This window comes from Gopherus evgoodei, chromosome 23, assembly GCF_007399415.2.
Source record: "Gopherus evgoodei ecotype Sinaloan lineage chromosome 23, rGopEvg1_v1.p, whole genome shotgun sequence".
Lineage (NCBI taxonomy): Eukaryota > Metazoa > Chordata > Testudines > Testudinidae > Gopherus > Gopherus evgoodei.
In genome coordinates, this window is record NC_044344.1 from 15,547,559 (window position 1) to 15,619,198 (window position 71,640).

The 71,640-nt window shown below is 50.6% G+C and overlaps 1 long non-coding RNA gene across 1 annotated transcript; it reads left to right on the forward strand.

Annotated features, from left to right (window-relative positions):
* Positions 1-24,047: 24,047 nt before the first annotated feature.
* Positions 24,048-43,638, forward strand: LOC115639027. The gene is made up of 3 exons (XR_003997576.1): positions 24,048-24,057; positions 30,786-30,796; positions 43,377-43,638. It is a non-coding gene; the product is annotated as an uncharacterized LOC115639027 (long non-coding RNA).
* Positions 43,639-71,640: the final 28,002 nt, after the last annotated feature.

The following is a 71,640-nucleotide window of genomic DNA, read 5'->3' on the forward strand; positions in this document are numbered from 1 at the left end:
TAGAGAGCACATGGTGGAATCAGAATGAGCAGAGAGAGAAGCAGGTAGAGCCTGTTTAGTAAGCGCAGGGTAAAAAAGTGAATAGAAAACATTCAGAATCAGGGTAGGTTAAAAGAAAGAACAAAACAAGAAAAGGGAAAAGAGATCCCATTTTGCAAAGGGCAAAGATAGACAGCACATGGTTGAGTTAAAGAGAGAGAGAATTTTTACCTTTGCAGACTTTCTGTAGAATGAGGCAACTTTCCTGGTTCAGACCCTCTCAGACTTGTTATCACCACCTTTGGATCGGCCCAGTCAGTGGTGGTTTTACAACAGCGTCATAGAATTCATTTTCCTGAACCAATCCTAGAGTCCCAAGATTTTAAACAAAAGCCAACCCTTTTCTTCCCCCCACCCCCTTTCCTCTTTTCTCTCTCCCCCCTCCCTTTTAACTGTTTTATTTTTATCTAAAGAAACAGACCCCCTAGCATTTTCCCGCCATGTAGCCCTTTTACAGAGGGATTTTTATAAAAGTTAAATTCATAAGCTTTTAGTAACACACCATTTTTTAAAGTATTTTCCCTAGGTTTTAAACTAAAAGGGGTTTTGTTTTTTTTTTAGTAAAAACAGTGTGAAGCTGCAGCAAAGCTCCTGTTAGCAAAGCAGCTTCTGTGAATCAGTGGATCACAGAGAAGGAGTTTGCTTTTTGACCTGTTTTTTAACAAACACAAGTTAAAGTTACATTAAGTTTTGCAAAGAGATAATTACTTAAAAAGACAAACCTAAAACACATCCCTTTTGTATGTGTTGTAATAAAAAAAGAGCAGTGAAGACACAGTCCTTTGGTATAGGTGTTGTAACAAAAAAAGAGCATGCACAAACAGTCTATGGTTATAAAAGTAATGTATAATGACAAAAAAAGTTTTCCCCCTAGGTTTTAGACTAGCACTGCTTATTTTTTTGTAAACACTTGAAAAGAGCAGAGCAGGGCTTTGCTGTAGCATCTAAGCAACCAGGACCCTATAACAAAAGCTGAACAACACATACTATAAACCATTTTAAAATGTGTTTTTTGCAGACTAAAGTTACATTAAGTTTTGCAAAGGGATAATGGCTTAAAAAGACAAACTTAAGACACATCCCTTTTATATTTGTGTTGTAATAAAAAAGAGCAGGCAGAAGCACCCCAGGTTTTTACTAACAGACAGTTTATAGTCCCCTTATTTTGTAAACCACTCAATTAGAGAGAAGAAGAAGATTGCTTCTTTTCTCACTTTTTAACAAAGAGAGGTGAAAGTCTTGTAAAGATATAAACACTTGAAAAGACATGCCTAAATGAAGACACATTTCTTTATTTACCCCCCTTGGCATAAGTGTTTCAATGAAAAAGAGCAGGCAGAGGGATTTTTATAAAAGTTAAAACCATAAGCTTTTAGTAACAAACAATTTTTTAAAGTTTTCCCCTAGGTTTTAAACTAACAGGGGTTATTTTTTAGTAAAAACAATGTGAAACTGCAGCAAAGCGCCTGTTAGCAAAGCAGCCTCTGTGAGTCAGTGGATCAGAGATAAGAAGGCTGCTTCTTTCCCAAACTTTTTAACAAACACAAGTTAAAATTACATTAAGTTTTGCAAAGGGATAATGACTCGAAGAGACAAACCTAAGACACAACCCTTTTATATGTGTTGTAATAAAAAATTATGCAGAAGTGATAGAAAAGGCCTAAGAATCAAAAGGCCTGCTAAGAATCAAAAGGCCTGCGTTTTGCTCTTGCTCTTTCTGCTTATAGCTAAAGGATGGGCCTAGCTAGAGGATGAGCCTAGGGATTAGAATGGTGGACGGGACCAGGGAATCAAGGACGGGGCATGTATTTAATCTTACATTTAACCATGTTAGTTTAGCTATTTACTAATTGGCCCGCTTGGCACAAAAGTGTATGCAGCTGCTTTCTCATGTATCCTCAAAAGATATTTAATGCCAGGGGTCAAGACATGTACCTTATCTTCCCTTCAAAATGATAAATGTATCCGCAACAGATGTGTCCTGTATCCCCCTCCCCAAAATAATCCATGTATTCTGTGTAACCTGTTATCTATAGGTCAGTAAAGTAACGTAAACTAAGTTGTTTGTTGCTGATTATAAAAGGGGCTCAGGTCACCCATGTAAGGTGTGTTCTTCTCTGGCATTAGTCGGGAAGAAACACCCGCTCAGCTGAACGAAAATAAAGGTGTGGTACCCGTCTTCTTGTTCTCCGTGCCTCCTTGGTGTAATTAGGTAAGCTCCAGGGGGAAACGGGCCCTATTTGGCCAACAATTGGCGACTCCGCCGGGACTTCTCTCCCTGTAGAGGGCGCTGACCGGCGACCGAGGGCGATTCCGAGGAGTGGCCACCTCGAGCCACTGGTTTGCTCGAGCCTCGGGTCGTCCCAATCGGTCGGGACGGCTGCGTCCTCTCTAAAGAGAACTCCTAGACGACACGGAAGCGAGACGGTGCCAGAAGAAAGGGGAAGGTCCAACAGCCGGACGCGGTCACTCCGGGTGGTAAGTGCGTTTTACCTCTTGGGTTTAAAGGATATAACGCCCCCGCAGTGTGGTTGGACCTCATAGGTGGTCCTAGTGTGGAAGGATATTGTGGGTGTTTAAAGGTTATGCTAAATAAGCCAGGCAATAGTTAATGAATAATACCACTAATTTCACAAGCCCGTGGGCTGTATTGGATAATTACTGGACATAGAACAGCCCCAGGGCTTGTTTCTGTTCTGGGGGGAGTATTGCTTTTCTTCATATTAATGTTATATTGGAAGCCACAACTGTGATAACCAGGTCTAGGACTTAAACCGACTTAGCCGCCTGAGGACTCCTGCAAGGGGAAACCCCGTGACCAGGATATCTCAATCGCAAGGGGGGTCGGTCGAACCCGTGACCAGGTTTAATTACACACAAGCAAAATGGGGTCCGGCCAAAGCAGTTATGCTGGGACGCCCTTAGAATGTATGTTGAATAATTGGAAGGCGTTTAGACGTCAGGCTGATTATGGAATGCCCTTATGTAAGGATGATTTGATAAAATTCTGTACCATAGAATGGCCAACATTCGGGGTGGAGTGGCCCGCTGGGGGAACGCTGAAGTTAAAAATTGTGCAAGCTGTGCATAACATTGTAACTGGGGATGGACATTGGGACCAGTACCCCTATATAGATATCTGGCAGGATCTTACAGCTAATCCCCCCCCCGGTTGCGAGAGTGTAGAGCCCAAGCCATTAGAGCTTTAATGGCTCAGACCCCTGGTCAGCGCCAGGATCGTCCCCCCTTGAAAAAGCCCTGTCCACCAGCTGTGATTCCTACTGCCCCTGATCCTATGCCCCCTCCTCCAGTGTATCCTGGCCTCCCGGCCTCTCCGGCACAACCCCCTCCCCCTGTATCAACAACCCCAGAAAGTAGTCCGCCCCCCCCTCACTCCAGCGACCTCAGAAAATGATACAGGAGACAGTAGCGGGGAGGACAGTAGCGGTCAGGAAATCGGTACCCCGTCTACAGATTCCAGGGGCTCCCCGATAGCCAACCGTCTGAGGAGTATGAGGAGTTGGACTAAGGTTGATGGGGAGGGATGGAGATTAGTAGGCACCCCAGGAGACACAAAATTTGCTCTTGCCAAGAGCCCCGAGGTACACAAGACTGTAACCAAAGCAGCCCCAGCGCGTGAACTGCCCTTAAGGGAAACTGTGGGCCCTAATGGTGAGCTCACTATGATATATGTTCCCTTCACCACAAGTGACCTATATAATTGGAAGCACCAGAACCCCTCATTCTCGGAAGATCCCGCCCCGCTAACAGCTGTTTTCAAGACCCTGGTCTCGGCCCATAATCCTACTTGGGGCAACATGAAAGTCACTCTCAATACCTTACTAACTGCAGAGGAAAGGCGCCTAGTCCTTTCAAAGGCCAAAGAGGGATTAGTTGCGGGGGGAGAGGACGCAGCTAACATACCCGCACTACTCCCTGAGGCTGCGCCCGATTGGTCACATACAGTGCCAGCGGGTCAAAATCTCCATCACAAATATGCCTTAGCTATAGTACAAGGAATGAAACGCTGTATTAGAAAGACCCCAAACTGGGCCAAGCTGTATAATATTCGACAGGAAAAGAATAAGAACCCGGCCGCTTTCTACGAGCGCCTGTGTAATACCTGTAAAAGATACACACACCTCGACCCAGAGGATGCTAATGGAAAGCGAGTGCTCATCCCCCTCTTCATTGGACAGTCCTATAAGGACCTTCGAAAAAAGCTGCAAAAATTAGACGGGGCATCGGGTAAAAACATAGAGGAGCTCTTAGAGATTGCGCTAAAGGTTTATGATCGCAGAAACGATGAGGAACGGAAGAAAGGGGCCCGCCTACTGGCAATGGCCCTGAAGGGGGAGAGTGGGAAAGGGGGGGACAACATGAAGGGACGGACAGGATTACAGGCAAAGGGAAAAGGCTCCCGTTTGGGACGAAATCAGTGTGCTATCTGTAAGGAAGAGGGGCATTGGAAAAATGAATGCCCCCAGCGACATAGCAGAAGGGAGGAAAGCAGGAATAGGGTCCCACCTGCGCCCGTTTTTTATAACGAGGCGCACGAAGAGTCGTTTGTATAGGGAGGCCGAGGGACCCAGCGGCCCCTCCTGGTGGCACAGCCAGCTGGCCTGGATCCCACGGTAATAATTGAGGTAGGGGGCCGCCCAGTTGAAGCCCTGATTGATACAGGGGCCACCCTTAGCTTGCTTCCCCTTGCAAAGGCTCCCGGGGGGAGGGCTCAAGGGTGTGCTGTAGTCCAAGGAATAGAAGGACAAAATATAAAATTAAAAAAATCTCTTCCCCTCCTAGTAAAAGTAGAAAACTGTCATATATCCCACCAATTCGTTTGTAGCCCCTCCTGTCCCATTGCGCTGCTAGGACGAGATCTGCTTACTAAACTGCAGGCAGAAATCTCGTTCAATAATAATGGGACCATGGAAGTTAGGCTCCCTAAACAACAAATTTCTAACTATCAAATGGCCCTTTTAAATGTTAAAAATCCTTCTCCGGCACAGCCAGAGAGTGAGGAAAACCAGCTGTCGGGGGTTAACCTTGAGGTCTGGGCTAAGGAGGGAGGTTTTGCTCGGGCTCGAAACGCTGTACCAGTGCACATCTCCCTTAAGGAGGGAAGTCGCCCAGTCCGAATTCAACAATACCCCCTTAAATTAACCACTCGAACCGAACTCAAACCTCTAATTCAAAAATTCTTGCAGTGCGGTTGGTTAAGGGAGGGCACATCCCCATATAACACTCCAATAATGGGAGTGCCTAAGCCTAATGGGCAATATCGATTAGTCCAAAACCTAAGGCAAGTTAATAAATTAATAAAAGCCCCCTATCCAGTTGTCCCAAACCCCCATACTATCTTAAGCCAGGTCCCCAAAAGTCACGGATGGTTCTCCGTGATAGATTTAAAAGACGCTTTCTTTTCCATACCCCTTGATCAAGAATCTCAAAAACTGTTTGCCTTTGAATGGGAAGATCCAGATACCCACTATAAGGCTCAGTACCTCTGGACTGTTGTTCCCCAGGGACTGACTTGTGCCCCCGAAATTTTCGGCAGCCAGCTAAAAAGAGACCTGGCCCCGTTCCTAGCTGAACATCCCTCGTGTAACATAGTTCAGTACTGTGATGATTTACTCCTAAGTACTGAAACAGAGACAGCTTGTAAGGAACACACGATTAGAACTCCTCAACTTTCTTGGAGCCCAGGGGTACAAGGTTTCTAGGGAAAAGCCCAACTGGTCAAACAACAGGTTACTTTTCTCGGATATCATCTTCGTCAGGGACATCGTAGCTTAGGCAAAGATAGGATCCAGGCAATACTCGAAAGCCCTCAACCCCGAAATCCCAGAGAACTAAGGGCTTTCTTGGGGCTGACCGGTTTTTGCCGACTTTGGATCCCCGACTACGGAGGAAAGGCTAAACCACTATACGAGTCCCTCACTAAGGAGGGTCTGCTAAACTGGGAATGGACCAAGAAAAAAGAAAAAGCATTTCAAGAGCTTAAAAAAGCCTTGGTTCAGCCTCCCGCCTTGGCTCTCCCGGATCCCCGGAAGCCGTTCACTCTATACGTCCACGAAAGGAGAGGGGTGGCATCCGGGGTTCTGTGCCAGAGATCGGGACCAGCCTGGCGACCTGTGGGTTATTACTCTAAGGTGTTGGACCCAGTCGCCAAGGGCTGGCCGGCCTGTTTACGGGCCGTGGCTGCAACCGCTCTCCTTGTACAAGAAGCTGAGAAACTGACCTTGGGTGGGGATACTGAGGTTGTGGTACCCCATGGAATACCCCAGGTACTGGGAACAGGAGCCGGGGAAAAAAGCATTTAAATCCCAGCAGGCATACTAGATATGAGGTGGACTTTTGTTGGCCCCGAACCTAACCTTTAAAACAGTTAGTTCCCTCAATCCGCTACCCTTACTGCCAGATCCCCAAGTCCCTTATGGGGCTAGCCCCACCCATGACTGTGTTGAAGTTTTACAACAAGAAACTAAACCCCGCCCTGATCTTTCAGATTTACCCTGGCCCAACCCCGATATTGAAATGTATGTAAATGGATCCAGTTATGTAGAAGAAGGGAAGCGATTTACAGGAGCAGCTATCATAGTTAAAGAAGGAGAAGTGTACAAATTTAAGCTGAGCCCCAACCTATCTGCCCAGGCGGCGGAACTGGTGGCTCTTATTGAGGCTCTCCGAATGGGAACTGGAAAGACTATTAATGTGTATACTGACAGTCGTTATGCATACATGGTGGTGCATGCCCACGGAACCCTATGGAAAGAAAGGGGTTTCATTACGGCCTCAGGCCAAAGAATAGCCCATGGGGCCCTTATTAAGTCACTACTTGAGGCCCTGATGCTTCCCCTCCGGGTTGCAGTAATACACGTGCGTGCACATGGGAGGGCCCCCGAGACTGAACAGCAAAAATATAATCGATTGGCTGATCAAGCCGCAAAAGAAGCCGCACAAGAAGAAGCTGTATGGCTTCTCTGGGTCCAAAATACAGAAGCCAAAACCCCTGCTCCCCACTATACAGCAAAGGAAGCGTCCCATGCCCAAGCTGCAGGGGCCCAGCCAACTCCCACTGGGTGGTGGAAGTTGCCGGGGGGGGGAGATTTTTGTGCCTAGACCAGTACTTCAGAAAATTCTCCGATCCCTACATAAGGAGGGACATTTGGGATCAGGTGCTATGGTCGATTTAATCACCCGATCCATACGGGGATTAGGTGCACATATGGAAGCCCAAAGAATTGTAAATAACTGTTCCGTTTGTCAGCGAACGAACCAAAAGGGGTGCGGTCCGCCTGCCCCAATGGGAGGTCGGCCTTGGGCTGCCTATCCTTTTCAAAGATGGCAAGTGGACTTTGCTGAAGTCCCCCCTTGTAGGGGTTATAAGTACCTGCTTGTCTTTGTTGATCAATTTACTGGATGGGTGGAGTGTTACCCTACACGACATTGTCAGGCACGAGCCGTTACCAAAGCCCTGTTACATGAAATACTTCCCCGCTTCCACCTCCTGGAGGTGATTGAATCGGACCAGGGAAGTCATTTTATCTCCCAGGTGGTTCAGTAGGTGTCACGAGCCCTTGGGATCCAATGGAAATTGCATACGCCCTGGAGACCACAGAGCTCGGGCCAGGTGGAAAGAATGAATAGGACTCTTAAGGACACTCTCACAAAACTATGTATAGAATCCGGGTTAAAGTGGCCTGACGCCCTGCCACTCGCCCTTACTCGCATTCGGAGGGCCCCACGTAAGGGTCTGAAACTTTCACCCTTCGAGCTGGTCTTTGGGTTCCCTCCCCGAGTACTCATCCCGGGGTACCGAGAGAATATAAACTGGGAAGTGGGGAATGACTCTTTATGGAAACAGGTTTCTGCGCTGCAATCTGTTTTGTTACAGTTACATCGATACGCAGCACCTTTCCAGACCCTTCCCTTGGAGCAATCGGTGCATTCCTTCCAGATCGGTGATCAGGTCCCTGTTAAAAAGTGGAAGCGTGATCCACTCACACCGCGGTGGGACGGTCCGCATACTGTATCGCTCATCAGCCAGGCCGCTGTTAAGATCCTCGGAAGCGACAAGTGGACGCATCATTCCCGAGTAAAGCGGTTCCTGAGCTCTGATCCAGAGGACAGCCTAACTGAAGAGGACATCAGCCCTCTGTCCCCTCCGGCTCCGGAAGCCCGGAGTGACACAGGCGAAGATTCTACCTGGGAATACCAAGGATTGGAAGGACTAAAAGGACTGTTTAAAAGACAGAAGCAATAAAACTATCCATTGTATTTCTGGTCTGTATGTTCAGCTATTCATATGGTTGGGAAAATAAGTTTTTGCAACTAGGGGAAATAATAGCAAATTCTTTTAACCTTACTAATTGCTGGGTATGTGGCGGTCCAGGAGAATTAGATGAATGGCCCTGGGTAGCTCAGCCGGTACAGCCTAAGTGGTGGCTAAGTAGCTTAAGCATAGTACATAAGGGAACGGGAAGGTGGACTGAAAACAATGGCCCTTGGCGACTCTATTCTGCTGAAGTAGGTGTCTTTTGCCTTAATCGAACAAGACGTGAGGGAAAATATATGGGAGAAAGCAAGTGTGAGTGAACCTTATCTCTGGGTTTTGATTGCTGGAATCCCCACTGTCGCCCGTATGATTGTTTTAAGTACCAAGGACGGTGGAACCTTACCCATGTAAAGCTAACTAACAATAGCTGGGTAAAATGTTCCTACTAAAATCACAGGGGCGATGGCTGTAAAGCAGTAGGACTAGATGGGTACTTTGATGCCCTCTTCCTAAGCTGCCAGCGAGACAATACCACCGACAAACACCATGTGGTACGGTGGTATCAGTGGGCATGGCAACATCTTAATGAAACCCGAGTTACCCATTTTCGACAATTTTGGGCTAGTACCAATAATCCAAAATTTGGTTGTAACTGTGTATGAAAGGCAGGGGCTAGAGCATAAAAATGTAACTACTGTAACCCAAATGTCAACAACTTCTTGGGGGAACCCATAAAGTCAGGCAATGCTTTATATTATGAAGAGCCAGGCCCCCGCCGATTCTCCTAAAACCTGGATGGCCCCTTTGCCAATGAAATCTGGGCCCTAAAAGGGCCATTATTGGATCTGTGGATCCTATGCTTATCGCAGATTGCCTCCAAACTGGTCAGGAGTATGTACATAGGATATATTAGACCCCTATTCTTTTCTATTGCCTCAAGCCCAGGAAATAATTGGGAGTTAAAGTTTATAATGATTTAGTTAGGAAAAGCGGTCTCTAAACTCCACTTTAAACCGCCGGAAGTTCCCAAAATTGGGGAGCTCAAAAATGGCCCCCCTAAAAGAATTATCAAACATTATGGACCAGCCACCTGAAATCCAGTGAGCTTGTAACCGGGGCCCGGAAACCATTTACAATCTCAATCAAATTATTAGGCTGCAGGCCATCTTGGAAATAATACTAATCAAACAGCTGCAGCACTAGATCTTTTGGCCAATCAATCAACTCAAATGAGACACGCAATTCTCCAGCACCACATAGCTCTTAACTATTTGCTAGCAAAGGAAGGGGGACTTTGTGCAAAACTAAATGAGTCTAACTGCTGCTTACAAATAAATGATAATGGCCAAGCAGTAAAGCAGTTAACCAAGGAAATGAGGAAAATAGCCCATGTCCCAGTACAGACCTGGGGCGGTTGGGACACAGATTGGTTTACCTCCTGGCTACCACAGTGGGGATGGTTGCGAAAAGGTTTCCTCCTTTTTATACTCTTTATTACCATCCTACTAACAATGGCTTGCTTCACCCCGTGTTTAATTACAACGGTCCGCAAGCTGGCTGGTCAAATTACATATCAGCAAATGATAATATTGTATAAGCCTAAAGGAACTAAGGTGCAAAGCCCATAAGCTCTTAAAATGTTTTTAGGGGGAAACTTTGATAGAAAAGGCCTAAGAATCAAAAGGCCGCTAAGAATCAAAAGGCCTGCGTCTTGCTCTGCTTGCTCTTTCTGCTTATAGCTAAAGGATGGGCCTAGCTAGAGGATGAGCCTAGGGATTTGAATGATGGACGGGACCAGGGAATCAAGGATGGGGCATGTATTTAATCTTACATTTAACCATGTTAGCTATTTACTAATTGGCCCGCTTGGCACAAAAGTGTATGCAGCTGCTTTCTCATGTATCCTCAAAAGATATTTAATGCCAGGGGTCAAGACATGTACCTTATCTTCCCTTCAAAATGATAAATGTATCCGCAACAGATGTGTCCTGTATCCCCCTCCCCAAAATAATCCATGTATTCTGTGTAACCTGTTATCTATAGGTCAGTAAAGTAACGTAAACTAAGTTGTTTGTTGCTGATTATAAAAGGGGCTCAGGTCACCCATGTAAGGTGTGTTCTTCTCTGGCATTAGTCGGGAAGAAACACCCGCTCAGCTGAACGAAAATAAAGGTGTGGTACCCGTCTTCTTGTTCTCCGTGCCTCCTTGGTGTAATTAGGTAAGCTCCAGGGGGAAACGGGCCCTATTTGGCCAACAGAAGCACCTTAGGTTTAAAACCCCAGGTTTTTAGTAACAGACAGTTTATAATCCCCTTATTTTGTAAATCAGTGGATTAGAGAGAAGAAGATTGCTTCTTTCCCCACTTTTTAACAAAGAGAGGCGAAAGGCTTTTAAGGGAATAAACACTTGAAAAGACATGCCTAAATGAAGACACATTTCTTTACTTACCCCCCTTGACATAAATGTTTCAGTAAAAAAGAGCAGGCAGAAGCACCCTAGGTTTTTAGTAACAAACAGTTTATAAATCCCTTATTTTGTAAACCAGTGGATTAGAAAGACAAAGAAGCAAAGGGCCTGTTAGAAAAGCAGCCTCTGTGAGTTAGTGGATCAGAGATAAGAAGGTTGCTTCTGACCCAAACTTTTTGACAAACACATGTTAAAGTTACATTAAGTTTTGCAAAAGGGATAATGGCTTAAAAAGACAAACCTAAAACACATCCCTTTTGTATGTGTTGTAATAAAAAAAGAGCAGGCAGAAGCATCCTAGCCTTAAACCCCCAGGTTTTTAGTAACAGACGGTTTATAGTCCCCTTATTTTGTAAACCGGTGGATCAGAGAGAAGAAGTTTTGTTTCTTTCCCAGCTTTTTAACAAATAGAGGTGAAAAGCTTGTAAAGGAATAAAACACTTGAAAAGACAAGCCTACCTGAAGACCCATAACCTTCATTTAGTCCCTTAGGCATAGGTGTTTCAATAACATGCAAGTCCACAGAAACAACCCAGGCTTAAAAACACAGAAAGCCTGTTTATAAAAGTTTTTCCCTAGGTTTAGGCTAGCACTGGTCATTTTTCAGTAAGGACAGCAGGCTTTTGCAGCAGAGCAGCTGTCAGCAAAAACAGCCTCTGTAAACCAGTAGATCAGAGATAAGAACGCTGCTGCTTTGCCTGTTTTTTAACACATACAAGTGAAAGTTATATAAAGTTTTGTAGAGGAATAAACACTTTAAAAGACAAGCCTATATAAAGTCAGAGACCTTTATTTAACATTTTTACATGTGTGTTTTAATTAAAAAGAGCATGCAGAAAACACGCCAGAGTGAAAACCACAGAACCTTAGTAACAGCTAGTTTATATTCCCCTTATTTTGTAATCCAGTGGATTAGAGAGAAGTTTATTTTCCTTCCTATATATTTGAAGCATTATGTTTTTGTAAAGTTTATTATGAAAAAGCAGTATTGCCTGATGTTGGGGACCCCGGTGCCCCAATAATGGCAAGGTTCATTGTCTGACCGCGAGAGTGACAGGCAACACCAGCAAAGTCTGAACAAAAGCTCTTTATTGAAGAGTGCACACGACAACAAAGAGCAAACTCGTCTTCAAAGAGAACCAGCTTACCTCTTTACAACTAACATAAGGTTTTATAGACAGTTCCGTCGCGTTACTAATTACTCATTTAAGCAACCCACCCCCTTCTACTAATTACTAGAAACCAAAACTTCTATCATATATGTTTCTTTTTGTTAAGACTAATTAATCTATGTGAGTAATAACGCCTTAACAATCACTAACGGGCAGGAATGTAGGGGAGTTAAGAATAGACATAGAACAGAAACAGGGAGTAATTCACAGAAGTCTGGGAGTCTGGACACTTGGCTCCTTATCAGTTCTTCAGATGAACCATTTTCAGAACAGCACAAGTAGTATTATGCCAGGAATCCCATTTCTTCCTTATCTCATCATTTCCCAACCTTTTGAACAACATAGTGCTTCTTCAGTACTTTTCCACTCAGAGATTACCCAGAGACCCCTGCTAGCCTGACTTCTGTCAGGATGGCATAACTGGCTTTATGCTATATTTCCAGTTAGGCCTAACACCTGAGCTGTAACAAAACCAGGCCCCTCTTAGGGATATTTTGTAGAAGTTTAGTGAGCTAAAAGGCTTAAGATACTAGCCTGTTCTTTTAAAAATAGTGTTTTTAACGTACCCCAACAACAACTGGGTAAGAATATGAAAACTGGCAATTGAGGGGAGTTTACATATGTGTTTTAATAAAAAAACAACAACAACAACAACAATAACAACAACCCAAGATTGCTTTTTAAAGTTTTACCAGAGATATGGAGCCTTCCTCACCCCCGCTCTACACACACACACACACACACACACACACACACACACACACACACACACACACACACACACTCTCTCTCTCTCTCTCTCTCTCTCTCTCTTCTGTTCCCCCCGACACCCTTCCCCTTTTTTTCTTCTTTTTTTTAACTGTTTTTTAAAATCTAAACCAAGGACAAACATTTTTTTTAAAAAGCCAGGGCCACAGAGGTCAGGCCATGCGGGTAAGAAAGCTATCCTGAGTTTTAGGGGGCATGTTGAAAACTCTTTTAGTGAAACAGTTTTGTAGGCAGCCTGTCTGTGTAAGTTGTTATGTTTTAGCATGGGCAAGCGTTTATTGTTTGAAAGCACTTTTCCACTTTATGAGGTATTATCTCCCCCCATCTTATGGCCTATCAGAAATATTAAAAACAACAAGCTAAAAGATACATTGCAGCAAGGACTGCAAAGCAATAGTTACAATATTGTTGATTATTACCTTGTCTAAGGCCCTAGTGAATATATTTTGTTTTGTTTTTATAAAACACTTTTATGCAAACTGTAACCCTAAGTAATATACAGCATTAAATAATATGAAACAGTAGATGAGAGACCTGAAACATTGTTAAAATCAGAGGGACTATGATTAAGTCCTAATGCAGAGGGCCTTGGGGTGGAAAATGAAAAAGTACAGCCGAAGCGGAAGATGGTATGATTTAAGAGGGGTTCTGGGGCTGCTTTGCAACGGTCCATAGAGAGCCTATAACACTCATGAACAAACACCAGGGCTGGGTGAGGTGGTTGGGCCTGTGTTAGAGGAACAGGCCGTTCATATATCTTTTGTTGTTGTTCCTTTTGACAAACCCCACATCCCTGAAACTCCATAAAAACACGCTTTACACAGTTATTTTTAACTGACATTTTATTTTACAACTCAGCCTGTTTTGTTCCCAAAACACGCTCTAACTGTTAGTGTTTTTTCTGAGCAAGATTTTGTAATTTGCTGAATGAAGAAGATGTTCAACATTTTGCATTAAACATTTATCTGTCGGTTTGATGATTTCATCTAAAATGCTATTGGGGTCCTCGGCCTCTGTCACTTTGTCCACCAATTCTGCCCCTAGAGCTAAATGTTCCTGGGTTAAACAGAGGCACGGCAGTGTGTATCCCAGCGTGATGATGATATTTAACACACTTTCCATACACAAACTACCACGAATTTCTTTAATTTTACAGTTCACATCATCTAAAGACCAGTACACGCAGGCATGATGCCTCTGACCGGGGGCATCTATGGCGCACCCAGGACAATCCTCATTTTGTTTTTCTCTCAGGCAGTGCTGGATGATTCCGTGCACAGCCGCACTCACAACCACCAACATACACAACACTTCCCCACTCAAACACATACACACACACATTTTTTCAAAATGGCCGTCGGCGCCACACTTTGGCGCCAATGGAAATGGGGGGTGGGAAGGCGGGACATAAGCCCTAAAAGGGGCATGGAAACCTGTCAAAATTTGTATGGGGATGAATACTATTGAGCTTATTACCACTTCTGCATTTTCCAAAGAAGTGCATGAAGTAGCTTTGCTCCTGTGACCACATGGCCTAATGGATAAGGCATCTGACTATGGATCAAGAGCATAAGGGTTCAAGTCCCTTGGTGGGTGCATTGCTGCAGTTTTACCTTCATGCTGAAAGTCCTGCTCCCTTCAGGGCTGGAACCTCTTCTTGGCCACTGAGGCCAGTGCTCTGGTTTCAGATAGAGCCCTGGGAAGGAGTTGGGGGTTGGGTGTCACAAAGGCTGGGGCATGAGCCTCAAGTGCTTCCAGTCTAGCCTTTGCCCTTCCTGACTTGCCAAAGAAAATGGATGGCTGCCTGGGCCAGCATGTGGAACAGTTTCCTTCTGTCTCTGTGTTTGAGGGGACTTGCTACATAGCGCCTTTGGAGCCTGGATGTTTCTCGTCTTCTCGCCAGCTGGGGAAGCCTCTTAGGATAAAATCTCCTGCCTCACTACAAAAGTCAGCACCATGAGTGGGAACGGTCAGCGGCCCCACCAAGGGGCTGGCCCTGCTTTCCTACCTTCGTCTGATGTTGGCCACAGAGCATCAGCAGCCGCCCCTCATGATGGTCTGTTGGTGGCCTTCAGTGGGTGTTTGGCATGGCAGGGAGCAGGCTGGCTGGATGTCTTGTTGCCTGTCTGCTGGCCACACATAGGCATGGTCCTGCCCTCCTCTTGCCTTGACCTTGGTTGTTGTGTGGCTTTTAAACCTTCCCTTGGAGCTGTCAGCACCAGCCGCCTCTGCTCCAGGTGCCCAGAGCAGGAAAGGTGTGTTGGGCTCCAGCCTGGGACTCTGCCTCCCTCTTGCCTATCAAGCCTGGCCCTCCCACACCTTTCTTCAAGTGTCATGTGGGCAAGAGGAAAAGTGTGGCCACAAGCACTAAACTTGTGGGCATCAAGTGAAGCAGTGAGAATCCCAACCACAGCCACTTCTAGACTCCAACCAAAGACCTGGCTCCAGTGGGGAGGAGTCACCCAGCAGGAGGGAAATGACTCACTCTCATATAGCTGGAGACAGGAAAGCACTCTGAGCACCAGATCTTTACCACCAGCTAACACAAGATCCCATTGAGATTTGAACTCAGCTTGCAGGATTCAGAATCCTAAGTGCTGCCCCTTACACCATGAAACCAGCTTGTGCTGCTTTCTCTTGACACTGGTAACTCTCACAGGGCTGGCTTGTGTAAGGGACTGTTGGCCCTTTACTATAACTTAGTGGGGTTTTGGTGGCTAGTTCCCAGTCCCAATAGAAGGAGGAAGGGTCAATGGGAAATCAGGACCCTGAGACTGACATGCCCCTGGGGCAATGGTCACCAACTGGTAGGGAACACATGAGAATTTGTTAATGGAGGAAAAATTCCTGGTGAAAATTGGCAAAGCTATGGAGATTTTGAAAAGTTCCAGTGAATTTACACATGAAGATACAAACAGAGACAAACACACAAAGAGAAAGAGAAAATCACACACTGCACAGACCCACACAGCATACAGAGCCATATACACACATAAACAAAAAACAAACCCAAACAGCACACAGAGCCATATACACATAAGGGAAAGCCACACAAAATATAGAAAGAACAAATCCACACCAAAAAATATAGCAAAAGCCTACAACAAGAAAGCACAAAACCCACACACGAAAAGAATACTAAGCAAAAAACCAGTTTGCTTGCAAAAGTCATACACACACTCACACAAAACTGTGCAAGGCATCCACCAAAATCACGCAGGACCCACATGCACATCAACGAGACAGACAAAAACCGCACCAACATACAGAAAGCCAGGCAGGGTTTGAGTCTCACAGCGAAGAGGGTGAGCACACAGCTGGTTTGGGGAGCAAAGACTGAGGGGGAGTCAGGGGCAGTGCTCTGGGCTCTGCTTGACCCCTCCTGACATAGGCAGCTGGTGGAGAGCAGAGCCGGGTAGATCTGTGGAATTTGCCCTGCTCTCTGTAAAGCGAGGAGACCTTGGTGTCTTCTGAGCTGGAATTGTATTTTTTGCAGGGCAAAATGATTGGCAGAAGCCATTTGCTTAAAGAAAACTAGTGTTTCAGGTGAGGTTTAGAACTCACAACTTCAGCATCACTCCACTCAGCACTGCTACTAGAAGTACTGTGTGCTAACCACTGATGAGCTGCCAAAAAATTAACAACCAGTTGTCTCCTCCTCGCTCCACGAGGGGGTCATGTTCCTCCACCCAGGCCTCCTTCCCCATCCAACCCCCCTCATTCTTTGATGCCCCCCTTGGGATCCCTACCCCATCCACTCTCCTTCCCTGTCTGCCCCTTGCCACCCCATCCAACCCCTCCTCTCATTCTTGATGGCCCCCTGGGACCCTTGACCTCATTCAATCCCCCTGTTCCCTGCCCCCTATCCACCCCCTCAAACTGCCCAGTCCTCTTCCAACACCCCATCCCTGCTCCCTGCCCCCTAACCATGCTGGAGGCCAGGCTGGGGGCACTGGACCAGGCTGGGGCTGAGCTGGAGCCACTTGGCAGGACCTGGGCCCGGGCCCAGGGGCGAGCCGTTTGGCCAGAGCCAGGCTTGGCAAGGTAAGCTGCGGGGGGGAGTGAGGTCGGCTCCAGGGAGGCATGGCTGGGCCCAGCCCAGTCCTGCTCCGGCCGAGCACCCTGGCCCTGGCCCTATCTGAGTGGCTCTGGCCCCGGGGCTGCTCAGCTGGAGCAGGACTGGGCTGGGTCCTGCCATGCCTCCCTGGAGCAGTCCTCGCTTCCCCGCCCCAGCTTACCTTGCCAAGCTGCTTCTTGTTTCTGAGCCCTCCCGAGTCCCAGGCTTCCCACGCGAACATCTGATTTGCGGGAAGCAGGGGAGGTGGAGGAGAAGGGAGGAGCAGAGCCTTCAGGGAAGGATCCTAGGAAGCAGAGGTGAGCTGGGGCCGGGGGCGAGGCGGCCCTTTTAGAATCATTTGTCCTGGGACAACCGGTTCTAAAATGGCTTCTAAATTTAACAACCGGTTCCTGCGAACTGGTGAGAACCAGCTCCAACTCACCACTGCACTAACCCATTGCACCACTGGAGCCCAATTCAGGAGTTGTCTCTTTGTTTCATGGATGGTTTAGAGGGGTGTGGGGGGGGGGGTTGCATTAGCTAAAACAAATCCATATTAAAGGCTGCAGGATGGCAGCAGCAGAGGTGGGGAGTCTCCTTCTGTGTGATGGAACTGGTTCCCCCTTACATTGCTGAGAGGAAGGTTGGTGCTTTGAACCCACCTGGTGCTGGAATGTCCCATGGGTGAGATTAACAAGACTCTTGAGAAGAGAAGAGAAGGGAAGGGAAGTCTTTTCTAGTCCTGCCTAGCTCCATTGGTCTCCTTGGCCCTTTTGGCTCTCTGCTCCCCTGTTGGGGAGATGCAGAGACAAGCCCCCATCTGGGCGAGTCACCGAGAGGCTGTGTCCCATGGAGTGTGTGTGGGAGAGGGGGAGGGTTGGATTGGGCTCAAGGGGAGAAGGTTGTGTGTGACAGTGTGTGGGGGAGAGGGAGGGTGTGTTCCTTAGGATATAAATGATGGAAAACACAGGGGCAGTGACAGCGAAGCCCCGTGTCTCAGTGTTATGACCCTGTGTGGTGCTGCCGTTCACCTTTCCCTCCTATGGTCTCATCTTTCATTGAATCCAGCATTTTTTCACCTGTCATCATCCCAGAGGTGTCCCACATGCCTCAGATACAGAGTGTCCCTCTTAGAGACGCCGAGGACTGGAACTGATTTCAGCTGCTGGACAGCTCTGCTAGGTCTTTATTCATTTGAACAGGAAAATGCTGAGTGTTTAAATTCATCTCAACCCCCCCCGCCTCCGTTCAGCAAACTCCTGAACATACTGGAGATGGGTCTGGAAATCGATTTTCATTCAAAAAAGTTTTTCAAGGGAATCACTTGGATGGAACTAGGAAGCCATTATCCTGCATAGGAAACATTCACCCACTGATCTATACTCTCAACAGAGAGTGTCATGTATAGCTCAGAGTAGGAACAGCTTTGAACCTGGGGGTTAGTAACTTTCTCTCTATACAAACACCACAGCTTACAAACTCCCACCCCCACTCTGTGTCACCAGAGCACAACAACAACTCTCCTTGGAGCACACACGGCTCCCCAGCTCCATGCCCATCAGTCTCTCCAGCATTGCTCCAATCCCTTAAAGCAGGGTCTCAACCTCAATTTACCTTAGGGCCAGTGCCAATCCTCCAATCCTGCCAGTGGGCCAATAATGTCACTCATACCACCCAGAATCTGCCCCTCAAAACTCCACCCCCCACCTGCCTAAGGCTCTGGGAGGGAGTTTGGGTGGGGGGAGCAAAATCTAGGGTGCAGGCCCTGGGCTGGGGATTGGGGTGCAGGAGGGGTACAGGCTCTGGGGGGAGTTTGGGTGCAGAAGGGATGAGAGGCTGGTCTCTGGGAGGGAGTTTGGGTGGGAAAGGGGTTCTAGGGTGCAGGCTCTGAGATGGAGTTTGGGTGCTGGATGCGGACTTTGGGCTGGGGCAGGGGGTAGGAGAAGAGGAGGAGGGGTGGGGTTGCAGGCTGTGGGAGGGAGTTTGAGGGCAGGGGGGTGTGGGAAGTGGGAGGGGGTGCAGGCTCTGGGGAGGAGTTTGGGGGCTTGGGGGTGTGGAGGAAGAGGGTGCAGGCTGTGGGAGGGAGTTGGGGACAGGCATGTGTGGAGGGGGTTGCAGGCTCTGGGAGGGAGTTTGGGGGATGGGGTATGTGGAGGGAGGGGGTGCAGGCTCTGGGAGGGAGTTTGGGGGGAGGAAGGGGTATGTGGGGAGGGGGTGGGGTGCAGGCTCTGGGAGGGGGTCAGGGGTGTGGCGCCTACCTGGGGCTCCAAGATGAGGCACAGCCCTGCCCCACCCTGCCATGGGGAGGGGCCAACAGCCACTGGAGTGAGCAGGCAGACACTGCTCAGCTCCGCTGCACTGCCAGGGGCCCTGGGAGGGGAGTGCCTGGGGGCAGCAGATGAGGTCAAGGGAGTGACCCGGTCCCAAAACTGCTGGAGCCCCACTGGCAAGACCTGGGAACCAGGACTGCCAGCCAGATAAACACCTTTAAGAGGAGACGTCCCTCCCTCTGTCAAAAACTGATCTTCCTCCTTCAGTTCAGTGACAGCCTGAATTGTTCCTTATCCCGGCAGAGCCAGAGGACTGAAAGCAGCAACATCAAACCCCTGTGTAGCTCACAGGGATGGACATAAACACTCCCTGGTATCTGAGGAGATGTTCAGCTTTGCCCTTGGTCAACTACAAGGCTAAAGGGAAAGGAGGTGGCGCCAGGTATAAAGAGTGAAACACGACACATCATAGTTATGCCCATGGTGGCTGCAAAATCTTTTCATGTTCTTCTTATCAGCAGTGTATTGTTTTCTCTAGAGTCTAGGCCTTGACCAAGAAATTTGTACCTCGATAAAATAATCAACTGCCCCTGGTGAAGGCAATGGACTTGACACCCACTGGGGTGTCCTTACACAGATACAAGTACTAACAACAATGGCTGCCTTTTAACCATAGATTTTAGCCATAAATTTTAATCAGGGCAATACATTGAAACAAACCCCTGTTAAATCATTTCTCAGCCCGAGTCCTTTACTCACATTCCCTAGAGCATTGGGCCACCATGTGGACATTTCATTTCCCTCCTCAGTTTCACACAGAGACACAATTTCCTTTGCACAAATCCGTGAACAGCAAAACCTCCCTGTGTCTCTGGTCTGAGCCAGGGCATTCGATTCCAGTGAACCCTTCTCTCCTGCAGTGGTGATGGGCAGACAGAGGGGACGTGGCACCTGCATCCCTGCCAGGGAGATATTAGCTCAGCTCTTTCTTTCTGCTGCTGTTGTTAGTCCAGGAAACATCAAAGGTGTAGTGCAAGGCTGAGTTCGCACACCAACTCCCTGAAATATTTCAGTGCCCCAGAGAAATCCTGCCCCCTGCTATTGGAACGATGTGCTGGAGATTTGACTAGGAAAGAGACTGTCTGAATTGTCAGAGTGGGGAATGAACAATCTACAGCAATGTCGTTCACACAAACACACTCTCATCCTGCTCCGGCCGGAAGGGAAATGGGCAGGAATTCTCGCTGTTCAGCCAAGGACACACTTACACTGATGCGCAGCCATGAGTGTGCTGGGGAAGCTGGTCTGAGCAAACAATTGGAAGTGACAATTCAGTGAGAACAGAATTATCGTGTTGTGAAACAATTGTACATCAAGTAGTTGTGGCCGAGTGGTTAAGGCGATGGACTTGAAATCCAGTTCAGAATGTGAATAGTGACCCCGTCTCCTTCCTGCACCTGCTCTACATTGCTCCACAGCAGCTTCTCCCCCTGCAGAGTCACCCCAGCACTGCAGTGCAGCCCCCCAGGGTTCAGCAGGGGCCCCTGGAAAGGACAGTGGGTGCAGCTAACAGCCTGGTGTGCCTGGCAGTGAGTCAGCTGTAAAAAAGCAACACCCTCCCCCCAGAAGTACAGAGACTGAATTCCCCAACTTTAACATCATGACCCCTTGTAGAAAGCCACACGTGTCAGTTGTATTTTCACAGGGAGATGCAAAAATCAGGTGACACAAATTTTTAAGTTGAGTAAATAAAGTTGAGGAGATAGTTATTAACCTCACAAAAATATACTAAAGATCCCTCAACATAACACCTGAAGGCGAAATATGAACAGAGACAAACCTTGTCAGCAAAGGCTCATTTCCCAAACGATCCTCAAAATGTTACTAATTCCCACCCCTCCTCCACAGGAGCTCTGGGCAGTGTAACTGTTCTGCAGGCAGCTTCCCATTAAATGCTGTTGTGGGACATTCCCAGACCTGGAAATGTACCAACGACAGAATTTGAAGAGCAAACCTGGCTCCCCGCACCAGGTGGGATTTGAGTGTTTTGTCCCTGTCACTTTGTCTTTGTCAATAGTACAGATGCCATGGTGGACTCTAGGCTCTGCTTGAGGGATCCTGGCACAGGGCTGGTGGGGGAGAAAGGATTGTAGATTCTGACCTGTGCTCTGGAGAAGAGGTAATAATTGAATGGGGCATTATTGACTCCTCCTCTTGTCAGGCTCCCCTGGGCTGGAGTTCTACATTCCACAGGGCCAAATGAGGGGGTGATGCCACGTGGTTAATGAAAACCAGTGCTCTAGGTGAGGTTTGAACTCACAAATTCAGCATAGCTCCTCTCAGCACTGCTCTATAAGTACTGTGCACTAACCAATTGTGCCACTTGGAGGACCTGTTAATTAGCATTTTCCAAGACCCCTAGGTTGATAAAGGTGAGGAGTGACCCCAAAACATTCTCAGTCGGAGTTGAGAGCAGGTAGCGACAAGTGTTGTACTCGGTGGGGTGGATTCTTCTTAAGGCTTCCAGGCACCATTTGAACCTTTTGTTCGTCCCTGTGTAATAACAGAGCTGATTAAGACTCACTGTAGAGTCTTGCTGCAGACCAACAGATCTGAAATCACTGATCACCAGGTCTAAGCATTAGTCCTGCTTTGGGACAGCGTCTCTCATGCAACAAACTGCCCAGTCTGCGCTAGCAGTGAGGCTCCCTCACTAACAGCTGAAATCAGGGAGAGCTGTGTGAAGTGCAGGGACCCAGGGGTGCCTGAACAGGGGGGAACAACACCCCAGGACTTTTCAAAATGGGAGGGTTCTGCCTTGCCACTTTGTAATGACCGTACGGGTGAATGATGAGGGGAGGGGACGGAGAGCAGTGAGCGGGAGGAGGGGTCTTGGGGGAAGAGGCAGCGTAGGAGTGAGGCCTTGGGGAGAAGGGGGGACATGGGCGTGGCCTTGAATGGAAGGGGTGAGGCTACTGTTTGGGCTCTGGTGGCCACCACTTTTAGGCAGGGCTGCCCCGGGCGGGGCAAGTGGGGCAATTTGCCCTGGACCCTGGGCCCTGCAGGGGCCCCGCAAGCCCTGGCCGAGAATTCCTTCCTTGGCTAGAGGCGCCTTTTTAAATTTTACTCACCCGGCAGCGGTCCGGGTCTTCGGATGCACTTCCGCGGCGGGTCCTTCAGTGCTGCCGAAGACTTGAAGCGAGTGAAGGACCTGCTGCCACTGAAGACTCAGACGCCACCCAGTGAGTACAAGAGCCACAGGGGGTGGCTCCTTTCTTTATGTCCACTCCCCCACTTTGCCCCAGGCCCCCGAATCCTCTGGGTGGCCCTGCTTTTAGGGAGCCTGTTCCGCTCCTGGTGGGACCACAAGACATCCCAGAGCAGAAAGGGTGGCCAGCAGAGCGGTGACAGGGTGGAACGGCAAGTGACCAGCAATATGGCCAGACAGTGGAGGGAGAAAGGGGCTTTCCCCCCGGGAGGTGAGAGGTGAACTCTGGGTTTTCATTGACCCAGGACAGCAGCTGTGGGTGAGGTGCAGTGAAGGGAGAGGCACATCCACAGAGCTTTTGGTGTCTGGATTTAAGAGCCCAGGCCAAAAAGCCACTGCCCAGCACACTGTGGGGCAGGTGTTTTGCTCATAGTGTTGTGTTATGAATCCTCATTGTGGTGTTTTCCCAAGTTAATACAAGGTGATTTTCCTCCTTTTTATTAAAGTTTCTTTTCTACACTCAGCGGTTGTGAATGGGGAAAGTATCGCCTCTTAGAGGCACACAGTGGCCAGGGTTAGTTTCCCCAGGTTACTGGGTGGGGGCTTAGGCAGATTGTGTGTTGTATTGTTGAAGAGGAGCCCCAAGGACCCAGACAGGGAATTGTAACTTCAACCTTTAGAGTAAGAGCCAAAGGTGCTGCCAGCTGAGCTAGCCAGGCCGCCTAAATGTATTAACCTCTTTCACCGCAAGAGCAAAAACCGGGTACTTCTGTGCTTCTCAGCAGCTGGGAAAGAGCCTCTTGGGGGAAATATCTCCTGCCTCACCACCAAAAGGAGCCCCTTGAGTGGGAACGTCAGAGGCCCCACCTGCTTTCCAACCACCTTGTGATGCTGGCTGCAGATCGAATGCTGGTCTGTGGGTGGCCTTCAGTGGGGGTTCGGCATGCCAGGGAGCAGGCTGGCCGGGTGTCTTTGTGGCTGTCTGCTGGCCACGCATAGGCATGGTTCTTCCCTCCTCTTGCCCTGCCCTCGGTTGCTCTGTGGCTTTTAAGCCTTCCCTTGGAGCTGTCAGCACCAGCCGCCTCTGCTCTAGGTGCCCAGAGCAGGAAAGGTGTGTTGGGCTCCAGCCTGGGACTCTTCCTCCCTCTTGCCTAGACCTGACTATCAAGCCTGGCCCTGGCACTCCTTCCTTTGAATGCCATGTGGGCAAGAGGAAGAGTGTGGCAGCTGCAGGGACCAAAGTTGTGGACATCAGGTGAAGCAGCGAGAAGCAACCATATGGTCAACCCGCAGGGCTCTCTAGCCAGACTGTTAAGTTCAAGGACCCCAACCTATAGTAGCCAGCTCATTGAACTGGCCAGACCAAAGACCTGTCTCTAATGGGCATCAGTCACCCAGCAGGAGGGAAAAAACTCCCTCTAGTTCACCCGGAGAGAAGGTAGCCAAACACATCAAGCTCCATGGCTTTGCAGCAAACCAACATTGCTCCAGAAGGTCCCACTGAGTTTTAAACTCAGATTCCAGGATCCAAAGTCCTGAGTGCTGCCCATTACACCATGGGACCTGCTGCCATTTCATTTTCTAGACCCCTGTGACTCTCAGCTGGCTGGTTTGTACCCTGCACTTATTGCTTCCCACTAGCGGCTTCCTCTTGCGGGACTCTCTCTCCTCCTCCATCGACTGTGGTCCTGCACTATCAGATCCGCGGGTCCTGCTCTGAGTTCCTGCATCCCCCTGCTTTGTCTCCATTCCCTGTAGGCCGCAAAAATGTTAGGGGAGCTGCCCCTCCCTTCACTCGGTGCTCCCGCTCATATCGGCCAGCTGCAGCCTCATCTCCTGGAACTCGGCCAGCTGTCGTTTGATCCGGTCATACAGTCACATGCTGACTGGCTCCTCAGCATGGATGCTCTTGTGGAAACCCCACAGGTGATGTTGCAGGATTTGGTACCGTTGGTTTCTTTAATGTTGTGATGTTTCCCCAGCCGCTGGAACAAAGCCGCCAACAAAGCACGGGGGGCGGTGGCAGGCTCTGGGATGGAGTTTGGGTGTGGGTGTGGGTGCGGAATCTGGGCTGGGGCAGGGGGTTGGGGTGCAAGGGGGGCAGTGGCAGGCTCTGGGAGGGATTTTGGGTGCATGAGGTGCAGGTTCTGGGCTGAAGCAGGGGGTTGGGATGTGGCACCTATCTCAGGCAGCTCCTGAAAGTGACCCACACCCCTCTCTGGCACAACTCCTACATGGAAGAGACTGGGGGGGGGTCTCCTGGCACCACTGCCCATAGGCACCACTCCTGCAGCTCCCATTGTCACAGTTCCAATGGCAGAGTTGGCACTTGAGGCGGGGACAGCGTGCAAGAGACACACCCCACAGGGACATGCCAGATGCTTCTGGGAGTGGTGCTCTGTGTGAAGTGAGGGTGGGTAGGAATCTGCTTTAGCCTGTGCTGCCGGTAGTGGTGGCAGGAGCCCACAGGCCCTTTCAAATCACCCGGGGCCAGCTGCTCATGCTTTCTGATGGGGAAGCAAAGGGAAGCCACAAGAGTGGTCATGCACCCCTCATGAGCAGTTCTGGGGAGTCTTTTGGGGGCTCCTGGAGTAGGTGGCAGAGAGGTGCGGCCTCACCACAGAGTCTGTTTCCCTGGAAGGGAGAGGGGGCTGCAGGGTGATATCCCACCTCTGGGCATCCAGGAGCCTGTGCTCCCCACTGCCATACTGGAGCCTCCACATTTATTTATTGGCAAATAAAATTTGCAGAATTTTAAACCACTATGCACAGAATTTTTATTGTGCAGAATCTCCTGAGGAGTGAAACTGACTCAGGGAACCTCCTTGGATTGTCACTGCTTGGTTAACCACTCAGCCACCACACCAATGCACAGAGAGAGTGCCAAGCCCTACTGCTATGTGGGGGTGGGGGCTGGGGTCGGGTCATACACATTCAGACTGTACGCTCCCCCAGCTACAAACCGCTGATTTCCCATTTAGGACATTACTGACAAGGTTTGTCTGTGTTCTTTTTTTATCTCATGCTGTTAGTTAGAAGGATATTATTTTTTTTTCAAAATTACACAACTCCCTAAACCTGCTTTTAGCAATCAGAATAATTTAGTGTCATCTTATTTTTGCCTGCCCCAGTACAAAAGAAGAGACTTTTGTGGTTTTCCTGACTCAGAGGATGAAAACAAACACGTGTCGGTCCCAGGAGTGACTCTAGGCACCAGCAAAGCAAGCAGGTGCTTGGGGCAGCCCATTTGCAGGGGCAGCAGCTAAGAGGGATCCAGCCTGGGAGCAGTGACCTTGAATCCTACTTTCGCCATCTCCAACTCAAAGAATACTTCCAACACACCTCTGAACAACATACTAACCCACAGAATCCTTCCTACCAACGCTATAATAAAAAGGATTCTGCATGGACTTCTTCTGAGGGTCGAAACAACAGACTGGACTTCTACATAGATTGCTTCCGTCAACGTGCATGGGCTGAAATTGTGCAAAAGCAGCATCACTTGCCGCATAACCTAAGCCATGCTGAACACAATGCCATCCACAGCCTCAAGAACAACTCTGACATCATAATCAAAAAGGCTGACAAAGGAGGTGCTGTCATCATCATGAATAGGTTGGAATATGAACAAGAGGCTGCTAGGCAGCTCTCTAACTCCACATTCTACAGGCCATTACCCTCTGATCCCACTGACGATTATCAAAAGAAACTACACCATCTGCTCAAGAAATTCCCTGAGAAAGCACAGGAACAGATCTGTATAGACACATGCCTAGAACCCCGACCAGGTATATTCTATTTGCTACCCAAGATCCATAAACCTGGAAATCCTGGACGCCCCATCATCTCAAGCATTGGCACCTTAACAGCAGGATTGTCTGGCTATGTGGACTCTCTCCTCAGGCTCTATGCTACCAGCACTCCTAGCTATCTTTGAGACACCACTGACTTCCTAAGGAAACTACAATCCATCGGTGATTTTCCAGAAAACACCATCCTGGCCACTATGGATGTGGAAGCCCTCTACACCAACATTCCACACAAAGATGGACTACAAGCCATCAGGAAGAGTATCCCCGATAATATCACGGCTAACCTGATGGCTGAACTTTGTGACTGTTCTCACCCACAACTATTTCACATTTGGGGACAATATATACCTTCAAGTCAGTGGCACTGCTATGGGTACCCACATGATCCCACAGTATGCCAACATCTTTATGGCTGACTTAGAACAATGCTTCCTTAGCTCTTGTTCCCTAGCACCCCTACTCTACTTGTGCTACATTGATGACATCTTCATCATCTGGACTCATGGAAAAGAAGCCCTCCAGGAATTCCACCGTGATTTTAACAGTTTCCATCCCACCATCAACTTCAGCCTAGACCAATCCACACAAGCGGTCCACTTCCTAGACACTACTGTGGTAATAAGCGATGGTCACATAAACACCACTCTATACTGGAAACCCACTGACTGCTATACTTACCTACATGCCTCCAGCTTCCATCCAGGACACACCACACGATCCATTGTCTACAGCCAAGCTCTAAGATACAACTGTATTTGCTCCAATCCCTCAGAGATAAACACCTACAAGATCTCTATCAAGCATTCTTAAAACTACAATACTAACCTGCTAAAGAGAAAAAACAGATTGACAGAGCCAGAAGAGTACCCAGAAGCCACCTACTACAGGACAGGCCAACAAAGAAAATAACAGAACGCCACTAGCCACCAACTAAAACCTTTCCAGCGCATCATCAAAGATCTACAACCTATCCTTAAAGATCATCCCTCACTCTCACAGATCTTGGGAGACAGGCCAGGCCTCGCTTATAGACAGCCTCCCAACCTGAAGCAAATACTCACCAGCAACTGCACACCACACAACATAAACACTAACCCAGGGACCTCTCCTTGCAACAAAGCCCGATTCCAGCTCTGTTCACATATCTATTCAAGTGACACCATCATAGGACCTAATCACATCAGCCATGCCATCAGGGGTTCATTCACCTGCACATCTACCAACGTGATATATGCCATCATGTGCCTGCAATGCCCCTCTGCCATGTACATTGGCCAAACCGGACAGTCTCTGCGCAAAATAATAAATGGACACAAATCTGACATCAGGAATCATAACATTCAAAAACCAGTGGGAGAACACTTCAACCTCTCTAACCACTCACTGACAGACTTGAAGGTAGAAATTTTGCAACAAAAAAACTTCAAAAACAGACTCCAAAGAGCGACTCCTGAACTCGAATTAATATGCAAATTAGATACATTTAACTCAGGCTTAAAGAGAGACTGGGAATGGTTGGGTTATTACACTAATTGAATCTATTTCCCTATGTTAAGTTCTCCTAACACCTTCTATGGGTCATCTTAATTATCACTTCAAAAGGTTTTTTTTTCTCCTGCTGATGATAGCTCATCTCAATTGATTAGACTCTTCCTGTTGGTATGCATACTTCCACCTTTTCATGTTCTCTGTATGTATAAATATCTCCTGTCTGTGTGTTCCATTCTATGCATCCCAAGAAGTGAGCTGTAGCTCAGGAAAGCTCATGCTGAAATAAATTTGTTAGTCTCTAAGGTGCCACAAGTACTGCTGTTCTTTGCCGATACAGACTAACACGGCTGCTACTCTGAAGCCTGGGAGCTGAACACCAACAGGGAGCCTTGGGAGCTGTAGTTCCTTGGTTAGCTCCCTGCCTATAGAGCCAGCCCTGGAGCAGGGAAAGAACTACATTTCCCAGCATTCCCTTGGCTGCTATCAACAGGGAAGGGAGGGGGAGGGAGTATGGTAGCTGAAAGCTCATGCTGCAGCTTGCTGTGAATGGAGAGCTCACTGCTAGAGCGGGGTGGCGCTGTGAATGGGGAACAAATGTGCCCAAGGAGTAGAAGGCTTTGGCCCAGATACCCCCTTCAGAAGACATCCCCAGACTGGCTTAGGGACACTGGTGTGACCTCACCTTGCAGCCCCCAAAGAAGGAATTGGGGGGACTAAATGGACAGTGCCCCTCTCTAGCTGAAGCCTAGCAAGGGAGGTATGTGGGTCCCACTAGAATTTAAAATGAAAAGTAAGGGAGGGGAGGCTCTACTGGACCTGGGCAGCTTTAGATACAGTACCAGGCACGTAGGAGGATTTCCACTTCTGAGCCATGGAAGCAGAAATTGACTTTTCCTTTCCAGATTTAGCTAATATTCAGAAAGGGAATCTAGCACCTGCCTTCCAGATTTGAACACCTCAAAATTCAGGACTGCTCAAGCTCAGTTTGGGCAGCTGGTACTTCATTTCTGCCAAATCAAATATACTGATCCACTGTAATTTCCTGTAGAAAAAGTAGGATAAAATTGAGCAAGAAATGCTTCCCAGAGGTTTTTAGGACTGGAATTGCTATTTTCAACAGCCATTGCCTTTTGTTTGTTTAAAAGGAAGACAGTGATATTGCACCGGCAAATTCCCCATAGAAAAGAAGAGTGGAAGAAAGAATAATAAAGGCACCTCAACTTTTCCTCATTTGTGGAGGACAGTCTTACAATATGCATCCAGATATCTTCCAATCACACAAACTGAAAATTGTTCCACTTTACTGCAGCTCTGTAACCATGTGGGAACCAATCCTGTGTGTGTTCTGTGCTGTCATAGTATAATTCCCAAATCTGGACCTTAGCGTCCAAAATATGGGTACTAGCATGAATTCTCCTAAGCTTAATTACCAGCTTAGATCTGATAGGCTGCCACCAATCAGGACTTAAGTAGAGCGCGTGATAGACTCTGGTGTCCCCAAACCCTTCCCTGGGGACCCCAAGACCCAGATTCCTTGAGTCTCAACAAAGGGGAATAAGCCATTTCCCTTCCCCCCTCCTTTCTTCCTCCCTGGTTACACTAGGAGGCCACCGTGATTCAAATCCTTGAATCACCACTTCCCCTCCCTTCTTCCCCGGAGAGAGATACACAGATAAACGCCGAGAGCAGGCTTTTCTTCCCTCCTCCCTTTCCTTTCTCCCACCAATTCCCTGGTGAGTACACAGACTCAAGTCCTTTGAGCCTTAACTAGGAGAAAAAAATCAAACAGGTCTTAAAGCAAAGCTTTTAATAAAAAAAAAGAAAGAAAAAAGTAAAAGGTTTATCTCTGCAGTTTAGATGGTAAACAGTACAGGGTCTTTTAGCTTATAGAAAATGGATAAACAGCCTTATCCAGAAAAAATACAATTTAAATTATTTCCAGCAGACTACACATTTGCAAATACAGAAAAACAATGTAAAAGCCTATATTGTCTTTCTACCGTTGTACTTACAAATTGGAAACAGAAGCTTAGAGAGCTCGGAGATTCATGTGGTCCCTCTCAGAGCCCAGAAAGAGAACAGCCCAAGAACAAAGGACTCACACCCAAACTTCCCTCCACCTAGATTTGAAAAAGTTTTGTTTCCTGATTGGTCCTCTGGTCAGGTGTTGTTTGTTAACCCTTTCCAGGTGAAAGAGACATTAACCCTTAGCTATCTGTTTATGACACGCCCCCCAAATCGCAGACAGTGGGGAACGTCACTGGCGGTGATTTGTTCCTAGAACTTTAGAATAAACAGATTAATGCAACACGTGCACCTTTACATATACTACTAAGTATGTAAACTACAAGAATTTCTACATTTTAAGAACAATTTTTAACCAGTGGATTGTGGGAAACTCTCACGGGAGAGTGCATCAGCTACTTTGTTAGAAGCTGCTGAAATGTGTTGAATTTCAAAATCACAATATTGGAGAGCTAAACTCCATAGAAGAAGTTTTTTGTTGTTCCCTTTGGCAGTATGAAGCCACTTTAGCGCAGCATGGTCAGTTTGTAGCTGGAACCACCGTCCCCAAACTTATGGGCGTAGCTTTTGCAGTGCATACATAATGGCGTAGCATTCCTTTTCACTGACTGACCAGTGACTTTCCCGCTCAAACAGTTTGTTGCTGAGAAACACAACAGGATGGAAGTTGTGATCCGGTCCTTCCTGCATGAGAACTGCTCCTATACCACGCTCAGATGCATCTGTGGTTACTAGGAATGGCTTGTCAAAGTCCGGGGCCGTTAGCACAGGGTCAGACATGAGCGTTGCCTTAAGTTGGCTAAAGGCCTTTTGACACTCATCAGTCCACTTAACTGCATTGGGCTAGGTCTTTTTGGTCAGGTCGGTCAGTGGGGCAGCGATTTGGCTGTAGTGTAGTACAAATCGCCTGTAATACCCGGCCAAGCCTAAGAAGGATTGGACCTGTTTCTTTGACTTTGGGACAGGCCACTTTTGGATAGTATCCACCTTGGCCTGTAGGGAGTCTGGTGGGCTGCATCTTTGGCTTCTTGTTCTCTTTTAAGGGCTGCCTCTTTGGCTGCTTGTTCTCTTTTGTAGGCTGACAGTTTGATGTTTTCTTCCCTTTCTTTCAGCTCCACCTCTTTTTCTCTTTTTTCCATTTGTCGCCTGTGGTCTGCTTCTTTGATTTGTTTCTCTGCATCCCTTTTTGTCCTAGAAGTCATGGTTCCTGTTTTCTTGTGTTGGGGTGCCCTCCGGTGTTTATTGTCTGAACTGCTGGCTCTCTGTTTTCTCCTGAGGTTGGCTTAGCAACCGAGTCTTTTTTAAGTCCTTTCTTGATAACTTAGAAACAAAAAAACCTTTTAATTTGCATATGTGTTCTGCTGGTGTAGTTGACTCACAGCTGAAGTTCTATTGTTTAACAAATGACCCTCGTTAAACTTAATGGCCCTGCCTGAGGCAATTTCTATGCACAGCCAAAAAGGAGCAAGGAGAAAAATATTTTCTGGCTGTAGGTTTAAAAAAACAAAAACAAAACCCTTCTCTCTGCTTACAAGCAGCTAACAGAGAAAAGAAAATTAATAATTTTACTGGCTTTTGGATTCTACTATCCCACAGCAGCCACCATGTCATAGTATAATTCCCAAATCTGGACCTTAGCATCCAAAATATGGGTACTAGCATGAATTCCCCTAAGCTTAATTACCAGCTTAGATCTGATAGGCTGCCACCAATCAGGACTTAAGTAGAGCACCTGATAGACTTTGGTGTCCCCAAACCCTTCCCTGGGGACCCCAAGACCCAGATTCCTTGAGTCTCACAACAAAGGGGAATAAGCCATTTCCCTTCCCCCCTCCTTTCTTCCTCCCTGGTTACACTAGGAGGCCACCGTGATTCAAATCCTTGAATCACCACTTCCCCTCCCTTCTTCCCCGGAGAGAGATACACAAATAAACGCCGAGAGCAGGCTTTTCTTCCCTCCTCCCTTTCCTTTCTCCCACCAATTCCCTGGTGAGTACACAGACTCAAGTCCTTTGAGCCTTAACTAGGAGAAAAAAATCAAACAGGTCTTAAAGCAAAGCTTTTAATAAAAAAAAAGAAAGAAAAAAGTAAAAGGTTTATCTCTGCAGTTTAGATGGTAAACAGTACAGGGTCTTTTAGCTTATAGAAAATGGATAAACAGCCTTATCCAGAAAAAATACAATTTAAACTATTTCCAGCAGACTACACATTTGCAAATACAGAAAAACAATGTAAAAGCCTATATTGTCTTTCTACTGTTGTACTTACAAATTGGAAACAGAAGCTTAGAGAGCTCGGAGATTCATGTGGTCCCTCTCAGAGCCCAGAGAGAGAACAGCCCAAGAACAAAGGACTCACACCCAAACTTCCCTCCACCTAGATTTGAAAAAGTCTTGTTTCCTGATTGGTCCTCTGGTCAGGTGTTGTTTGTTAACCCTTTCCAGGTGAAAGAGACATTAACCTTTAACTATCTGTTTATGACATGTGCACATCCAAAATTCTGATGAATGACCTGCCCTGGGAACAAGTTACCAGTGACCCAGAGCTGAGGCAGAAGGAGGGGGCAGGTGCAGGGAGGAGCCCAGGGCTGGGGCGGCAGGGGGTGTGTGGGTGGGGGAGCACTGGTGGGCGGGGAAGGGGAGAGCCCAGAGCTGGGACAGCATGGGGTGCAGGTGTGGGGAGGAAAGCCCAGGGCTGGGATGGTGGGGGGGTGAGGGTCATGGGGTAGAGCCCAGGGCTGGGGCAGCAGGGGAGTGCAGGTGGGGGGAGGCCCAGAGCTGGGGAGGCAGGGGGTGCAGGTGGTGGGGGGAGAGCCCAGGGCTTGGGCAGCAGGTGGGTGGGAGGGCAGACAAAAATTTTTTTGCTTGGGGCAGCAAAAAACCTAGAGCCAGCCCTGCCTCCACATAACCTAAGGTAGGTAGGAGCGGATCATTATTATCCCTACTTGAAAGAGGGAGAAGCTAAGGCTGAAAAAGGAGAATTGACTTGTCTGAGGTCACACAGCCAGCCAGTGGCAGAGTTGGGAGTAGGACCCAAGAGCCCTGATTTTCAAACTAACCATTGGATCTTGAATTTCATACATTGAATGACCTGAATAAAGTGCTCTCAGATGAGCTCCAAACCAACAACAGTGACAGTAATTATTCAGCAAGTATTTTAGGAGAACTGCAATGTTAGAGAGAATCATGAACTGCTCAGAGACCATTAATGCAGAGAAGCAGCAAAATTCATCAAACATATGACTGGTTATGACTTACTTACTTGGTCTTAAAAGAGAATAACAAGGACCTGAGTCTCCTCCCTGTCAATAACCCCCTGCTCAGCCAATCAGGGTAGAGACTGAGGACTGGAGGCTGAGGGTTCTCACTAGCGAGCCCAAAAGATGGCCCAGGTCACCGGTGGGGATCACTGTCCAAGCACTATTTCAGTTCCACTTTTTTGGGTGGACCTCCCACAGTGGGAGCTGCCAAGCACTCCCGTGCAACACACCCACACACCCACACCCACACACCCCACTTCTGGTGTTGGGAGGGGAACAGGAGAAAGGACAAAAGAAGCAAGACACGAAGAGAGAGGAGGGGGGAGAGGGAGGTAGGAAGAGGTGAAACAAAAAGGACAATCCCTAATGTTCCCAGTGATTCTAAGGGGAAAAAATCCCAGGTGCAGAATAAAATTCTGCCTCCTTAAGCTCGTGTTTTCCATGCCTAGAATTCAACTGTCACCAGATGTCTCAGACTAAACAGGTTTCAAACCTCGAGGAGGCTCTTACCTTCTAAACAGGGACCTCTGTTTTCTAGTAAATCATTAAAACGGAAGGAGAAAATTCGAAAGAGGTTCCTCCCGGCGCTCATGTCCATGAACCCGAATACTCTCTCAGTCCTCAAAGAGAGACCTCAGGAAGGAGACTTGCTGAAGTAAAGCCACAGAGGTCTCTGAGGTTTCCCTGGCCCCTGTCCTGCCTGGCTGATGTCAGCATCTCTCTGTGAGGTCACCACCTCCCCACCACCTTTGACCAATAGTCTGAGGTCCTGCAAAAGGCCTTTGTGATGTCACTGCAACACCCCTCCCTTGCTGTGCCAATGTCCTGCCCCTGGCCAGGCACTTTGGAGGTTTGAGCTACTCCCTGTGGATCACCTCACTCATGGAGCGTTCGTTCTAGGCAGCAAGCCGGCTAGACAGTAATACATCAGACGCTGCTCCCAATGCTACACTCAGTTTTTCAGAAATCAGTCGACTTTCTGGCCAGAAGAGACCATTAGAGCATCTAATCTGACCCCCTGCATATCACAGGCCTCCTGTATGACACAATAGTGGGTGAAGGAGGGGGGCTGGAGGAAGTGAGTGGGTAGGCAGTGGAGGGGGGACAGGTAAGCTGGCGGCGGGTTAGGGGGCCTGAGGAAGCGAGCGGGCAGGCATTGGTGGGGGGGCAGGTGAGCCGGCGGCTGGCTCCAGCTCACCTCCGCCCCGCTTTCCCCCCTCCCCCCGCGAATCAGCTGTTCGCGCAGGAAGCCTTGGAGGGAAGAGAAGCGGTGTGGTGGCTTCGCACTCAGGTCCAGCAAGGGGGAGACAGAGATGAGGTGAACTGGGGCAGGGGGGCCTCCCGCACCGTAGCAGATAACCCGGGGGCGGGGGGGGGCGTGCAGGGGAACCACTCCCTGCCCCAGCTCACCTACCTTCCCTCCGCCTCCCTGGGCCTGAGTGCAAAACTGCCGTTTGCTTCTCAGCCCTCCCGGGCTTCCCACATGAACCGTCAGGGGCAGAGGTTCCAGGGGCGGTCAGGGGACAGGGAGAAGGGGTGGTTGGATGGGGCAATGGTTCCAGGGGGGCCGTCAGGAATGAGAGGAGGGGTTGGATAGGGTGACGGGGGGGCAGTCAGGGGAGAGGGAAGGGGGGTGGATGGGGTAGAGGTCCCCCGGGGGCATCAAGGAACGCAGGGGGTTGGATGGGGCAGGAGTCCCAGGGGTTGGAGATGGGCCACAACCCCCATGTGGGGTGAGGGACCAGTTGTTAAGATTTTGGAAGCTGATCACTGGCCAGGGGGTGGGAGGCTGAGGAGGCGAGCAGGCGGGCAGTGGCGGGGGGTAAGTATGCAAGCCAGGGAGGAAGGAGCTGAGGTGAGCAGGTGTACCGGAGGAGTGGGGGTCTGAGGAGGCGGGCGGGCATTGGCAAGAGGTCAGGTGAGCTGGCGGTGGGGGAGGAGAACTGAGGAGGTGAGCAGGCAGGTGAACCGTGGGGGGCTGAGGAGGCGAGCGGGCGGGCAGCGGGGGAGAGGGGGCTGAGGAGGCAAGTGGGGGGGCAGGTGAGCCAGCGGTCGGGGAGGAGGGCTGAGGAGGTGAGTGGGGGGTGGGGAGCTGAGGAGGCATGTGAGGAGTCAGTGGCTGACCTGTTCTACTGATCTGGTTTGGCTCCCAGCCCCTCTCCAAGGGTGGCAGACATCTGGAGGTGCTGCCTTCCACGCCTTCCTCAGTCACACCTCATTCATTCAACAGGGCAACTGATTACAAAGTCGGGGGAAGATCTTATTCTACTTCTAGCAAAAAGACATTTTTCTTTTACCTTAATTATACTACCTTAGGGGCCCGCTATAACATATTACCAAGGTTCAATACTGCTGTTTTGACAGGGCAGTGCTGGGGAAGGAGGGTTTGTTTCCGCAGGGCGGGTGGCGCTTGGAGGGCAATTGTTAGGGGAGGGGGGCTGGGTGGTATTGGAGGGCTGTTTTGGCGGCAGTGGGGGGGGTGTTCAGTGGGGCTGGGGGGGTTTCGGCCCTCAGCTGTTTTCTTTGGAGTAATATTGCCCTCACCACTTACGAGTTGTGCAGGCCTGGACTAAACTACAGACTCTGGACTCAGCATTCAAGTATCCTGCAGTCTGAACTTCGAATCTGATACATTCCCTGATTGGCTACCTTTGTTTGCCCAGCATGGAAGTGCTTCTTGTCCAACAAGGCAACCAGACTGGGGCCCATAGGCATGGAACAGCTCTGAAGGAATCAGCTGTTTGTGCTACATGAAACTTTGGATCCAAATGGTAACAAACAGTTGTGCCCAATTTAATCATGGCGCCTTTAGGAGTGTGATCAATGCCACTTAACTAGGGAGCAGCATTCTAAAAATAGTTTATCTGGGCCACAGGTCACCATAGCTTCCATCTCTGGGGTGAAAATCAACCACTAGTACCTGCAACTTTTACCCAAGTTCTTGTCAAATCTTTGACCTTACTTGGAGTAATTTTACACATCTCTGGTGTAGAATTCTTCACCAACCACAAAACAGATCAGTAGCGATAGTGAGGTACAACTCCCCCAACTATGCCCTTTTATTCCTTTAATCTGGTGGCACAGATTTAAATTAGGGACTAAATTCAGGTGCCTCTTAGAATCCCTGTAAGACACCAAATGTCAGGTATGTATTAAAAGTAGGTCTCTTTCTGCAGCTATGTCACATTCAATACAGATTCCATTTTCTACACATTTTCAGCATCTCCCAGGAGTGAGCTGAACAGAAATGTCACTTCCATTTTCCCCATCCCTACCTAGATAGGAATTGCATTTCCCAAATAATAGGCAACATGCACCTGATTAGGAAGGCGATATCTTCAGGAGCGACCTCCTGCAGGGCCTGGGCCACAACTGCTTTGGAAGGCAAATGCACTGGTATTTCGCTTAGTTACTGTGGAAGTAAAGAAAGAACTGACAGGAATTTGTAGGGAATCTTAATGCATGACAGTCTCTGTTAGCAGGAGTTAGGCTAACTGTAACCCTAATAACGCAAAATTTGTAAAAGCGAGAATTGTGTAAGGCGAGTGAAAAAGTTTTTCTCCGACATTACAAATAATTTACTAGGGAATCCTCTTCCCAGACCTTTAGAAAAAATAGTGACTTAACCAACTGAACAACAGGGGGTCTGGGATAATGATGGGGAATAAGGGAATCCCTCTGACTTACTCTATCTTCTTCTGTTGTTACAGAGGGTTAAATGATATTTTTTCCTATCCCTGCCCTGTGTTATAGTTCAATATATTTCAGTTGAGGAAAATGGAAGTAAAAATATTTGCTCTCCAGCACAACTTGAAGCAACATCAGAGCAACTGGGAATGCAACAATTTGTTCCCAAAGGGGGAACTCGATGACTAACAATTGCTTTGAAATGGGGGAACAGTATAACTGTGATGCTCAGTGTTTGTTTAGACTAGGAAAGTGATGGAGTTTAGGTTAGGTCAATGGGAAAGCTAATGCCAACTACTGCACCTGGGCTGCATCTGCAATTGTCTTTTTACACCAAGATCACTAACTTGAGCAGCCAATGCCATGTACAGTCCTAATGGATGGAAGGCACAGGTGGTTTTTCAATCAGTGTACCTTGTTGGGATCAAATCTCCGGGAGCTGATGAACATTCCTGGCTGGAGGGATACACACTCCTATGACTCAAAAGGAAAGGAGTTGATAGTAAAGATCACAGGACTGACCCCAAAGAAGGGTGAGCTGCAAAAGGCAGAAGCAGGCAACTCAGCTGGGGGAGCTGAGAGACTATGGTGAAGATGGTGCAAAGATCACTATGTGGGAATTAGTAAATGTGATTTTAAACAAACAAACAAATGAAAAACAAATCTTTGGCCATCCCTGCTCAAGGCATTTCTTACAGTTCTTGCCTGTGTGGATTTTCTGATGTCAAATAAGGACTGAGCTGTAACTGAAGCTTTTCCCACACTCAGAGCATGTGTAGGGTCTCTTTCCTGTGTGGATCCTGTGATGTCTGCTCAGGCTAGAGCTCTGTTTGAAGTTTTTCCCGCACTCAGAGCATGTGTAGGGCATCTCTCCTGTGTGGATTTGCTGATGGAAGATGACAGCTGAACTCCCAATGAAGCTTTTCCCACACTCATGGCATGTGTAGCGTGTCTTTTTCAAGTTGATGCTCTCATGTGTAATAAGGTCTGAGTGGCTACTGAAGTCTTCCTCTGGCCTATGTTGACTCTCACAGGCTTATGTTTTTTCTGGGAGTGCACAACTCCTGGAATCATTCCCGGAATCATTCCCTTTGGAGCTTCCTGATAATATCCCATAGTATCTTACTTGCTCAGCATCTTCCTGCTGGGGTTTCGCCTCATTCTCACACACCATCCCGTCACCTGATGGGATGCAGAGAGAATCCAGACATAGGTGACTCCCTGCGCCAGAGAGAAAGGAAATCTCAGAATGAGGAAAGGAAAAGGGATTGAACAAACCAAAATATGTGTGGGAGAGATCTACCCTATCAGGAGCTGATTATCCCCAAACCTTTCCCCAGAGGAGAGAGAGGAAGGGATCAGTTCCGGGTCTTCATCTCACCAGAATTCTCAGAGGTAAGAAAGATTGGGAGGGACCTGCTGCCAGTTGTCAGTCAGGATAGGTGGGAAGCCATGAGTGACATCTGCCTAATGATTCCACATCTGAAGGTAACAATCCTCAACTTGGAGAGATCACAAGATCTTTGTAGGGCATCCTAAATGTTTCCTGTATTCACGGACAGTTTTTTACTTAGTTTAACCAATTCCTCACCTGTGCGGGCAGCTCTCAGGAGCACTTTTGTCTCAGAGCCCTGGAGGTCCAGGACCCATGGCTCTTCCCCTCGTTCCAGCTGCGAGATCACATCAGGTTTGGTAATCGGAAACCCTGCTCAAAGCAAAGAAAACAAGGGAGGTCAGTGGAATATGTGGGATACTTGTTCACAAGGAATATTCCATGATTTTAACCCTAGCTCATTTTTATGTAGTAACATCCCAGGGCCATTTTCCTTGGCTCAAAGTGGCAGGAGAGTTGTTATTGTTATAAATCATATTCATTACTTTAGTGCCTAAGGACCAACTAACAGTGGGTTCCCATTGTGCTAGGCACAGTACAAACAGAGAATAATAGATGGTCCATGCCCTGAAGAATTTACAATCTATATAGATGACAAGACAAATACAGAATGGGGGAAGGGGTAGAACCCCCCAGCAGAGTGAACTGTGTGAAGGCAGAGTGACAGTTCTGATGAACACAGGCATACGTCTTGAGACTATCGTATTTAATGTTATGACTAAGGCCAGTGTTTTCAGAAATTGCCGCTATTATTGCATTTTTTCCCAAAATTACTCTTCATTTCTCGAATCACCCTTCATATCTGGAATTGCTGAACGGAGGGTGGGTGGGGCATGCAGGGTCACAACCCACAAGCTTTCTGCCCACAGACAGCTGATTCATCCCCAGTGTGCAGAGCAGAGGTGATGTGTGGGCAGAGCACACAGGGTCATGCCCCCCATCCCAGATTTCTGCCTGGAGACACCTGACTCCTCCTCAGGACACAGGGCAGAGGCTGGGGGCTGGCTGCTGTTGAGACTTGCTGTCAATTTCTTCCCTCCTCATACAAGTCTGGACTCAACCAAACCACTGTGGAGCTTCCCCTGGGCAGGCGAGGCACCTGGCAGTGGGACGCTGGGCTCCCTCATCATGCTGCAGAGCAGACAGTGCTCATACCTGCTCTTGGCTGCGTCCACAGCACCTCTTCCCTGCTCATCTCCTCTACACACAGTTGGTTCATGTCCCATCTCCCCAGCACACAGCTGGCTCTAGGCTCTCAATGTCCAGTGTCTGGGCCCCACCTCCCCCCCACAGCTGGCTCCTGTCCCCTCCCCCCCAATGCACTTTCATGCTGTAAAGGATTATATATTGCTCATGTTTTTCAATTAGTCTGTTTTCATTGCCAGCAAACACTGACCCTAGTTATGACTGTTATCTCTATATTTGAGGCAGCCCCTGAAAGCATGAATACTTCACAGACTAGGATGCTGAGATGGGCCAGATGATACCGAGGAGGGCTGAGGGATGGGTTTCCTGTGCAATCTGATGTCACTAAGGGGTGATGAATGCCAGATCTCAAGGCTAGTTATGCAGATCTCCATCTTTTGAAGCTTTATCCCATGCAGAAAGGGGCAGGGACTGATTTTACCTCTGCAGGAGACTGAAGACAGACAGACAGACTTTTGGGGAGAAACAGCTGAGTTTGAGCTGACTGAGGGGGGGGTCTTTTGGGCTACAAACTGACATGGCCTGATAACCAAGAGGTAAACTTTTAAGGAAGGCTTTAATACACTTTGGAACAGATCAGGGATTCCCAAGAGGACTGATGAGGGGGCAATGGTAAATACGAATTTAGATGCTTTTCTTGTTTTATATCTTTTCCCATAAGGCACACTGACAATGTCACAGATCCATAGGATCTGTGCAATGCCCGGGTTTTTAAACAGTCCTTAGGAGGTGCCCCTTGAGTGCACTAGATCCCCAATGGGTCCCACTCTTCCGCAAGGATAGGCCTGAGTCTGAGCCTCTGGCTTCAACACCCGAGACTGAGCTTCTGGCTTCAACACTCCTATTTCAACCTGTGAGCTCTGCCCAGCAGGCCCAGCTGAATGACACTCCTGTTCACAGACTGTTCCTCATTCTGGGCACAGAGCATGTTTTTGCTCTAACACTGGGCAGACTTTTAAAACATAGCAGGGTTTATTAGTCAACCGAAACACAGCATTGGAAAGTTCTTAGATTAGCACAGGGAAGCAAAAAAGACAATATAGTCCATATTGGCCAATACCCTTGAGCCATGTTGATGTTAAAAACAGTTGGTTTCCTTTCACTGTGTCTGTCCATTTGTCTTTGCTCCGGTAGAACTCCCTGCATCTGGAAACCCAGTTCTTCCTGCTCCCAAAAACATAACGAGTCTATTTATGCTTCACTCAGTCAAGCAGAGATCCTCCCGTGGACAGGTGACAATTATTTCCTTGTCTCTGTCAGGTATTCCATTGATGTAGGTTGGCCCAAGCCAGTCCTTTATGACCTATTCATATCACCCCATGACAGCTATGTGACAAAACATCTCATGTCACCTGCTCTTTATAATCATGGCAATACCAATCACAGAGGGAAACTGAGATGTGTATTGGCATGATTGACATGACATATCACCAAAATTCCCACCTCTATCACACACACACTGCCCTTGGAGAGAAAGCAAAGCACAGGAACGGGATGTGACTCCAGCGATCACAGTGGAGGACAAGCTGCAATCCTCAAACCCTGGTCAAAAAGGAGAGGCATGAGGGTCCCTACCCACAGAGAGGGGCTTGATAGAGGCCTGATACCTGAGAGGCCATTCCTTGAGCAGATGATGGAGGCAAGTAAAACACTTAGCTACCTCGGAACTGTGACATTGCAAAAGCACATTTTGGAGAATTAGGAAATCTAGTGACTCAGGTGTAATGGAAGGGAGAATTAAACTCCCCAAGTGTGTGGAGAAGGCTGGGGAATTAAACAGATATGGTATATAGCTATCCTATTACCATAAGGAAGCAGATAAAATACCTCTCCTAGTTACCATTTTTTACATTTTGTCAGGTCCCTAAGTAAACTGAAGCAAGGCCTCCCTTCTGATGGTCTCCCTTGCTCTTCGATCTTTGTTTCCAGTGGTGTCCATAACTTGTAAGGATGCATAAGACAAGACCCTCTTTACTATACTTATCTTAGTCTAATCGTTATATGTATTGATCCTCGCCTATGATTTCAAATAGAACTGTCTGTATGAAATCAATTTTCTGTGTGTTTCACCAAATTCCATCGTCTCAATTAACTTTGAGTAGCCTTGTACAAGGGCAAGTTGTATCCCAATATGTAATCTTAGAGGTGTAAAAAGGGCCCATTTGTGCCTGGGTAGCAGCCTGCTGTGGGAAGGAGGAATGCAGCAAGGACTCAGGATCGGTGGCCGGGGTCACTGCACATAGAGATGAGGAGGTTATATGGGGAGCGGGGGGTAATCAGTGGGAAAGGGAGGTCAAGAGTTAAAATAATAATATTTGGGGGAAAATGTAAAAAGAAGTGAAACAACAGATATAAAACTGGAGTGCAGGCTCTACAGCAACAAGGCTTGGGTAGGGATTCAGGGTTAAAGGTCTGGGATCCCCCAGAGCTCTGGATCCCCAAGCCTCTCCTCCCTCCCACTGATGCACCCAGACCACTTCCTGAGGGCCCTTTCTCCACACTCTCTCCCCTTCTTCCCATTACTCTCAGCCGGCACCGCCTCCCAGCACCTTGGGAGCTTCTTGTGTTCCCTCCTCGTCTCTCACTACCTCCTCTCTCCCTGCTGCTTCTTAGCTCTAATCCTGCACACCCCCTTGCCATGAAGGTCCTTTTACGGATTGAGAACTGGTAAAAAGACAGGGAACAAAGGGTAGGAATTAATGGTAAATTCTCAGAATGGAGAGGGGTAACTAGTGGTGTTTCCCAAGGGTCAGTCCTAGGACCAATCCTATTCAATTTAGTCATAAATGATCTGGAGAAAGAGGTAAACAGTGAGGTGGCAAAGTTTACAGATGATACTAAACTACTCAAGATAGTTAAGACCAAAGCAGATTGTGAAGAACTTCAAAAAGATCTCACAAAACTAAGTGATTGGGCAACAAAATGGCAAATGAAATTTAATGTGGATAAATGTAAAGTAATGCACATTGGAAAAAATAACCCCAATTATACATACAATATGATGGGGGCTAATTTAGCTACAACGAGTCAGGAGAAAGATCTTGGCGTCATCGTGGATAGTTCTCTGAAGATGTCCATGCAGTGTGCAGAGGCAGTTAAAAAAGCAAACAGCATGTTAGGAATCATTAAAAAGGGGATAGAGAATAAGACTGAGAATATATTATTGCCCTTATATAAATCCATGGTATGCCCACATCTGGAATACTGTGTACAAATGTGGTCTCCTCACCTCAAAAAAGATATTCTAGCACTAGAAAAGGTTCAGAAAAGGGCAACTAAAATGATTAGGGGTTTGGAAAGGGTCCCATATGAGGAAAGATTAAAGAGGCTAGGACTCTTCAGCTTGGAAAAGAGGAGACTAAGGGGGGATATGATAGGTCTATAAAATCATGAGTGAAGTGGAGAAAGTGGATAAGGAAAAGTTATTTACTTATTCCCATAATACAAGAACTAGGGGCCACCAAATGAAATTAATAGGCAACAGGTTTAAAACAAATAAAAGGAAGTTCTTCTTCATGCAGTGCACAGTCAACTTGTGGAACTCCTTACCTGAGGACGTTGTGAAGGGTAGGACTATAACAGGGTTTAAAAGAGAACTAGATAAATTCATGGCGGTTAAGTCCATTAATGGCTATTAGCCAGGATGGGTAAGGAATGGTGTCCCTAGCCTCTGTTTGTCAGAGGATGGATATGGATGGCAGGAGAGAGATCACTTGATCATTGCCTGTTAGGTTCACTCCCTCTGGGGCACCTGGCATTGGACACTGTAGATACCTGACTAGATGGACCTTTGGTCTGACCCGGTATGGCCGTTCTCATGTTCTTATGTATGTTCATGTCCTGGCACCCCAGAATTATCTGCTCCCCCCTTCTCCTCTCCTTGAATGGCTCTGTTCTCCCTTCACCTGTGGAGTTCTGAATGGCAACATTATAAGCTTTCCTATCAAAAGATGAGCTCATCTGACTGTCACACAAGCCATGCATCAGTCATGGACCTATTTACTCAATTTAGAATTCTATGAGTGGCATATTTTCCTCTTCAAATGAGGAAAAGGCATGAAATCTATAGTTATTAATGTATCCAATAAGGATACATTAAATGCAATTTTAAAATGACTAATGGCACCAAAAAGACACATGTCCAAAATTATTCTAGTGTATGGGAGATAAGGAAAAAAAGTGGGGGGGCATAAATAAATGACGAATAAAGTTACTACTACTCAGGTTCTTCAGAGACCCCACAGCTTCTAATAACTGAGCGGACAGGACTCCTTACCCAGCAAGACCACCGTCTCATAGTTCTCCTGCATGACATCTCTGTAGAGGGTTCTCTGAGTGGGGTCCAGCAGAGACCCCTCTTCCCTGGTGAAATACACAGCCACCTCCTCGAAGGTCACCAGCCTCTGAAAGAGCAAGAGCCCCCCACTCACAACCTGCTGCACCACTCACAGCCCCACAATTCACAGAACAGCACCACCAGGGAAATGGAAGCTCCGGGAGGCACATGTTAACAGAGTCCCACCCCACCTTGCTTAGAGCAGCCAGGAGGCATCAGAAGGTAGAAAGAGAGAACCTTTGCGTCTCCCAGCTGACAGACAGAAGCATTTATCACATACCTACTAGCCAGAGCTTGATATAGAAGATGGGGCTGTCTCTGGACCCTGCTGGTGGCTCGCTGGTAGGAATCCCAACACTCTCCAAATAAAATATATGGAAGAAAGGGGAAGTCAATAGTAAAGAATAGAAGTGAGAAGGATGTTTTAAAAAGTTCATAAAGTACAAAATTAATCCTAACAATGGTAGTGGTAAATTACTAGATGGAAATGGCAGAATTATCAAAAATAATGCAGAAGAGGTAAAAGTCCTCAATAAAAATTTATCTCCTGGATTTGGAGAAAAAAAAAGATGCTGTATTCATATCATAAGATGTTGACGACGACACTCTTTCCATTCCAACAAGAACTCATGAGGACATTAAACAGCAGCTATTAGAAGTTAGACATGTTTAAATCAGCAGGTCCAGATAACTTATATCCAAGAGTTTTAAAAGGCCTGGTGGAGGCGTGTGGTGAACTGTTAATGTTGATTTTAATTAGAACTTAGAACACTGGGGAAATTCCAGACGACTGGAATAAAGCTAATTCAGTCCCAATATTTTAAAAATGTAAAAGAGATGACCCAGCTAATTACAAGAGTGTCAGTCTGAGATCAATATTGGACAATATAATGGTGCAGCTGATAACTGGATTTTATTGATAAAGAATGAAAGAAGGGTAATATAATTAGTACCCATGAACAAAGATTTAGAGAAAATAGATCTTATCAAACTAACTGGATATCCTTATTGGGTGAGATCAAAAGTTTGGTTGCAGCTAATAGTATTCATGTAATATACCTAGACTTCTGAAAGGCATATACATGACTTGATTCAGCACAATATTTTGACTAAAAAACTAGAATGATACCAAATTAGCACAGCATGCATTAAATAGATTAAAAACTGTGATTGTAAATGGGGAACCATGGTCGAGTGGATTTCTTTCTAGCGGGTTCCCGCAAGGATTGGTTCTTGGCCCTGTGCTATTTAACATTCTTATCAATGACCTAGAAGAGAATATAAAACCATCACTGATAAAGTTTGCAGTTGCCACAAGAATTGGGGGTGGTGGTGGTAATAAATGAAGTGTCAGTAGATTCAGGCTCCAACACTGGAACTCTGGGAAGTTTTCCCAGGCCTGGCTGGGAGGTTATTTCCTGTTCCACAAAGAGGGGAAGTTCCATTCCCAACTCCTGTGCCTTGAAATTAGGCCCTATCTGACACTCCACCCTATATTCAGCATAGTGCATCATAATTATGACCTAATCCTATTATAATTATGATGCACTATGTGCAAGATGTGTCATGTGCAGTGTCATTGGAAAAGTTATGATTTGCTGAATATAATTATCCTATTTGTGTGCGTAGATCATGTTTGTATCTGAAGTGGTGAATATTGACTATGTAGCTGTCTTTCAAATGTGCTTACTCTGGGTAACACACAACTAGCCTTTCAGGTACAACAATGAAGAAGCAAGACACTGCTGATGGCTCATCAACAAAGACAATGGACTGTGGAAGAGCTTAGCCTTCCTGTGAATGTTTCAGCCAGCCTATGAGTCATGGCTACTATGACTCAACAGTGCATGCTAGGGCATGTGACAAAACCACATGACACTGAACTCCATTTTGGTTCCTGCATTTTTCCACACATTGAACTGGGAACTGAGTTTGGAACAAAGTGTTCCCACCATGTGGAAAAGCTACATAAGGTGGGGTGTGACATCATCTCCTGGAAACACCTGAGGAACAAAGACTGAAATGGGGGAAGTGCTGGTCCCAAGGTAAAGGAATTTCTAGCTTGTGTATGGAAGCTTGGTGGACTGCTTGTATCATCAGTCAGGGTGAGAAATTGCTCATTCAAATTCTATCCATTATGACAAAGTTCCTCCTCTACCTTGGTGGGTCCTGCGCTTATTGGCAGATTTGTTCACCTCAGTGATCTTCCCCACAGTCTGAATCAGCTCCTCCTATGTCTGATCAGGAGTTGGGAGGAACTCGGGCCCGCCCTCTACTCCGGGTTCCAGCCCAGGGCCCTGTGGATTGCAGCTGTCTATAGGGCCTCCTGTAAAAGCTGTGTGACAGCTACACCTCCCTGGGCTACTTCCCCATGGCCTCCTCCAAACACCTTCTTATCCTCATCACAGGACCTTCCTCCTGGTGTCTGATAACGCTTGTACTCCTCAGTCCTCCAGCAGCACAGCCTCTCACTCCCAGCTCCTTGTGCCTCTTGCTCCCAGCTCCTCCCACACGCACTTCCTCTCCTCTAGCTCCTCCCCCCTGACTGGAGTGAGCTCCTTTTTAAACCCAGGTGCCCTGATTAGCCTGCCTTGATTGGCTGCAGGTGTTCTAATCAGCCTGTCTGCCTTAATTAGTTCTAGCAGGTTCCTGATTACTCTAGTGCAGCCCCTGCTCTGGTCCCTCAGAGAACAGAAGCCTGCTTCTCCTGTGGCCAGAAATCTCTCTTCTACCACTCTGCTGTAGAGGAAGGAGGGAGAGGGCTGCTGCTGCTGCTGCTGCTGCTGTTCCTGCTGGGCGCTGGGCCCTCGCTGCTGCTGTTTCTGCTGCTGTTCCTGCTCCTGCTGCTTCCCTGGCTGGGCTAGACACCACCACCTACCCCTCTCTCTGCTGTCTGTTTGCTGGCTGGCTGGTGGTTCCCCCCCCCACCTCAGTTACTGCTGTTATTCCACCTACAGCCCCTTGGGGGGGGGCTGCTGGCCTGCTTCCCAGAGAAGAGGGGAGTAAGGGACCCCAGCTCTTGTTGCTGAGACCACCACCCTCTGAGCGGGGTCCCTCCTGCCTGGACGCCAGACCACCACCACCTGGAGCTGCTGGGCCTACTGTGGCTGTTGCTGGGGAGCTGTTGGTGCCCGGAGGAGGAGAGGAAGGAGAAGAGGACCACCCGCTGCTGGAGACAGTATGCAGACCGCTGTGGAGGGGGCTTTTCTGGACTGAGTCTTTTTTAAACTGTGCTCTTGTGGTGGGGGTTTGGACTGTGTCTGCTGGGGCACTGGGGGTGTGGCGTGGAGCCTGCCCCTGGTCCATCCGTGTCCCCTTTCGCCCCCACCACCATCGTTGCCCCCTCCACAACCCCCGCTGGCTGTTTTCCTTCTGCTTTGGACTCCTGCCTCTGGGTCTGAGCTGCTCGCCTGGCTCACCACGCCCACTTCCACCATTTGGGCCTGTAGCAGCAGCAGCCAACCATTGACTTTTTGGCACAAGTGCCTGTGGGTGCACCACCTCCCCCCTCATACTGGACTGACCCCCTCCCCTCTGCCACGTTTGTCCACCCCACCTATTTCCCTCTGCTGCCTGATAGTTCTGCCCCGGCCCTGTAGCTGTCCCCGTGTTCCCTCTACCCCAATCTCAGCTCGCCCTTTCCCCTCACCCTGTGCTCCCCCAGCCCTGATCGGTTCCCCCCAATGCGCCCACGCCCCCCCTCAGGCGCTTGTGCCCTTCCCCATTTGGTTTCCCCTTGTTGACTGCACTCCCCCCTCTGCCGTTGCCCCCCCGCTCTCCTAGTGCAACTGGAGGAGCCGGAACCCCCCTCTGCGTTGGTGCCCTGCAACAATCCCACCCGTAGTCCTTGCTTGCTCCCTACGCCCCTTTAGCCTTCCCCTTCTGGCGCCCTCCTCCCCTGCCTGTAGCCTAGCGGGGAGGGGTGGCCGCCTCCTCTCCTTCCCCTCCCCTCGCTGTTTGTCCCCCTCCCCGCTCTCGTTATGGCGGGGGACGCGGCGGGGGAGACCCCTCGCGATGCTCCCACTACCCCTCCTCCACCTGCCCCCGTGTCCACTGCCCAAGCCTCTACCTCGACCGCCGCTGCCGATCCACCTACCACCGCCCCTGCTGGGGCACCGGCGGCGGCGAGTACTGGGGAGACCTCCGTTGCTGCCACGTCTCTCGCCCCTTCTGATTCGGGGGGAGCCCCCCCAGCCGGTGGGAAGGGTCGGGGTGGGAAGAAGGGTAAGGGCCCCCGCTAGAAAGGCCAGGCCCTCCGTGGCAGAGACTGCCCCCGTTGCCGCAGCCCCACTACCGGCTGCGGCGTCCCTCCCCGCTGTTCCCTCCACCAGCTCTGCAGGTGTCCCTCCCCCGGCCCCCAGGGCTTACGCCCAGGTGGCGGCGGCCCCCCCGCCTGCCGCTGCTCCTCCGCCCGCTGCTTCTGCCACCATCTACAGCGGCCGGGGCCCCTTTCCCACTTTGACCAGGAAGCACGGCGTCCGTTGCCTCCTGGTGCCCGCCTCGCCCCACGTGGAGACCTACGTGCGGGCGTTGGCCAGGGTAGTGGGGCCCACGGCCATCGTGGCGGCCTCCAAAATGTACGGGAAGGTGGTCTTCTTCCTGGCATCGGAGGCTGCCGCCCAGGAGGCGGTAGAGACGGGCCTGGCGGTGGGGGGCGTGTTCGTCCCCCTGGAGCCGTTAGAAGACCTGGGGGTCCGCTTGATCTTGACCTCCGTCCCTCCCTTCCTGCCCAATGCCGCCCTGCTGCCCGCCCTTTCTGCCCTGGGACGCCCCATCTCTGTCATCAGCCCTCTCCCCTTGGGCTGCAAGGACCCCGCCCTCCGTCATGTTCTCTCGTTCCGCCGGCAAGTGCAGCTTCAACTGCCGCCGGCGGCGCGTGGCGGAGAGGCGCTCGAGGGGTCCTTTCTGGTCCCTTACCAGGGAGCCCACTACCGGGTGCATTACTCGACGGGGGAGGCCCGGTGCTACCTCTGCCGGGCGATGGGGCACGTCCGGAGGGACTGTCCCTTGGCCCAGCACGGAGGAGCGTCCGGGACCCCCGAGCCCCGGCAAGGCGCCGGCCCTGTCATCGCCGGTGCCCCTGGCTGCCTAGCACCCGAAGCTGCCCCTCCTCCTTCTTCTCGGTCCACCTCTGTGGAGGAGGGTGTGGCGGGGCTATCGCCGGCCGTGGGAGAGGGCTCGTCCCAGGGGGAATCCTCCCCGGTTTCTGCTGTCCCACCACTGCCTCCTCGAGTCCCCGAGCCATTGCCCTTGCCCCCCGAGCCGACCCCTGTTAGCCAGCCCCCGGATGATGCCATGGAGGGCTGGTCCTTAGTGGAGGGGAAGCGGGGCAAGCGGAAGGCTCGAGTTTCTTTCCATGCTTCGGATTCGGAGGCCCCCCGGAAGAGCAGAAAGGGGGGCGCCGATGTCGAGTCTTCCGCCTTGTCCCCTGATGACTCCCAGTTTGTGGTGCCGGCTGGGGATGCCGTGGCAGCACCGGAAGGTGACACCGCCCCTCCTCCGGGGTCCCTTCCCGTGGAAGCCCCCGAGGGAGCCTCTCTCGCCCCCTTCTCACTTGGCGCCTCTGCGAGCGCCGCGGTGGGTATCGCCTCGGGTGCTGGCAGGGAGGGCCCTGGGGTGGTGGACTGTGATCTCCCTCCCATCTACGCAGAAATCGAGGCCCTGGGTTTGACCCCGGTCACGCAGGGGGAGGACGACCCTCTGCCGGCGGGCCTCGATCTGGGTGACCTCACTACATCCCCCCTGTCCCTGGGTTCCCTTCCCCTACCCGCTGTTTCTGCTCCCACCTCTGAGGGTCCCCTGGACTCTTCCCTCGACTCGGCTGTGGGTGGCACTCTGTTGGCAGCTGCCGAGCCCCTCGGGGCGACGGCCAGTGCCCCGCTGCCGAGACCTGCTTCCCAGGGGGTGTCCCTCTTTGGTGTGGAGGACCCGCCCTCCTTCCCCAGCGGGGACCCCATTGACCACCATCTCTCTCTGGGTGCCGAGGCTGCCGCACGTGCCACAGTGGCTGAGCCCGGCATCGTTAGGGGTCCCCTGCCAGCTTCCCAGATCCTTGACCCTGGCCAGGAGGAGCCACCTTCTGGCGTCTCACCTGTGGAGGCTCCGGATCCTGCCTCTACCTCCTTCCCGGATTCTCTCCCTGATCCCCGCCCTACTCCTGTCGGCCCTGTCCTTGTCCCCCCCGCTTCCTGTGATGCCAGTGCCGCCCCTGGCAGTACCTCCCAGGGAGCGGGTTCACTAGCTCTTTCCTGTCCCGACCCCCCAGGGGCTGCTGTTCTCCTTCCACCACCCCTTCTTGACTCTGAGAGCGGGGCGGGTCGTGTGGCGTCGGTCCATCTGCTGCCACGTTGGGGATCTGCCCCCTGCCTGCCCGCCTTGGTGGGCCACGGGGCTGTGACGGGGGCCCCACTGGGGGCCAGTCCTCGATCAGTGACCCCACCCCCCCATGTGCTGAGGGAGGAGCTGCGGGAGTTCCTTGAGGACGTCCGTGGCTCCCGGAACAAAGTCCATCTTGCACTCCAGCGGTGGGGGGATTTCCATCAGGTCCTCCGGGCCGCAAGGGCCCTCATGGGGGAGGGTAGGAGGACCGGGAAGCAGGCCGCCGTGCCTTCCGTGCCTACCGGCGGGTCCGTGCCTTCCGTGACTCCTTGCTTACCTTCGGGGTTGGTCACGGATTGCTGCGCGGCCTGCCGGAAGCCGTGGGCGTGTCTGCCAGCGAGGATCCCCCCCAGCCCTCCTCATGGCGCCGATCGTCCTTGCCACCTTGAACACCCGAGGCTGTAGGATGGGTCTCCGCAGGAGCCAGGTGCTCTCCTTCCTCCGGGAGGGGGGGGTACTCTGTGGTTTTCCTGCAGGAGACCCATACGGATCCGGCCGCTGAAGCTAGCTGGCGGCTGGAGTGGGGGGATGGGGCCTACTTTAGCCATTTCTCTGTCTGCGCGGCTGGAGTGGCGACCCTGTTCTCCCCCGACCTACGGCACGAGGTGCTAGGGGTTGCCGAGGCTGTGCCGGGTCGCCTGCTGCACCTCCGGGTCCGCGTGGAGGGGCTTGTGGTTCATCTCGTCAACGTTACGCCCCGACATCGGGCCCGGAGAGACTACGTTTTTATCAGCAGGCATCCGCCTTCCTTGGCTCCCTGGACCCTCGTGAGTGCCTGGTCCTGGGAGGGGATTTTAACACCACCCTCGAGGAACGGGACCGCTCGGGGACCGAGCAGTGCCCGGCAGCTGCGGACGTCCTCCGGGAGATTGTCGACCGCCACTCCCTGGTGGACGTCTGGCGCGACCACCACCCAGGCGACGTCTCGACGTTCACCTTCGTCCGGGTGGAGGCCCATCGGTCGTGCCACTCCCGGCTGGACCGTATTTACCTGTCACGTTTCCACCTTTCACGGGCCCACTCCTCCAGCGTTCGGCCGGCCCCCTTTTCGGATCACCATCTTGCCACCGTGACGGCCTCTCTCTGCGCGGAGCGGCCGGGGCCGGCCTATTGGCACTTTAATAATAGTTTGCTGGAGGATGCGGGCTTTGTGGCGTCCTTCCGGGAGTTCTGGCTGGCCTGGCGAGGGCAGAGGCGCGCCTTTTCCTCGGCGCGGCGGTGGTGGGATCTGGGGAAGGTGCGCGCCCGGCTCTTCTGCCGTGACTACACTCGGGGTGCCAGCCGACGGAGGGATGCGGCGATAGGGCAGTTGGAGCGGGAGGTCTTGGAGCTGGAGAGGCGTCTGGCCGCCAGCCCCGAGGATCCATTCCTCTGCGGAGCGTGCCGGGAGAAGCGGGAGGAGCTCCGGGCTCTCGAAGACCATCGGGCCCGGGGTGCTTTTGTTCGATCCCGCATCCACCTCCTTCGGAAGATGGATCGCGGCTCCCGCTTCTTCTACGCCCTGGAGAAAAGGAGGGGGGCCGAGAAGCACGTCACCTGCCTCCTGGCGGAGGACGGCACCCCCCTCACGGATCCGGCGGAGATGTGCCAGAGGGCCAGGGCCTTCTACGCCACTCTTTTCTCCCCGGATCCGACCGATCCTAACGCTTGCAGAGTGCTCTGGGACGGGCTCCCGACGGTCAGCACGGGCGACCGGGACCGGCTAGAGCTGCCTCTCACTCTGGCCGAGTTCTCGGAGGCCCTCCGTCGCATGCCCACCAATAAATCTCCGGGCTTGGACGGGCTGACCGTGGAGTTCTACCGCGTGTTCTGGGACGTCCTCGGCCCAGATCTGGTCACTGTCTGGGCCGAGGCTTTGCAGAGCGGGGTCCTCCCTCTCTCGTGCAGGCGAGCCGTGCTGGCCTTATTGCCGAAGAGGGGAGACCTCCGCGACTTACGGAATTGGCGTCCCGTCTCGCTCCTCAGCACGGACTACAAAATTGTTGCGAAGGCCATCTCGATGCGGCTAGGGTCCGTGCTGGCGGACGTGGTCCATCCAGACCAGACCTACACCGTCCCGGGCCGCACCATCTTTGATAACTTGTATCTGGTCCGGGACCTTCTGGAATTGGGGTGTAGGGATGGTCTGTCGTTCGCCCTCTTGTCCCTGGATCAGGAGAAGGCGTTCGACCGGATGGATCACGGGTATCTCCTGGGCACTCTGCGAGCGTTCGGCTTCGGACCCCTGTTTGTGGGTTTTCTCCAGGTGCTGTAAGCTTCTGCGGAGTGTCTGGTCAGGCTCAACTGGACCCTGACCGAGCCGGTCAGCTTCGGGCGGGGAGTGCGGCAGGGGTGCCCCCTCTCGGGCCAGCTGTACACTCTGGCGATCGAGCCCTTCCTCTGTCTCCTCCGCAAGAGGTTGACGGGGTTGGTGCTTCGGGAGCTGGGGCTGCGGCTGGTCCTGTCGGCATACGCCGACGATGTGCTCCTCGTGGTCCAGGACCCGGGCGACTTGGCGCGGGTGGAGGCTTGCCAGGCTGTGTACTCGGCGGCCTCCTCCGCCCGGGTCAACTGGGTCAAGAGCTCTGGCCTGGTGGTCGGGGACGGGTGGCAGGCGAGCTCCCTCCCACCTGCGCTTCAGGCCATCCGGTGGAGCGCGGGTCCGCTGCTCTATCTCGGCGTTTACCTTTCTGCCACGCATCCGTCTCCGCCGGAGAACTGGCAGGATTTGCAGGGCAGGGTGACGGAGCGGCTCCGGAAATGGACAGGACTACTCCGGTGCCTCTCCCTTCGGGGGAGGGCACTGGTGCTTAATCAACTAGTCCTGTCCATGCTCTGGTACCGACTCAACACCCTGGTCCCGGCCCCGGGTTTCCTGGCCAACCTCCGGACTGTGATTCTGGAGTTCTTTTGGCCAGGGACGCACTGGGTCTCTGCAGGGGTCCTCCACCTGCCCCTGGAGGAGGGGGGGCAGGGCCTGAAGTGCTTACGCGCTCAGGTCCATGTCTTCCGCCTCCAGGCCCTGCAGAGGCTCCTGTTTGGTGCGGGTAGTCCGGCGTGGAGCGTATTGGCGCACGCCTTCCTCCGCCGCTTTCGAGGGCTCCGATACGACCGGCAGCTCTTTTACCTCCATCCGAGAGGTCTTCCGCGAGACCTCTCCGGGCTGCCGGTCTTCTACCAAGACCTCCTCCGGACCTGAAAGCTCTTTTCAACGACCAGGTCCGTGGCGGCCACCGTGGGGGTTGACCTCCTCGCGGAGCCCCTGCTACACAATCCCCAGCTTCGTGTGCAGGTGGCGGAGTCCCCCACGGTGTGCCAGAGGTTGGTCTCGGCGGGAGTCACCAGGGTCGGAGACCTCCTGGACTACGACCGGGGAGACTGGCTGGATCCCCTGACGCTCGCTCAGCGCATGGGGCTCTCCAGACCTCGTACTCCCCAGCGCGTACTTCAGGAGGTGAAGGCCGCTTTACTGCCCGCTGCTCGGGCTTACCTCGACCGGGTCCTGCGAGAGGGCACGCCCCGCCCACCCTCCACCCCAGGCCCCGTGGACATTTTTATCGGGCCCCTGCCCCGTGGACCCAATCGGCCCCCTCACCCTTTCACTGCCAGCCGGCTGCATGATCTGCAGCTGGTTTTGTTCCAGACCGCGCCACGGAAACATCTGTACTCGCTCGTGCTCCATACCCTTCACTACCTCACCCTCGCATCCCGCCCCGATACCAAATGGCGGGACCTCCTGCCGCCTCTCGAGGGTGAGGAGCCCCGGTGGGCCAGCTTGTACTCTGCCCTGGTCCCGAGGCCCGCCGGGGATATCAGTTGGAGGCTCCTTCACGGAGCCGTGAGCACGGGCGTGTACTTGGCGCGGTTCACATCTGTCCCTAGCACCTGCCCTTTCTGTGGGGAGAAGGAGACCTTGGCGCACGTTTATTTGGAGTGCGCCAGGTTGCAGCCCCTGTTCCGGCTCCTCCTGAATATTTTCCTGCGTTTTTGGTTGCACTTTTCCCCTCACCTTTTTATCTACACGCTCCCCATCCGTGGCCCCACGAAGTCGCGGGATCTCCTTCTCAACCTCCTCTTGGCCCTGGCCAAACTGGCCATCTACAACACCAGGGAGAGGAGGTTGGCCGACGGGATTTCCTGCGACTGTAGGGCCTATTTCCGTTCCTCCGTCTGTTCACGCATCCGGGCTGAGTTCCTCTGGGCGGCGTCCACTGGCTCCCTTGACGCCTTCGAGGAGCAGTGGGCGTTGTCCGGGGTTCTCTGCTCGGTGTCCCCATCGGGTTCCCTTCGTTTAGCCCTATGACCTCACTCCCGATCCTGTTTTTTTCATTAGTTGTCACCCGTAATTATTTGGTGTCCCAGACCTGTGGGTCCTCCCCTTAGGCTGGGGGAGGCCCTTTAGAAGTGGGCGGGCTTCGCCCGCCCACCCCCGCTGGATGCCAATAGGACCGCTCTGCTGTAGAGGAAGGAGAGAGAAGGCTGCTGCTGCTGCTGCTGCTGCTGCTGTTCCTGCTGGGCGCTGGGCCCTCGCTGCTGCTGTTTCTGCTGCTGTTCCTGCTCCTGTTGCTTCCCTGGCTGGGCTAGACACCATCACCTACCCCTCTCTCTGCTGTCTGTTTGCTGGCTGGCTGGTGTTTCCCCCCCCCCCGTCAGTTACTGCTGTTATTCCACCTACAGCCCCTTGGGGGGGGGGCTGCTGGCCTGCTTCCCAGAGAAGAGGGGAGTAAGGGACCCCAGCTCTTGTTGCTGAGACCACCACCCTCTGAGCGGGGTCCCTCCTGCCTGGACGCCAGACCACCACCAACTGGAGCTGCTGGGCCTACTGTGGCTGTTGCTGGGGAGCTGTTGGTGCCCGGAGGAGGAGAGGAAGGAGAAGAGGACCACCTGCTGCTGGAGATAGTATGAAGACCACTGTGGAGGGGGCTTTTCTGGACTGAGTCTTTTTCAAACTGTGCTCTTGTGGTGGGGTTTAGACTGTGTCTGCTGGGGCACCGGGGGTGTGGCGTGGAGCCTGCCCCCAGTCCATCCGTGTCCCCTTCGCCCCCACCACCATCGTTGCCCCCTCCGCAACCCCCGCTAGCTGTTTTCCTTCTGCTTTGGACTCCTGCCTCTGGGACTGAGCTGCTCGCCTGGCTCACCACGCCCACTTCCACCATTTGGGCCTGCAGCAGCAGCAGCCAACCATTGACTTTTTGGCACAAGTGCCTGTGGGTGCCCCACCTCCCCCCTCATACTGGACTGACCCCCTCCCCTTTGCCACATTTGTCCACCCCACCTATTTCCCTCTGCTGCCTGATAGTTCTGCCCCGGCCCTGTAGCTGTCCCCGTGGTCCCTCTACCCCAATCTCAGCTCGCCTTTTCCCCCCACCCTGTGCTCCCCCAGCCCTGATCGGTTCCCCCCATGCGCCCACGGCCCCTCTCAGGCGCTTGTGCCCTTCCCCATTTGGTTTCCCCTTGTTCACTGCACTCCCCCCTCTGCCGTTGCCCCCCCGCTCCCCTAGTGCAACTGGAGGAGCCGGAACCCCCCTCTGCGTTGGTGCCCTGCAACAATCCCACCCTTAGTCCTTGGTTGCTCCCTACGCCCCTTTAGCCTTCCCCTTCTGGCGCCCTCCTCTCCTGCCTGCAGCCTAGCGGGGAAGGGTGGCCGCCTCCTCTCCTTCCCCTCCCCTCGCTGTTTGCCCCCCTCCCCGCTCTCGTTATGGCGGGGGATGCGGCGGGGGAGACCCCTCGCGATGCTCCCACTACCCCTCCTCCACCTGCCCCGTGTCCACTGCCCAAGCCTCTACCTCGACCGCCGCTGCCGATCCACTTACCACCGCCCCTGCTGGGGCACCGGCGGCGGCGAGTACTGGGGAGACCTCCGTTGCTGCCACTTCTCTCGCCCCTTCTGATTCGGGGGGAGCCCCCCCAGCCGGTGGGAAGGGTCGGGGTGGGAAGAAGGGTAAGGGCCCTGCTAGAAAGGCCAGGCCCTCCATGGCAGAGACTGCCCCGGCTGCCGCAGCCCCGCTACCGGCTGCGGCATCCCTCCCCGCTATTCCCTCCACCAGCTCTGCAGGTGTCCCTCCCCCCGGCCCCCAGGGCGTACGCCCAGGTGGCGGCGGCCCCCCCGCCTGCTGCTGCTCCTCCGACCGCTGCTTCCGCCAACATCTACAGCGGCCGGGGCCCCTTTCCCACTTTGACCAGGAAGCACGGTGTCCGTTGCCTCCTGGTGCCCGCCTCGCCCCACGTGGAGACCTACGTGCGGGCGTTGGCCAGGGTAGTGGGGCCCACAGCCATCGTGGCGGCCTCCAAAATGTACGGGAAGGTGGTCTTCTTCCTGGCATCGGAGGCTGCCGCCCAGGAGGCGGTAGAGACGGGCCTGGCGGTGGGGGGCGTGTTCGTCCCCCTGGAGCCGTTAGAAGACCTGGGGGTCCGCTTGATCTTGACCTCCGTCCCTCCCTTCCTGCCCAATGCCGCCCTGCTGCCCGCCCTTTCTGCCCTGGGACGCCCCGTCTCTGTCATCAGCCCTCTCCCCTTGGGCTGCAAGGACCCCGCCCTCCATCATGTTCTCTCGTTCCGCCGGCAAGTGCAGCTTCAACTGCCGCCGGCGGCACGTGGCGGAGAGGCGCTCGAGGGGTCCTTTCTGGTCCCTTACCAGGGAGCCCACTACCGGGTGCATTATTCAACGGGGGAGGCCCGGTGCTACCTCTGCCGGGCGATGGGGCACGTCCGGAGGGACTGTCCCTTGGCCCAGCACGGAGGAGCATTCGGGACCCCCGAGCCCCGGCAAGGCGCCGGCCCTGTCATCGCCGGTCCCCCTAGCTGCCCGGCACCCGAAGCTGCCCCTCCTCCTCCTTCTCGGTCCACCTCTGTGGAGGAGGGTGTGGCGGGGCTACCGCCAGCCATGGGAGAGGGCTCGTCCCAGGGGGAGTCCTCCCCGGTTTCTTCTGTCCCACCACTGCCTCCTCGAGTCCCTGAGCCATTGCCCTTGCCCCCCGAGCCGACCCCTGTTAGCCAGCCCCCGGATGATGCCATGGAGGGCTGGTCCTTAGTGCAGGGGAAGCGGGGCAAGTGGAAGGCTCGAGTTTCTTTACATACTTCGGATTCGGAGGCCCCTCGGAAGAGCAGGAAGGGGGGCGCCGATGTCGAGTCTTCCGCCTTGCCCCCCTGATGACTCCCAGTTTGTGGTGCCGGCTGGGGATGCCGTGGCAGCAACGGAAGGTGACACCGCCCCTCCTCCGGGGTCCCTTCCCGTGGATGCCCCCGAGGGAGCCTCTCTCGCCCCCCTTCCCACTTGGCGCCTCTGAGAGTGCCGCGGTGGGTATCATTAGTTGGCCCCCGTAATTATTTGGTGTCCCAGATCTGTGGGTCCTCCCCTTAGGCTGGGGGGGAGGCCCTTTAGAAGTGGGCGGGCGAAGCCAATGGATGCCAATAGGACTAGTATATTTGCCCTCTACCAGACTCCTGTACCACACTGGTTTGGGTCTGTCACACCATCTAGTATGTTAGGCTTGGTGTGAGTTTTTGGTTATTTGCTAAGTAATCTGCTTTGATCTGTTTTCTATCACTTATAATCGTTGGGATATGTTAGGGTTCTGTAAAAGACCTGGGAAGCTGCTAATGTGCTGACATGGCATTAGGTTAGGGGACAAAGGCATAAGCAGGCAGTAATTCTTTGCTCAGTAAAAAGATTGCCATATTTTTCCTTTCCCTGTTGCTTATAAGAATTGATAAGGATGCAGCTGCATGAGAAAAGTAGTTGTCAGAATGAATGTCCTTTGTGTGAAAGAAAGTAAAAGAAATGTTATCTCCCCCTCCCTTCCTTTACCAGCTACATAAAGCAGCCCTGGCTTATAGCCCCTTCCTCTGTCCCCTGAGAACTGCTGATTAAGGAAATTTGTAGCAACACATTAATACAAAGAACTGTATTTTCAAGGTAAAACTGTGTGTATGACGCGTAATCCTGTGAATAATAGCTAGGGGTGGGTATACTAACAGTATGGGTATTTCTATTACTTAATAAGGGCTTGGGGGGTGTTGTAATGGATGTAGGCATGTACATACTAACTGAGATAAAAGAAGAGTGATGTAACTAATCCAGTGCTTACTCAACAATTGTGTCGAGGGGAACAAGTACCACAATAAAGAAGCCTGCACTCGTATCTGCCTCCGGGTCAACCTGCTCCTTTATTCTTCTAACAATAATCACTTCAAATCTATCTTTCTGCAGTTAATAAACTCGTTTTATGCTTTATCTTTACCAGTGTTAAGTATTTTGAATGAAGTGTCTGGGGAAAATCTGAGCTTGGTTAGCACAAGCTAGTTGAGCATATCTTTCCATATTGAGGGGAAGGTGAATTATATTAATGAGATGACATTATACAGATCCCTGTGCACTATAAGATGATATAATTCTGGATTTCTACTACAGCAGGTGTGCAAGGTTGGGGAGCTGGGAAATTGGCTGTTGTCTTCTATCTGTCCTTGAGTGGCTTAGGTAAAGCATTCAGGTAGCTTAGTTGGGTGTATGGCGCCACCTACTGTCCTGTTGGTGATAACAGGGCCTGGAGAGGCCAACAATCCTCCAGCAAAGCAGTGTGAGAAGAGACCAGCCCAGCATGATGGTTAGCACGCACAGCGGTTCCCAGAAGCCCCCCAGACTGCACCCTGCGGGTGACAACCCATCGCACCCTAGATTACACAAGTCTCAGCGGGTTTGTCACATCCTGTTATTTCCTGCCTCCAACCACCTGTAGCAGCTACCAGCTTCCTATGCCTTTACTGCTCCTCTCCCTCCAAGCAGAGCCCACCACCAGCTCCATGATATCTCTTACCTGAGCCAGCTCCATTGCAGCCAATTCCTTCCCCTGGGAGGATGGGATGATCTGGAGCAAACGTGGACGTTATTCTATAGCCTGTCAGGGTGAGAAAGGCAATGTGAGAGAATTCAGATGGGGTTTTCATCCATTCAACAAGCCGATTCCCCCAGGATTTCCCCTGCTAATGGACATTCTAGGTTCTGCCACACTGTGAAGCACAGTGATGTTATTCTGGTACAGGCCTAACCCCCTCCCACCAGGGTGTAACCCTCTGAGAATGGGGAAACCCTCCCGTAACAGTCTCTGTTACACTTATCAAGTTTGTGGATGATACTAAGCTGGGAGAGGTTGCAAGTGGTTTGGAGGATAGGATTACAATTCAAAATGATCTGGAGAAACTGGAGAAATGGTCTGATGTAATAGGATGAAATTCAATAAAGACACATGCAAAGTACACCACTTACGAAGAAAAATCAGTTGCACACATACAAAATGGGAAAGGACTGCCTAGGAAGGAGTACAGTGGAAAGGGATCTGGGGGTCATAGTGGATCACAAGCTAAATATGAGTCATCAGTGTGACACAGTTGCAAAAAAAGAAAACATCATTCTGGGATCTATTAGCAGGAGTAATATAAGCGAGACACGAGAAATAATTCTTCTGCTCTATTTCACACTGATTAGGCCACAACTGGAGTACTGTGTCCAGTTGTGGGTGACACATTTCAGGAAAGATTTGGACAAATTGGAGGAAGTCCAGAGAAGAGAAAGAAAAATGATTAAAGGTTTAGAAAACATGACCTATGAGGGAAGATTGAAAACATTGGGTTTGCTTAGTCTGGAGAAGAGAAGAATGAGAGGGGACATAGTAATAGTTTTCAAGTACATAAAAGGTTGTTACAAAGATGCGGGAGAAAAATTGTTCTACTTAACCTCTGAGGATAGGATTAGCAGCAATGGCTTTAAATTGCAGCAAGGGCGGTTTAGGATGGAGATTAGGGAAAAAACTTCTGTCAGAGTGGTTAAGCATTGGAATAAATTGCCTAGGGAGGTTGTGGAATCTCCATCATTGGGGATTTTTAAGAGCCGGCTGCACAAACACTTTTCAGGGATGGTCTAGATAATACTTAGTCCTGCCTTGAGTGCAGGGGACTGGACTAGGTACCTCTCGAGGTCCCTTCCAGTTCTGTGATTCTATGAACCAAAGGCCAGAGAAGACCAGAATCAAAGGAGTCACTCTGGGGATTCTCCCTGTCATTGGCCCCAAGGCAGCTGTCTCAGGTTTACAAAGTTGTTTGATCCTCCAGCCTTTATACAGTCTCTCCTGGGAGTGCCCCTTTCATGGGCAGGGCTAGTTTTAGCTCTTGACAAGCGTGAACCTGGGGGCTCTGAGACTGAGTCTTCTTGCCTCAGCACCTCTTGTTTCTTTCTGTGCCTCCCCAGCAAGTCCAAACAAGTAGATATTCCTCATACAGACTGTGAACATAAGAATGGCCCACTGCATCAGAGGAATGGTTCATCTAGCTCAGTGGCCAATGCCAGGTGCTTCAGATGGAAAGAACAGAACAGGGAATCATCAAGTGATCCATCCCCTGTCACCCATTCCCAGCTTCTGGCAAAGAGGCTAGAGACACCATCCCTGCCCATCCTGCCTGTGACACTGGCAGATGAGGTGTCAGCTCTTGCAAAAGCCCCCATGTCTTAAATGAACATGGACAAAGGCATAGCTGGAATCAGTCTGGCTCATCTATGTTAGTATTGTTAAAACAGGTATTAGAATGTGTTTAGACTTTATTGAATGCTTGTGAGTTGGTGTCTGGGTTAGTATCTGACTAGTTGCAGGCAGCTGGACTAGATGACTTCCTGAGGTCCCTTCCAACCCTGATATTCTATGATTCTATGACTGGCAGTAACCTGAGCATTGCTGTGATTTGTGGTGTAAGGCAGCGGCTCTCAACCAGGGGTCTTGGGCCCGCTGGGGGGACACTAGCAGGTTTCAGGGGGGCCAAGCAAGGCCAGCATTAGACTCGCTGAGGCCCAGGGCAGAAAGCTGAAAACCCAGCACATGGGGCTGAAGTCCAGGGCCCTGAGCCCCACCAACCAGGACTGAAGCCAAAGCCTAAGCAATGTAGATTTGTGGGGCCCCTGTGGCATGGTACCCTGAAAGAGGAAGAAAGTGCCCCGAGGACTCTGCCAGAGGGTTGAGCCCTGACACATTACTGGTTTAGAGGTTCTCTGCCAGTCAGGAAGGGGTAGCAGCGAGGGAAGACTGGCAACTGATGGTTGGATGGGTGAAGAGGTTTGGGGTATGGTGGGGGAAGAAGCATCTGGGACTGGATAACCTGGGGCTGGGCAGGCTCCATAGGGGACACTTGCTCCTCCCATTCCCTTTCCACACCCGCCTGCGAGCAGAGAATGACCCACCCTCTCCCCACCCCCAGGAGCAGCCATGTCTCAGGACTCTTCCAAGTTGCACCCACTAACTCTCTTCCTATTTTGGGTTTAGCTCGGGGGCAATGATTTCCCACCAAGATGAACCCAGCTGGCTGCTGCCTGTTCTGGTGCCACAGGGTGGGTGAAAGGCAGAACTGCAGCACTTCTCAGGCAGAATTTATTTTCTTCATGCAAAAAAAAAATTCTGCACTGGACGTGAATTCTGTGCGTACGCAGTGACCCAGAATTCCCACATGAGTAACTCACACCCGGCACAAAGATAACGTGCTCATTCCCATCTCTTCTCCCTATGCGTCAAGTCCCAGAGCTGCTGCTGTCATTAATGCACAGAGGCTTTCACTCCCGTCAGTGCTAGAACGACCCAATCCAGGTACAGGACTGAACCCTTATTCTCCCATCACGTGGGACAGTCTCAGCTGAGGGAGGGTGAGAGTGGGAGGGGGTACGAATGGAAAAGAGTTGTTGTAGCCATGCTGGTCCCAAGTTATCAAAGAGAGGTACTTTAATTGGTTCTAAAAGAAATGACCTCACCTACCTGGTCTCTCCAAGAGATCTGAAAGTGGCAGAAGGAGACAAACAGGAAGACAGAGCTCAGGACTCTAGCTCAGACATTTTCAATCCCCTGGAAGAAACTACATTTCCCTTCTGCCCCTGGGTATGTTTGTGTCCTCTATGAGGGACCATCCCATTCCTCTCACAGCAGCAAAGGGAGACTGCAGCCAGCCCCGGATGGTCCCTCCCCATCCTGGGATGGGTGTTGTGACAAAGTTTGTGTGTGGTGGGTGCATGGACTGGGTTCAGCTAGACCCATCTGCAGACTGGAAATTCAGGGCAACTCCTGCACAGCTTGGGGGCTGTGGGCATGGGTAGTAGTTCTGGAGCTTGGCCTCTGCCCCCTCTAGCTCCCATGGCAGATGGCTCTGGCAGCATCAAGTGGGTCCATCACTGCAGGGGAAGGTTGGAGTAGTGTCTGAGATCAGGGTGAGGATTGTGGGGTGCGGGGGTGGGGTCAATGCCCAGGAATAGGGGGTGGAATTCACCTCCCCACCACTCTGCAGAGCCCAGCAATTAGGGATTTATCCAGCGAAGTAAATTTCACTCTGGGTGACTTGGAACCAGCCACGGAAAGATCCTTGTGCTTTAGGTTCCACACTGGCCCCAGGAGTTTACTAGTACTCCCTCCTCAGACTCCCAGGGACAACCAGGGATAATTAATGGGTTATGGGAATTAGAAGATGAAAATTCACTAAGAACAATGATATTTGTGTGTTTATTATTAGATCCCCAGACACCCACCAATCCCCATCGTCCTTCCCATGAGCTATAAATATCTAAGGGACTCAGCTATTGATCCTGCAGTGAGTTCCTGCCCCTCCCTACTTTCTATAGCAGCACTTTCAAGAACAGGCCAGGGAAACATGTAAATACTTTGAACCAAATTCCAGAAGCTGCTGAGCATGGACAAGTTAAAATGAAATCAAGGTTCCGTCTCTCCAAGGACCTGGCCCCTAGTGCAAAATTACAGACACTCCCCAGAAATATGAAACGGCCACTTCATAACTGATAGAATGTTATTTATCTATTGACTTCTGGGAATTACCAGTAAAAAAGCAACTTAGTGAAGGTGATATCCTGAGAAAAGATCTCATGTGTCTTTACAAGTTGGTATAATTTAATCTGGAACATTACACACTGAAATGCCTAATTCGTAGCCCTACGGCAATTGCCTGGTGTCACTACAGGGCAGAATTAAGGTTGGTGCTTTAGCTGTGAATTTCCATCCCCTAGCATATTGCAATTGCTGTTAAGTGGTTCTGACAAAATTCATTTTGTCTATTTCTTTCTTTTAATTTCAATAGCTAGTGATATTTATTTTAAGCCCTTTTTTCAATGTTTACAATTTCAATGTTCAGAGCTGTGGGAAGTTATGGGGGTCATCAAACAACAATTATTTAATAACAGTAACTGTTGAGATTCAAAAGCCAAATCATATAACTGTTCAAAGAGAAACTGTCAATGTCACAAGCAAAATATACAGTGTAAATATCCTTAAACCAAACTTGACTTCTCCAGAAGCATTTCTGTATTTACCTATAGAAATATTTTTTCATCTGTGTGTGTACAGTGAAATCAACATTTACTGCAACTATTCTTAACAATCCAATCCTTTCAAGCGTAATTTTAAGTAATGAAGTATTTGAATTCCTTCACTTCCTGGAATGTAATGCTTCGTTTCAGGATAATTACACCTCCCTGTGATGTATTTTACTCTTAGTACCATAACCCCATCACGATGCTGCTCCTGTCTGGGAGCCTCTGCTGAGGGCAGTAGCATGATCAGAAGGTGACACTTTGACACATTCTGAAATCTAAATAGCCCCAGTGTGAGACAGTGATTAATGCTGGTACCTTAGGGGCTGCAGCGCCAACCCCTGCCTTGACGAGGGGGTGAAGAATTGCAGTAAAATTCAGTTAGGTTGGGAGAGGGCACAGCTGATGTGGGACTGAGAGCCGATTTGTCCAACAGGACTGGGTAGAGGCACTTCAATGTATTTTCCCTCATTAAAACACCCTGCCATGTATTTAATTTGGAAACTTTTCATTTACATCTAAACTCCTTGGAGCTAAGCAGGGTTGATGCATTTCCACTTACAGTGGTACAGTTGTAATTAGGTGCTGAATCAGATGCTCATGCAACACAAAGCAATCAATAATGGTGTGTTGCTTTCATGAATTAACTTAACTGTGTGCTGTGCATCGCCTTAAAAAAGAGATGGTGCGAGCGAGTGTCAAAATTTTAGGCATTCAGAAATGGAAATAGGGGTCAGTCATTTCTCATGCATTTAGCTCTTTTGCCCTAAAAGCATTTTTGGCTCTCTGACATTGCTTTATCTGCCTCACCAGAAATACTGTAGGTAACCAGGTAATTACAGCAGACCGTTCACGAGGTATTGTTCTACAGCTATGTGCCAAAATTCAAATGGTTCTGTTTGTTTTATCTTTCATTCAGCTTTGCCAATTCTTAGATCTCATTTACAACTGGAACTGAAATAGCCAAAGCAAGTTAAGAAGGAGCGACATCGGGCATAGGTGGGGGTAATACAATAAAGGGAAAGAACTGACTATGCAAAAAGGAACATCTCAAACTATCAGACCACAGACTCCCGTCCAATGAACCCACCCCCAGCCAGGCATATCAAGCTGGGCCCTGTGAAAAATCGTTCCAGCCTGTGTGGCAGCTGAATGCTGTGTGTTCCAGATGGAGCTTTGTGTGTGCGTCTGCTCTACTGACTGCTGCTTTGGTACGGAAGGCACCACGGCCACAGGGAGCAGGAGACACGGACTCCTACAAAACAAATGCCAGATACACCTCCAACAATCTTATCCCATCCCCCACCTCCACATGGTCATTCTCAGCCCATTGCTGACAGTTCCTTCCAGCCTTAGCACTATAAATAAATAAAACATGGTGTTACAAAAGGTAGATGGTGCCAGAGAAACCTGGCATTTGATACAGGCATCTGATACAGTTCCACATGGGAAACTAGTTGTTAAATTGGAGAAGACTGGGATTAATCTGAGAGCTGAAAGGTTAATAAAGATTGGTTTAAAGTTCTACAAGGAGGTCATACCTGACGATGAGTTGTCGGCTGGAGGGAGGTTACTAGTGGAGTTCCTCAGAGATCAGTCTTGGGGCCGATCTTATTCAACATTTTTATTAGTGACCTTGACACAAAAAGTGGGAGTGGGACACAAAGCTGGGAGGGATTGCCACTATGGAGGACAAGAAATCATACCAGAGGAACTGCATGACCTTGAAAGCTGGAGTAACAGAAATGGGATGAAAATTAATATTGCCAAAATTATGCACTTAGGGACTATTGACAAGAATTTTTGCAATGACCTGGTGACTTATCAGTTGGAAGTGACAGAGAAGGAGAAAGACCTGGGTGTATTGGTTGATCACAGGATAATTATGAGCTGCCAATGTGGTGTGGCCATGAAATAGGCTAATGCAGTCCTAGGATGCATCAGGTGAGATATTTCCAGTAGACACAGGGAAGGGTTAGTACTTCTGGCCTTAAAGTCTGTGAGTCTATAAACTGTGCCTTACGTTGCACAGACACTGATGGAGCACAGGACCCCATCGTGCTGCATATGGCAGAGACCGTGACTGAGATCAGCACCCCCACTGTGCTGGGCACTGCACAGACAGAGAGGGACAATCCTTGCCCCAAAGAGATCACAGTCCGAGTAGACAATGGGTAGGAGGAAAACAGAGAGGGCTGTGACTTACCCAAGGTCACCAAGCAGGTCAGGGACAGAGCCAAGAACATACCCCGTTAATGCGAGAGCCACATCACCTGCAGCTTGGAAAGGTCCCAGACCCCCTTGTATTAGGCTGCAGGAAGAGGTGGTTTGTCCATGGATGCACAAGCTGTCTTGGCAGGGCAGCTCAGCTGCAGTCCCTGCACACAGGTAGGTAGGGAGGGAGGGAGGGAGGGAGGGAGAGAGAGAGTGTGTGTGTGTGTGTGTGTGTGTCTCTCTCTCTCTCTCTCTCTCTCTCTCTCTCTCGTCAGGAGAAGTCAGTGTCCAGCCCTATGGGGCTGTGCTTCTGGCTCATATCTCCAGCACTCTCTGCTGCACCTCTGTTACCAGCTGCACTGTTCAGCCAGCCCCAGGCCTCAGAGAGCTCACTGTCCCTCCACAACCCAAACTGGGATATGGTGCACCAGTGCCAATCCGAGTGCCCTAGTGTAAATTCTGTCTATACTAAGAGTTTGCACCACTGCCTAAAACACCAGTGTGGCAGAGACCTTCAGAGCCCAAACCAGCAGTACGGTGGCACTAGAACTGGGATCTATTTCTAGCTCTGTCACAGACAGCCTGGGAGACCTTGGACACATGAATGTTTCACCTCCCAACTTTAGTCTATTGACCCAGCTGTCCACTCACTGGGGTCTCCTCTCTCTCCAGAGCTGCTCATGACTAAAATTGGGGGGAGGGGGAGAGGGGGCGCAAAGCTAAGGTAGTTCAGCTCTGGAATAGCCTTACAAGGGTGGCTGTGGAGTCTCTTTCCCTGGAAGTTTTTAAGACCAGTGTGTCGAAGTGGGGCTCTTCTTAATGTTTCCTCTGAATACTGTTTGAGTGCCTCAGTTTCCTCTAGGCATTTCTTAAGTCTCCAGTGTGCATAAATAGCTGACACTTTGTATCCTAGCAAGAAATGGTTGGGGCTCTTCACCCCCGCAAGGGGATGGCTAAAGGTGAACAGAGAGATCAGGTGACCTCCTGGCCCGGGAAAGAGACAAACCCCAGACGAGGAGAGGCTGGAGGGGGTTTCAGTTTGGGGCTGGCTGGGGACAAGGAGTGAGTGCAGATGGGATTGTCTGCCTCACTGGGCCCCAGAATGGACCCGGCTGAGGGGTCCAGTTCTCTGTACAAACAGGCTCTGTTTTAGACCGCGTTCCTGTCATCGAATAAACCTCTGTTTTACTGGTTGGCTAAGAGTCACATCTGACTGTGAAGTGGGGGTGCAGGACCCTCTGGCTTCCCCAGGACCCCACCTGGACGGGCTTGCTGTGGAAAGCATACGGAGGGACATATGCTGAATGCTCCAAGGAGAGACCCAGGAGGTGAAGCCGTGTGAGCTTCTTGCCCTGAAGACAGTCTGCTCCAAGGGAGAGGGGGTTCCCCAAAGTCCTGACTGGCTTTGTGGGGAGCAGTTCCAGAGCATCTCCCGGGGACTCCATGACAAGCAGGTAGGACAAACCTCTGTCAGATATAATCTACATAGACTTGGTCCTGCCTTGGCAGAGAGAGATGGACTTGATGACATCTTGAGGTCCTGTCCAGCCCTACATGTCTATGATGCTATGAAATTGACACGTATAAAACACAACGTACAGAGTAAAACCCACAACATATCAGGCAATTCAGGAAAAAAAAAAAAAACAAAACCCACAGCATAAAATGACAATACAAAGGAAAAGAAAACAACACAATGTTAACTAATCCACCTTACGATTAAATTACACAGTGAAAAGGGCTCAGCTCAAACCAGCACAACACAGGCACCAAACACGCTGAGGCAAAACAATGCACCATAAAACTAGGGCAACACAACATGATGCGGTCCCGAATGGCACCATGCAGAACAGCTCAGCAGAGAACAAGGCACAGCACAAAACAGAAATATTTCAGTGTAGGCCTGGAAGGGATCTTGAGAGGGCATCTACTCAAGCCTCCTGTGCTGAGGCAGGACCAAGTATTCCTAGACATTCCCAGACTCGTGTACCTGTAACCTGGTCTTAAAAACCTCCAGTGAAGGAAATTCCACAACCTCTCTTGAAAGCCAATGCAAGGCAAACACAGACCAAAACAAGCTGTACACACACACACTCTGGGCTTAGGGTTAAGGAGAGAGGCAAAAATTTAAACAATCTGGGTTCAGTTCCCAGTTTTGTCCCAAATTCTCCATGCAAACTTGAGCAAATTACTTCAGCTCTTGGAGCTTCAGTTTCTCCATCTGTAAAATGGAGAGTCGCCTCCCACCACCGGCCTATTTAGCCTTTGAGCTTTTTGTGGCAAGGCCCCTCTGTCCCTGTGGGCATGTCTACACTTCAGTGAGACACCGGCGGCTGGCCCGTGCCTGTTGACTTGGGCGCACACGGCTCAGGCTGGGGGCTGTTTAATGGTGGTGTTGATGTTCCGGCTTGGGATGGAGCTGGATGTCTGGCACTCTCCCACCTCGCAGGGTCCTACAGCCTGGCTCCAGCTCGAGCCCAGACATCTACACGGCAATTAACCAGCCCCTTCGCCTGAGCCCTGTGAGCCTGAGTCTCCTGCCATGGGCCAGCGGGGGGGTTTTAATGGCAGGGTAGCGACACCCTTGGTGTCTGTTCAGCACCTGTCACAATGGAGACCCTGATCTTGGCTGGTGTCTGTGCAGAGCCCTGCACAACAGGGAGCCTGATCTCAGTCAGGGACAAGCATTAATATGTGGGGAGATTTTATGTCGCCATTCAACCACTCAAGAGAAAAGAGGGGATATCTGAGGGGATTATACAGTGATATTGAATCAACAACAGAATGGGATGGATTCTTCTTGCCTCACATTCACATGGCCAGCAGGGAGCCCTGAGTGATGTGGCTTTCACAGGGGAAAGGAGTGGGGCTGGAGTCAGAAGGTCACTGGCTGTGACTGTGAAAATCACTGACTGTGGAGTCTGGGGCCATGGCTACACTAGAGAGTTGCAGCGCTGGTGAGGGGGTTACAGCGCTGCAACTTAGGATGTGGCCACACTTGCAAAGCACGGCCAGCGCTGCAACTCCCTGGTTGCAGCGCTGGCTGTACACCCGGTCGAGCCTCGGGTGTAGGGATTCCATCGCTGGTGATCCAGCGCTGGTCAGCAAGTGTGGACGCCCACCAGCGCTTTTATTGACCTCCGGGGTATAAGGAGGTATCCCAGCATACTTTATAAGCCTCTGTGGTAATCATGCACACTCCACTGCCCTCGGCTCAGCTGACCCCACCTTTAAATGCCCTGGGAATTTTAAAAATCCCCTTCCTGTTTGCTCAGCCAGGTGTGGAGTGCAATCAATCAATCAATCAGTCAGCGACCATGCCTCCATGCCCCAGACAAGCCCCAGCATGGAACAGTTTCGAGCTGCAGGACCTCATCAGTGTTTGGGGTGAGGAAGCTGTGCAAGCACAGCTGTGCTCCAGCCGGAGAAATTATGATATCTATGGGCAGATATCACAGTCCTTGCTGAGAAGGGGCCATGAACGGGACGCGTTGCAGTGCAGGGTAAAAATTAAGGAGCTGCGCAGTGCTTACTGCAAAGCCCGTGAGGGAAATCACTGCTTAGGAGTCGCCCCCACAACCTGCTGTTTTTACAAGGAGCTGGATGCCCTACTTGGGTGTGACCCCACTGCCAATCCTAGGAGCACGATGGAGAGTTCAGAGCAGGGAGAAGTGGGGGAGGGTGTAGAGGAAGCCGAGAGTCAGGCTACTGTGGTGGAGGGAGACACCCCGGAGTCCCAGGAGGCATGCAGCCAGGAGCTCTTCTCAAGCCAGGAGGAGGCTAGCCAGTCGCAGCAACTGGAAGTTGCTGGTGAGGAAGAAGCAGAGGATCATGCTCGGCGTAAGCAGATTTTTATGCTTTGGGAGAGGAGGGTTTGGGTTATGGCTGCCTGCATGCATGCCTAAACGTGGAATAGCCCATTGATTTGCTCTATCACGTCTCTGTAATCTGCCTCGGTAATCTCTTGAAAAGTTGCAGCCAGAGCGTGGGCAATGTGCTTTCGCCATTTTATAGGGAGAGCCACCGTGGTCCTTGTCCCGCTCAGGCTAACTCATCCGATCCACTGTGCAGCGAGGGGTGGGGGGGCCATGGCTGCACACAGGCAAGCTGCATAGGGGCCAGGGCGGAATCCACATTGCTGTAGAAGACCCTCCCTCTCTTCCCAGGTAACACACAGCAGTGATATATCTGGCAGTAGGAAACCCTGTTGAGAATTTAGGGATACTTGAGTGCAGGGCGCCAGGTTCGCGGTCCCCCCCCCCAGCCCCGCGGTGCGTTCCGGTCTCCCCACCCCCTTCCAGCACGTAGCCAGCCCCACGGTGCGCTCCGGTCTCCCCACCCCCCTTTCCAGCAGGCCGGCAGCTCCGCGGACCGCCCCCCCCACCAGCAGCTCGCCACCTTCATGTTCCCTACTGTCCCCGGTGCAGGCCACCAGCTACCTCCTGTACCCAGTGCAGATAAACCCCAGTGAGCATCAGTCAGTCTCCCTCCCAGGTGAAGTCGGGGGGCAGACAACCCACCCATTTGCTCGCCATGCCTTCGCTTCCCTGGCCTCTCTGTGTTATGTTAGGCATGTGGGAATGATGCTACAAAAAGTCTACAAACTCCTTCACTGTGTGAGAATAAACAGTGTAGCCTCTGTGTATTACATGTTTCTATCTATGTTTTTTTTAGTGACCTTGACTAATGCAGCCGGATCACCGGCCTCACGTCGGTTGCAGAACTTGAGAAAAAATCCACGAAAATCAAAAGAGGAGTTGATCAAAGCAGTATGAATCACTACAACAGAGAAAGTAGGAAGACGCAGGAATGGAGAGAGAAAATGTATGAGTGGAGGCAAACAGAAGCAGGAGAAAGGAACTGGCTACCAAAAAAACTTCAAAGCACATGATAAGCCTCCTGGCTTGCCAAACTGACTCTTTCGAGTCTCTCGTAGCCATGCAGGCAGATCTATACCGTGGTAACCCACACCCCTCCCAAAGCTCTCTTTCTTGTTCCCCAGTATTTGCACAAAACACCTTTCTCCAGCAGCCAGTTTCTTATTACCCCCAGCTGCCCCCAACACCTGTACGATCACCTACCAGCCCTGATAACTACAATTCTTACCCTGTGCACTCCACCCCCATTACTCTGCAGCATAGTAATCCTGAAATGCAGCAGACATTGAACAGTAATCCAAACAGGACATATTCAAACCTCTGAATGTACAGTCCACCACCCTAACCCCCTGGCCTTTATGTACTGTACTTTGAATAAAGGATTTTATGGCTTTTACAATACGTTTTATTATTGCAGGAAGTGGTAAATATTGTACCCCAAGGTAGAAAGGAGCACAGCAAAGGCACCAAACATTACTGTTGGCTCTCAGCATCAAATTGCTCCCTTAAGGCATCCCTAATCCTTGAAGCCCTTTCCTGGGCCTCTCTAGTAGCCTGCTCTCTGGCTGTGCAAGTTCATCCTCTAGGCGTCGAACCTCGGAGGTCCATTCCTCACTGAATCTTTCACCCTTCCCTTCACAAATATTATGGAGGGTACAGCACGCGGATATAATAGCGGAGATGCTGCTTTCCCCCAAATCTAGCTTCCCATAAAGACACCTCCAGCCGCCTTTCAAACTGCCAAAAGCACACTCCACAGTCATTCTGCACCGGCTCAGCCTGTAGTTGAACCGGTCCTTGCTCCTGTCAAGCTTCCCTGTATACGGTTTCATGAGCCAAGGCATTAAGGGGTAAGCGGGGTCTCCAAGGATCACAGTGGGCATTTCGACATCCCCTACTGTGATCTTGCAGTCTGGGAAAAAAGTCCCGGCCCTCAGCTTCCTGAACAGGGCACTGTTCTGAAAGATGCGTGCATCATGCACCTTTCCAGGCCATCCTGAGTAAATGTCAGTGAAACGCCCACGGTGATCCACAAGCCCTTGCAGAACCACGGAGAAATACCCCTTGCGATTAACGTACTCTGATGCCAGGTGGGGTGGGGACAGAATAGGAATAAGCGTCCCATCTATTGCCCCTCCACAGTTAGGGAAACCCATTTGTGCAAAGCCATCCACAATGTCCTGCACGTTCCCCAGAGTCACAGTTCTTCTTAGCAGGGTGCAATTAATGGCTGTGCAAACTTGCATCAGCACCATTCCAACGGTGGACATTCCCACTCCAAACTGGTTCTCCACCGATCGGTAGCTGTCTGGAGTTGCCAGCTTCCAGATTGCAATAGCCACTCGCTTCTCCACTGGCAGGGCAGCTCTCAATCTCGTGTC